At 29.7% G+C, this 72,089-nt stretch overlaps 4 protein-coding genes across 4 annotated transcripts; all 4 read right to left on the bottom strand.

Moving 5' to 3' along the window:
* Positions 1–14,093: 14,093 nt before the first annotated feature.
* On the bottom strand, positions 14,094–68,117 carry LOC6051600 (endoplasmic reticulum resident protein 44). The gene is given in 7 exon segments (XM_038256637.1): positions 14,094–15,082; positions 18,437–18,791; positions 18,794–18,901; positions 19,072–19,465; positions 61,902–61,993; positions 62,136–62,211; positions 67,699–68,117. Coding segments are annotated over 7 exon segments (1,245 nt in total). The 5' UTR covers positions 67,747–68,117; the 3' UTR covers positions 14,094–14,910.
* Positions 19,474–20,355, bottom strand: LOC119767641. The gene has a single exon (XM_038256650.1). The coding sequence runs from the start codon at positions 20,139–20,141 to the stop codon at positions 19,575–19,577; it is 567 nt and encodes a 188-aa protein (XP_038112578.1). The 5' UTR covers positions 20,142–20,355; the 3' UTR covers positions 19,474–19,574.
* On the bottom strand, positions 31,409–32,176 carry LOC119767644. The gene is made up of 2 exons (XM_038256655.1): positions 31,806–32,176; positions 31,409–31,740 (listed from the first exon to the last, which is right to left on the bottom strand). The coding sequence occupies exons 1-2, from the start codon at positions 31,891–31,893 to the stop codon at positions 31,424–31,426; spliced, it is 405 nt and encodes a 134-aa protein (XP_038112583.1). The 5' UTR covers positions 31,894–32,176; the 3' UTR covers positions 31,409–31,423.
* On the bottom strand, positions 39,537–40,275 carry LOC119767638. Its single transcript, XM_038256644.1, has one exon. It carries the CDS (start codon positions 40,233–40,235, stop codon positions 39,654–39,656), a length of 582 nt encoding a protein of 193 aa, XP_038112572.1. The 5' UTR covers positions 40,236–40,275; the 3' UTR covers positions 39,537–39,653.
* Positions 68,118–72,089: the final 3,972 nt, after the last annotated feature.

The raw sequence follows: 72,089 nt of genomic DNA, 5'->3' as shown, positions 1-72,089 counted from the left end.
CCCGTCTGTGGCACGCTTTTGGGCCCGGTTTGACCACGATAACGGGCCTATAAACGGGGGATCGACGTGCCGGAAACCGGGGAGATTCTACTTCCTGTTCGCTTCGGATTTCAAGTTAGGGCGATTAAATAAAATAGGGTGACAAAAACACGACAGATTATTTTTATTTAAAAAATATTGAATTAACAACAAAACTTAAACTAATTACCTAACTAGCTAAAAAAATAAATTGGGTTAGTATGTTAATAAGACTTTCAATTGACTTTTGGTAATTTGGTCAAATTTTTGTTAATTTTAGTAAGATTTAATTAAATTTAGTTAAACTTAGCTATATTTAGTTAAAATAAGTGAAATTTAGTAAGATTAAGTAAGATCTTCGTAAGTTTCGTAAAATTTCACTTCATTTATTTCAATTTAGTTAACTTTGGCTAAATTGAGTTATATCAAGTTAAAATTAGTTAAATTAAGTTAAATTGACTTAAATTGAGCTATATTTAGTTAAATTTAGTTAAACTTAGTTAAACTTAGTTAATTTTAGTTCGATTTAGTAAAAAAAAAATTAATCAAATTTGGTTAAATTTAATTAGATTTCGTTAAATTTAGTTACATTTCGCTTTCAATTTAGTTAACTTTGGCAAAATTTAGTAATATTTAGTTAAAATTAGTTAAATTAAGATAAATTGACTTAAATTGAGTTATATTTAGTTTAATTAAGTTACATTTAGTTAAATTAGGTTACATAAGGTATAATTTAGTTTAAATAAGTTCAATTTAGTTGAATTTAGTTAAATTAGGTAAAATTTAGTTGAATTCAGTTTAATTTAGTTTAATTTAGTTGAATTTAGTTTAATTTAGTTAAATTTAGTTTAATTTACTTTATTTTAGTAAACTTGGTTCAATTCAGTAAAATTTAGTAAAATCCATGTAAATATAGTTAATCTTAGTAAAATGTAGTTGAATTTAGTAAAATTCATTTAAATTTGGTTGAATAAAGTTAAATTTAGTTAAATAAGGTAAATTTAGTCAAGTTAGGTAAAACTTAGTTGAATTAAGTTCAATTTTGTTGAATGTAGATAAACTTATTTAAGTTTAGTTAAATTTAGTAAAATCATGTAAATTTAGATAAATTTTATAAAATTAAGGAAAAAATCATTTTAATTTTCTTTAATTTAATTAAACTTAGTTAAATTTAGTTAAGCTTATTTAAGTTTTGTTTAATTGAGTTTAATTTAATTAAATTAGTTAAAATTTAATTGAATTCAGTTTAATTTAGTTAAATTTAGTTGAATTTAGATAAATTTAGTTCAATTTTGTAAAATTCATGTGAATATAGTTAACCTTAGTAAAATTTAGTTAAATTGGGTCAATTTCCGTTAAATTTGGTTGAATTAAGGTAAATTTAGTTAAATTAGGTGAGTTTAGTCAAATTAGGCAATACTAAGTTGAATTTAATGTTGCAAAATTTAGTTAAATTTACATAAATGTAGTTTTATTTACTTTAATTCAGTAAACTTAGTTAAATTTAATTAAACTTAGTAAAATTCGTTTTGATAGTTCATCTCAGTTAAATTTAGTAAAATTATATTGAATTTGGTTTAATAAAGTTAAATTAGGTAAACTTAGTCAAATTAGGTAATATTTAGTTAAATTAAGTTCAATTTAGTTGAATTTAGATAAACTTAGTTAAGTGTAGTTAAATTCAGATAAATTTAGTTAATATTAGTTGAATTTCGTTAAATTAAGATGGTTTAGTAAAATTCAGTTAAACTTTGTTGAATTAAGTTCAATTTTGTTAAATTTAGTAAAATTCAGTTCAATTTGGTTGATATTACTTAAATTCAGTTAAATTAAGTTAAACTTAGTTTAATTTAGTTCAATTAAGTTAAACTTAGTTTAATTTAGTTCAATTAAGTTAAATGAGGTAAAATTTTGTTGAATTATGTTTAATTTAGTTGAATTTAGCTAAATTAGGTAATATTTAATTGAATTCAGTTTAATTTAGTTCAATTTAGTTGAATTTAGATAAACTTAGTTACATCTATTGAAATTTAGTAAAATTTTGAAAAATTTTGTTCAATTGTGATAAATTTTGTTTAATTTACTTTAATTAAGTAAACATAGTTCAATTTAGATAAATTCATTTGAATTTGGTTGAATTAAGTTAAATTTAGTTGAATTAGGTAAATTTATTGAAAGTTGAATTAAGTTCAATTTAGTTGAATTTAGATAAACTTAGTTACGTTTAGTTAAATTAAGTAAAATTTGGTTTAATTTAATAAATTTATATAAATTTACATAATTTTTGTTAAATTCAGATGAATTTAGTTAAATTTTCTTGAATTCATTTAAACTTAGTTAAATTAGTAGAATTTATTTTTATTAATTTAAGTTTATTTAAATTTAGTTTAATTGAGTTAAATTCAGTTAATTCAGCTAAGTTTTATTGAATTAAGTTCAATTTAGTGTAATTTAGTTATATTAGGCAAAATTTAGTTGAATTCAGTTTAATTTAGTAAAGTTTAGTTGAATTTAGATAAACTTTGTTAAATCTATTTAAATTTTAGTAAAATTTAACAAAATTTAGTTAAATTTCGATAACTTTAGTTTAATTTACTTTCATTTAGTAAACTTAGTACAATTTTGTTAAATTTAGTTAAATTCAGTTGAATTTGGTTGAATTAAGTTAAATTTATTTGATTTAGGTGAATTTAGTGAAATTAGGTAATACTTTGTTTAATAAATTTCAATTTAGTTGAATTTAGATAAAGTAAGTTAAGTTAAATTTAGTTAAATTAGGTAAAATTTAGTTAAATTTAGTTAAATTAGGCAAAATTTATATAAATTAAGATAACTTTAGTTTAATTTACTTAAGTTTAGTAATCTAAGTTAGTTGTTAAATTTAGTAAAATTCAGGTAAATTTAGTTAAGTTCAGCTAAATTTTGTTGAATTTAGTTAAATTTAGTTGAATTTAGATAAACTTAGATAAGTTTTTTTTTAAATCTAGTCATACCCCAAGTAGCAAGAAAAACATCGCCTTTTATTTTTTTGTTGAACAATTGCTGCACAAGCGTTTTTATACGTTAAATATTGAACACGTGTCATAACAATTGGTAAATTGTTCAAATTTTGATCAAAAAACCATTGTTAAACATAGTTGTGTAACATAAATGCCAAATATAGCAACGGATTACGAAAAGTTAATTTTGAAGTTTATTCTGACTTAAATGAAACATGCTTGTAGAACTCGGAGAGCAAAATGACATTTGCAGACATGATGTTTCATTTCAGTTTGCTAAACATGATAACATAGTAGATTTGACCTTTGGCTTCGGCTGGGATTTCTCGTAAACAAGTTGTTTGTGTGTAGTTTGCCTTCGTGTTTTAAAAACCGAGAAAGAACATGTTGACGAAACAAGCACAGATAGTTCTAAAAATAGAAACAGCTTATGTTCAAGGAAAGTTTTAGCAAACTGTTAGTGAACTTGGTAAAAGCTAGATGACCGCAGACTTCTAATTGACGTTTAGGCCTGCTCATCCAACATAACCCCTCGTGGAAAGATGCAGACGCGCGCCCGGACTTGACATTTGGAGTGATCGAGGGTTCGATACTTGCCGTGAGGATTCTTCATCAAAAAGGAAAACTGAAAATGCAGCCACCGGTGAACCAGCAGCAGAGTATATAGCAGCAAGCGATGTTGATTAGAACTCAAAATTGAAAAAAATCTCCAAAAGCATAATATTGAAATTGAATGATTTTTTTTGGTTGTCAAAATTATTCATCGTATCCCTGTTGATAAATCGTTAATCGTTAAGTGACATTACTCACAAATAAAGTTTAAAATAAAGAAAAATATATTCAAAGCGAAAACTTGGGACGTATATTATGAAAAGCCTCTTTAAATTTCTTCTTCCACGATATGTTCTTGGACGGTTCTCAAAACGTTTTCCTAACTCACTTCTGAATCTTAAAGGCAGGATGTTGTTAAATGGTTCTAACAACGTTCACCTAACCCAATTTAGAATCTTGTAGTCAAGAGTTCTTATGACATGTTTAACAAACGTTCTCTATGCAAGGATGATTTGCATTGGCAAAACTAACTTAAACCACGCACATTTCTGACGGATGAAGAGATGTTCAACAACAAAAAAACGTGCGCTTTTTCCAGCGTTCAAGAGTCCTCAGGGACGTTGGGAAAACATAGTAAACGAGTTCAACAAGCAGTTCGGAAATCTCTTGGCGAATAAAATGTGCTACTTGGGACTTAGTTCAATCTAGATAAATTATGTAAATTCAGTTAAATTTATTGGAATTAAGTTAAATTAGGATTAATTTACCTCAATTCAGTTATACTTAGCTAAATTTAGTTGAATTAAGTTAAGTTTATTTAAATTTATTAAAATTTATTAGAATTAAGTTAATTTTAGTTCAATTTTGTTAAATTAAGTTATGTAATGTAAATTTAATTTAATTTAGTTGCATTTATTATATTCAGTTTAATTCACTTTAATTTAGTAAACATAGTAAAATTTAGTTAAATTTTCGAATAATATAGTTAATCATAGTTAAATTTAGTAAAATTTTGCTGAATTGTGTTCAATTTAGTTAAATTTAGTAAAAAAATCACTTAAATTTAGTTAAATTAAGTGAATCTAGTTAATTTAATTAAAATTCAGTAAAATTTATTTAAATTCAGTTAATTTGGTCAACTTTAGCATAATTAACTTTAAAATTGGTTAAATATAATTAAATTTAGTTAAGTTCAGTTTATTTTATAACATATTTTTCTAAATATATGTAAAAAAATAGTTTTATTTTCTTTACTTCAGTAAACTTAGTTCAATTTAATTAAATTTAGTAAAATTAGTTTTAATATTGTTCATATTAGTTAAATTTAGTAAAATTATATTGAATTTGGTTGAATTTAGTTCAATTTAGTTTAATTTAGATAAACTTAGTTAAGTGTAGTTAAATTCAGATAAATTAAGATAAATTTAGTTAATTTTAGTTAAATTTCGTTAAAATAAGATGATTTAGAAAAAATCAGTTAAACTTTGTTGAATTAAGTTCAATTTAGTTCAATTAAGCTAAATGAGGTAAAATTTTGTTGAATTAGGTTCAATTTAGTTTAATTTAGCTAAATTATGTAAAATTTAATTGAAGAGTTTTTTTTTTTTTTTTTTTTTTTTTTTTTTTTTTGTTATTGCTGATTTAAGCGCTTTTATCGAGTTTTAATTCAGGAAGTGATATTTTTATATGATGAATGGGCGTACGACATGCTCTGCCCAAGTAGTGTTTTGGAAAGGCTTGAAAAATTAATCGATGTGAATTAGATTTGTGTTTTATTATGTTAAGAAGTGAAATCCATTTTTCGAAACGGTTGTAGTGGTGGAATGGAAGTACAAAAGAAATTATCGTGATTTTAGATAAAAAGTGCGTAACAGCGATTCAACATACTGGATAACATGAGTGTTTTTTGAAAGTGTAATTTGTTTAAGAAAAGAGAGAAGAGCATATTGATCGTAAGTTGGAGTTTTAGCAAAGTCAAAAATCTGGTCTGAGAAGGAATGGTGAATTTAGGGTTTATTTGCCACAAAGTTGTTGAGGATGACAAAACAAGCGCCGGTCAGAAGTTTTTCGGGTGAGTTCGTTTCATGTCGTGTGAGTGTATTTGTGCGTCTGTGAGAGGAAGAGGGAGATAGGAAAAAAGAGAGTTTGTGTGTATGCGGTGCGGGATTATGATTTCTGTTAAATAAAATTTAATTTCTATCGCCGCGAGATTCCGTTTCCTCTACCGGTTCACGTCGCGGCCGTCGCGCTAGATTTTAGTTGCAGTTCTTGAGTACGCGGCGCGGGTGAATTTGCAAGAAAGCTGTTGCATTTGAAACGACTACTTAATTTCGGACGGGCTCATTTTATGATGGTTTTGTAATTATTTTTGGGTATTTTGCTGATAAAATTCGTTAAGTTAAGAAACAATTTCAATGTCGCAATTTCAATAGATTTTGTTTCGTTTTGTAATGTTTTCGTGTTATCCGCTAGCAATTCTAGTACACGTGACAGGACAATCCTTTAGCATCGCAGCTCGTAAGGCAGGGTGAGAAGTATTATTTTCAAGTGCAAGGCTTTTCTGTAGCATCGTGGATTATCCCGATCGTACGCTAAACGATTAATTAAATAAACAAGTATGTAAATCGCTCCAAATCAACTCACTGATGTTAATATTTTACCCTCTAATTACACATCGTTTTGGTTTTATCTTTCCACAGCCGGCTGTCTAAGATCAAACCATTGAATTAAAATTTCACGAAATAAACGGAAATGTCTCATCCGCAGCATCCGATTGCTTGCCTTGAGAATAATACATTATACCTTTCAACAAGCATGGTGTTGAGCGTATTTTGTTTTGTGTGTGTGTGTGCTTGTTTTTCAGTGCTAGCGTGTATTTTTTCAGAATATTCCAGTAGATTCGGTGCTGTTAAACGTTCGCGTCGTGGTCGGTTCTACCCGCTAAATAATTTCGTCGTTATCATTTCGTACCGTCGGTTTGTCGTTATCTTCCAATATGATTAGATCTTATCGAAAAGTTGTTTATTTTTGTTCGGCTTCGATTCGGGCGCATTTGTTTCTGTTGATTATCCAGTCAGCCTAATTGTAATAATCGGTTTTATCTCTTTTCCGCGCGCGGTTGAGTCAACTTTACATTGTTTTTGAATATTTTCTCATTCTTCTCAGTGGCTTAATACTAATCTTTTGACGCGAAATAAATAAAAATCGGTCGATCGGTTGCCACGTTTACTGTCGAGTTTGCCACGCATTTAGCATATTTTTATTTTTATATATTTTTGCATTTAATACTTAATAATTTTTTCGCAAATCAAAAGTCCTTCCCACAGCGCCAATGCTTGGAAGGCACGCGTTCGATTAAAAACTTTCTAAATAATTAACATTGTATCTTTCCGCACCCGGCTGCCTAAGATTTTAAAAACTCAACCGATAAACAAATTGCTTATGGTCGCATCACCTACCACAGTGAATCCTGACCTCATACCCATCTTACTAACCCCTCAAAACTCATGTGATACTTTGTCGGAGACGCAGTCGATTTGGCGGTCCCATCACTCAAGTATCGGACTAACATTCCCATCCACTTCCCCGTGTCTTACCACTGGTCGTGGCCGGCGTCGGTATTGATCAGCACGACCTTTGAAAATTGCGAAGGGGTGATGATTGGTTCCTACTTTTCATCTGTGGTCCACGGAGCAATGATTGGGGGTCCTGGTCAATAACGAAGTAGCAGCTACGGGTAGACACCAATGCTATGCTATTATGTAAAATTTAATTGAAGATAAACTTAGTTACATCTATTGAAATTTAGTAAAATGATGCAAAATTTAGTTAAATTTTGATAAATTTAGTTTAATTTACTTTAATTAAGTAAACATAGTTCAATTTATTTAAATTTAGTAAGATTCAGTTGAATTTGGTTGAATTAAGTTAAATTTAGTTGAATTAGGTAAATTTATTGAAATTATGTGATACTTAGTTGAATTAAGTTCAATTTAGTTGAATTTAGATAAACTTAGTTACATTTAGTTAAATTAAGTAAAATTTTTGTTTAATTTAATATATTTATATTAATTTAAATAAATTTTGTTAAATTCAGATGAATTAAGTTAAATTTACTTGAATTTATTTAAACTTAGTTAAATTAGTAGAGTTTATTTATATTAATTTAAGTTTATTTAAATTTAGTTTAATTTATTTAAATTTAGTTTAATTAAATTAAATTTAGTTAATTCAGCTAAATTACGTTAAATTTGGTTAAATTCAGTTAAATTTAGTTTAATTAGGTAAAATTTAGTTGAATTAAATTCAATTTAGTTAAATCAGGCAAAATTTATAAAACGAAACTATTGGCACTACGCCCCGGGGCATGGCCTTCCTCTAACGTGGGATTTCTGCTCCAGCGCCTCTGACGAGACAGGAGAAACCGGGACCGACGTTTTACTTCACCATCCGATAGAAGCTCAGTGGCTAAGGCGGGAACCGAACCCGCGTCTCATAGCATCATCGGTATCGGCAGCCGAAGCCGCTACCCCTGCGCCACGAGACCCACCCATTTAGGCAAAATTTATATAAATTTTAATTTTTTTAATTTATTAAATTTAGTTCAATTTTGTTAAATTTAGTTCAATTTTGTTAAATTTAGTAAAATTCCGTATAATTTATTAAAGTTAAGCTAAATTTTGTTGAATTTAGTTCAATTTAGTTAAATTTAGTTCAATTTAGTTAAATTTTGTTGAATTTAGATGAACTTAATTAAGTTTATTTAAATCTAGTCATACTTAGTTCAATCTAGATAAATTATGTAAATTCAGATAAATTTATTTAAATTAGATAAAATTTAGATAAATTTAGCTTAAATTACTTGAATTCAGTTATATATGCTAAATTGAGTTGAATTTAGTTTAGTTTATTTAAATTTATTAAAATTTATAAGAATTTAGTCAATTTTAGTACAATTTAGTTAAAATAAGTTATGAAATGTAAATTTAGTTTTATTTATTATATTTAGTTTATTTCACTTTAATTTAGTAGACATAGTAAAATTTAGTTAAATTAACATAAAATAGTTAATCATAGTTAAATTTAGTAAAATTTTGCTGAATTGTGTTCTATTTAATTAAATTTAGTTAAGTTTATTAAAATTAAGTAAAATTAATTTAAATTCAGTTAATTTAAAAACACTAAGTCAAATTTAGTCTCATTATGTGAATTTAGTATTATTTAGATACATTTAGTTTGATTTACTTTATTTAGAAAACTTAGTTAAATTTTGATAAATTTGGTTAAATTAGCCAAATTTAGTCAAAAGAAGTAAAATGTATTGAAACTTTATTTTAGTTAAATTTAGTGACTTTTTGGATATTTTAGTTAAATTGAATATATTTTTGATAAATTTAGTTAATATTAGTTAAATAAGTTACTTTAAGTTAAATAAAATAAATGTAGTTAAATTTTGATAAATTTAGTTAAATTAATTTTAGTTTCATTTACTTTAAAATTGTTTAAATATAATTAAATTTAATTAAATTAGCCAAATTTAGTCAAAAGAAGTAAAATTTTGTGAATCTTTGTTTATTTTAGTAAAATTCAGTTAAACCTCGGTTATTTTAGATCAATTGAGTTTATTTTTGTTAAATTTAGGTAATTTTAGTTAAATTAGTTACTTTTAGTTGAATTGAGTTAATTTCAATCAAATTTAATTTAATCAAATTTAGATAAGTTTATTTAAATTTAGATAAGATCAGCTAAATTTTGGTGAATTTAGTAAACTTCAGTTTCGTTTTGTGAAGTTTTTGTAAAATATATTACCTCTGTGTTATTCAGGTAAATATGTTCAAATTAGTATAAAATTGTTATGATTCGCAAAAATAAAAAAAAATTATTATGAATTTAAAAATTAGGTGAAATTTTGTTCAAGATAGTAAAACAATGTTTGAATATAACTTGAAATTACTATAATTTAACTACATTTACTTTGACAAGCCTAACTAGTAAAATTTAGCAAAACTTTGTCATATTTATGTATGTTTTATTATGTTTTTTTTTTTTTTTTTTTTTTAAATGTTTGATTGCCATGAGTCCACTGCGACCATTTATTTGATCTATTGTCGACCTGCTGATCTATTTTTAGATCTGCAGAGGCTGCCAATTTGCTGTTCTTGGGCATTTGGGGAACAAAGCACACGCGCTATTGTTGAGCAAGTGTGTTGATCTGTCCACACGCCGTACCATTTTCCTTTCCTCTGTGCTGTTGTACTTTCCATATGTGTCGCTAGAACTGAAGTGCACTTTTATTACGCTACTTAGGATGTGTTCCCAGTGAAATCCCAAAAGCCCGGGACTCTTGCTAAGCAGTTTTTTTTTGTCCCTCCAAGCACATTTTGCGGTTGGGCCCAGCGCACTCCGCAGATGCAAATATACAGAGAACAGCCGGTCCTCGAAACATGTGAAAAGTACGAGGAAAAGGTGGTGCCAAGCCATGTGGGTTTATTATGTTTAGTTGGATTTAGTTTATTTGCAGTTTTGTTATTTTTTTTAGTTTTGTATTTTAGATTTTTTGTAGTTTTTTTTGTATTAGTGTATTTCTGTGTTTCTCTGTTTTTGTATTTCTGTGTTTTTGTATTTTTGTGTCTTTGTATTTTTAATTTTTGTATTTTTGTGTTTTCGTATTTTCGTATTTTGTATTTCTGTGTTTTCGTATCTCTGTTTTTTTGTTTTGTTTTTTGTATCATGTATTTTCGCATTTGTCCAAATTTTTGTTGTTATGTATTTTGTAGTTATGTTTTTTTTATCCAATTATTTTTATGCTTTTGTTTTTTATAAGTCAGAGAGAATCAGTTTCATCAGTGACTCCTAGAGCGCATACTCTAGTATTTTTCGTTGCCGCTCCAGTCGTCAGCAATCGATCCGCGCCACGATTGAGATGCTCGTTCCGATCGAGCAGCCCTGCACTCCAAAAGATCACTGATTCTGGCCGCCCCTGTGTCCATTCCTTGCTTCGCTGCAAACGGGCAATCCGATTTAATTTGATGTTCATCACCGCAGGATATATGGTGATCGTTTGATCCCTTTGATGGGCCAGGGCAATAATCAAAACCATGTGACGGGAGAATAGAGGTTAAGTAAAACTTTTTCGTTTAAATGTTTAAATAAACTTGAATAACTAAAAATACTAAACTAAACTTGAATAACGCTTACGAATCTAAGCGGCAACCTTCACCGGCATTCTGTCAGCTTCAGGTCCGGATCGATCCGCACCGCAATGTTGACGCTCGTTCCGGACGAGGTTACACCAAGAATAGGCAAGGGCCATGGTAACTGGTGTGGTCGCCGGCGAAGCAAGTTACTCGGAACGGGCGCGGGAATGGAAGGAAACGGCCCGGTAGATCAAGTACGAGTAGGACGTCGAATGGTGGGGTCACGCCAAAGTGGCCTTGTCGTTCCACTTGCTGCTCAACCTGCTGCGATGCCTCGAAACGTGCATTGTGGTGTTGGACCATGGCCGTTGTTCTGTTGGACTTGCCGTCGGTCGCGTACCGAATTTTGGAACAGATGGTCAATGACGAGCTAATCCACGAGGACGACAAGCCGGTCATCAGGAGAGCGCTGAGGCTGAGGCGTCAACAAGCACTTCCGCGGTGGGTTCCACTTCGGACCAAAACGGAAGTAAAATAGCTATAGCGGCTCCATCGAGATCAACGGCCATGGTAAGACCAAGATCGACGCTGCAGGGCGAGCAGTGGGACAACAGCACTAGACGAAACGTCCGCTTCGATAGCCAAGACCAGCCCGTCAATCCGTAGGACTGCCAATCGAAGACTCCAACGAGGAACGCCGTCGACGAACCCGCTCGCACCATCCTTAACAATCCTCCTCCACCTTCCGTGACATTCAACAAACATCATGCTGGAAAAATAATCCAAATTAGTGCGTGTTCGTCGTTAAAGAACTTTGAAACTTACTTTGATTAGTCCAATAAATCAAAAAGAAACTTTGCGGGAGGCACCAGACCACGTTTTTTTATGTTTGACTGAAAACCGTAAACAAAAATGTTTGACAGTTTGGACGTTACGGAAAATAAAAGAGTGTGCGTGGCGGAGTGCGCAAATTATGTTGGTGTGCGTGTGCATAAAAAAAACGGAAAAATTTGAGGATTGTGTCCAGACTAAAGCGTCTTAACTGGCCCTGGCGATGCCCGATTATCGCCCGCAGCCCCCCTAAAGTTAGAGTGGGTTGGTATGAGCACACGCAACAACTTTTTTTTTTAAATCTGTTTTCGGGGCATAAAGATTTCTGTAAACCCATACATCCAATTGAAATGTGTTCAAAGACAAACTTATGGGAAATTGGACGAGCTTTCCGGTAAAAATATTTACGAGACTGAAAAATCAAGTCTGTCATATAGAAATTGCCAAAACCATCAAATAACCTATTTTTTCTACATTTTTATTTTTAAAACCGCTGTAACTTCACAAGTATTGGACTTAGGACAATGGTCAATATGGAAACTTTTATGTAAAATTGTCTGGAGAATCGATTCCCGTATTCGGATTTTGAAAATTTTGACGTTTAGAGCACTTTTCAAAAAAACAGTTTCAGTAAATGATTTTTGTATTTTTTTAGGTGAGTTGCTCCATCCTGCATTTTTCGTGAGTCTTTTTGTAACATCTTAGGCTATCTTCACAAAAATTTTGAACGAAAAAAAATCGTGGGCTCCCCCTCAAATTTGACTTTTAAACTTAAAAATCAAAAAATCTCATAAAAGTTGGGTGTTTTTTTCTTTCAGTGTATTTTTATCGAAAAGCCCGTAAAATTTCCTACAAGTTTGTCTTTGACCACTTTTTGATACGATGCAACGGCTTCGAGATACAGAAATATTTAAATTCCGAATTACAAAAATATTTAAAACACTTACGCCCTTCTCAAATGTCATTATCGAGTGGAACTGGCTCCATATACACAAAAATGGCTTATATAAGCGAAGGATAACATGTCTACAAAGTTTCATTGAAATCGGAGAGGGTCGGGTACAACCGATTCCCTATTTGGCATGGAATTGCTCAAATTCATTTTAAAAATATAATTTAAAAATTACAAATTTCTGAAAAAATAATTGATTTAATTACTTTAAAATTTTAAGTTTGTAGAAAAGGGTCCTAAAGCCCTATGTAAATTTTTATACACAATGGTTAAAACACGCTTAAAACCCATTTCTGATCACTTTTTTTCATTTTAATAAAAAAAAATTTACAAGACAACATTTTTTCGATAGATCAACTATGGTCCCCTTGGAACGAGCTGTCAAGAAGGACCTTTTCTGTCAAGAAGAACCAAGAAGTTATTTTTTTTAAATTGATATAAAAATCAATTTTCAAATCCTTTAGGTCGTACAAAGGGTGATTGTACTCAGAAAAATAAGCTTTATCGTTGTGAACAATAATATCACAAATCTATGCTTCATTTTAGGACTCAATTGAAGAATTCAGTAGGTAATTTACTTGACCCGGTGGCGGTAGTTGGAAAATTTCGGACGATGTCAGAATCGGTGCCGAAGTCGCTTCAAAAGTTACCTAACTCCGCAGTCCTGAATGAATTTATGATTGGTTTATTTTGAAATTATTGAATTTAGAGGTTTTTGAATAACATTATCTAAAATAGGACAGGATTTTTTTTATTGTTGGTAATTAAAAAGTATACAAATTATGTTATTGAAACATTTGAAAACGTAAATTGTTTATAAATTGATTTTTTTCAGTTTTTATTAATTTTCAACTATAATAATTACAATATTAATTTTAGAAAAATCTTGAATAGCAAAATTTAAAAAAATAGAACCAAACTGAAAATTATTTTTTAAATTGTTGCATTAATATGCATAATTATAAATAAAAGAAAATACCTGAGATGGAATAATGGCAAAAACAATCTTTTTCGCTTGCTCATTTCCCTCACCCGCAAAAGAGAGAGTAGGCGAAATAGTAAACAAAATCGCTTCAGAGCTTCTCAAGCTCAATCAGTTGAAGATTATTTAGCATCACTTAAATTAATTTATTTTATTTTGATTACACATATTGCCCATCTACAGAAAATGAAGAAAATGACGTGTAAAGTTACACCTGCAAGTGTAGTAGTGAAATCGATGTTCCACCGAATGATCAAGTTGACGATTTTTTGTTTAGATTCCTTTTACCGATCTTTCATGCGGGAGCGAGGAGAGCCGATTGGTTCCCTTTTCCTAGTGGGTTTAGGGACACTTCGCATAGACGCCCTTGCTACCATCACGTTTGAGTTATTTTTAAGTTCGAGTACGATTGAATTGGCGTGCATTCGACAACTTTAAAAAAAAAAATTGGATTCATCAGATTTTCGGAATTTCTATCATCTTTGAACGCTTGATTTTGGAAATTTTTCGTCAAACTGTCCAATAAAAAATAAAAAAAAGCCCATGAAAATTTCAAATTTAAATACCCAAAATGTATTCTAATTAAATTGTGATATTTCGCACAGAAATTCGAAAAAAAAATATTTAGATTATTCAGATTTTCGTTTATTCTCTTAATTTACTTTCATTTATTTATACAGACTTTTGTTTATGTAATACGAATTAACAAAAAAAAGGAGGGGGCGTGTTACACATTCCAACGCAGTTGCACTCTTTAAATTTTCCAACTAATCCAGCTTTTGTTTGTTTGTGTAACCAAGTATCACTTTTTTCTGCACTATTTTCTTCTTCTCTGCCAATTTTTAACTATTTCGTGTGGATTTTGTATTTAAATTGTGTGTAAATGTTTAGATTAAAATGATGGAAAGAATTTAAGTTTTGCTTCGTTTTACATTTGATTCTTCACTAAACTTCCTCGCAAGATACTACACACTCAGCATACGTTTGTATATTTGATTCAAATAACGCGAACGATTAAAACTTCTTGCACTTTTCACTTGCACTCTTCACAGACATTCTCACTTTTTCTCTCTCACTTTTCATTCAGCCACGGTCACACAATCTGAATCATCGTCATCATCGTTTTAGCTGAACTAGTTTGAAGTTTTACACATCTAAGATTGGTTGTTTTCTCTTCTTCTTCCTTTTCTTCGCCGTGATTTGTTTTAGAATAGTAGCACTAATATAGTCAAAGCGCAGGCCTTATGGTTCTGATTTTTTGTTTTAGATTTTTTTTTTCAATTTTCGTCGAATTTAAATTTCTAAGAAACCCTCAAGAAATAAGACCAAACTTTATTCTTTGCTGTCTTTTAAATAGGGAAAGCAACATCAATGAGAAAAAAAGAGGGACGAAAAGAATTTGGAACGGAATCTAGTAAAAAAGGCTGGAAAAGTCTCGCTCTACAGCTCGTCCTTGAGCAGCGTGTACCGCTTGTTGGACGGGGCCAGATTCTTGAACGTCGACTCCGGCGGCGTCGTGCCTTTCCGGGGGCCACCGTCCTGGCCGTTGTTGCTCACGACCATCACCTCGATCGTGTTGTCGTCGGACTTTTCCGGGCCGTAGTGGAATTCGCTGTGGGGGAAAGAGAAAACATGAAATTATGAAATTTATGAAAAAAAAATTATGATTTTGTGAAATTTATTAATCGTAAAAACAAATATTTAATTTATGAAATTTGTTTTTCTAGGTTACAAAATTTCGGATATAAAAAAAACAATTTTATAAAAAATTTAAAACTTATGTTATTTTTGAATTTTTTTAAAATATTCAAAATTTATAAAATCTCAAAAATTCACCTTTATTAAATTACGAGATTTGTTAAATTTATAAAATTTGCTAAATTTATGAAATTTGTTAAATTTATGAAATTTGTTAAATTTATGAAATTTGTTAAATTTATGAAATTTGTTAAATTTTAAAATATGTTAAATTAATGAAATTTGTTAAATTTATGAAATTTGATAAATTTATGAAATTTGTAAAATTTATGATGATAAAAATGGATATGGAATGTATGCATCTTATAAAATATATCGATTTCATAAATTTTGCAAAATCCTTTAAAAAAATCAAATTTATGAAAATCATGGAATTTATCTGAAATTTTCAGAAAACTAAGAAATATTTGAAATGCGTAAAAATAAATGAAAATATGCAATTTATACGTTAAAATATTTAAATTCATAAAATTAACACGGGAATCAATGAAATTGAAATCTTAAAAAAATATGAAATTTTTGGCATTCTTATATTTATGTAATTAATTTTTATAAAAGTTATCAAATTATGAAAATTGTATGTATTAATTAAATTTATAACATTTGTAAAATGAATAAAATTCATGAAACCTATTCATTTTTTAACGTTTTTATCGTGATTCGATTATGCAAAGTGATTTTTTCCTATGCCTTAAGAAAATCAAGTCTGGACTAAATAAAAAATTGATGCAATTTATAAAACTGATGAAATTTTGAAAATAAATGGAATGTTTTTAGCTGTTGCAGAATTTCGGGTTGATTAATTTTAACATTAATTTTGTTATAATTTCACAATTTATTTTCATTTCAGAATTGAAAATCAAAAAAATCATTCAATCTTTAAACATACCAAAAGTAAGCATAATTTTCCTAAAATTATGAAAAATATAGACTTCAAGCTCAAAAGTCTACGCAATCAATTTTTTAAGTATAGGTTTTTCAATTCTAAAAATCCAGTTCTAGTTCTTATACTCTGAGAGCCTAATTTTTTTATTCACATTTAAAATTTATAAAATAATAAAACTAATAATAAATTGGTATTTAAGAGTTATGAAATTTATGATTATTTAGAATTTTTTTTTCTTATTTCAGAATTTTCAAAAAATTAAGAATTTAAAAAAAAATTAAATTTTTTTGTTTAAAAAAACAGAATTTTGAGTTTTTTTTCTAAACATTCAGAATTTGCAGAAAATTGCAATTTTTTCCGAATTTCTAAAATTTCATAAGTTTTACAAATATAAGATTTTTTAGAATGTATGATTTTTTTAATTATCATAATTTTAAAAAAATGCAAAATTTTCAGAATTTTTTTTTCAAATATTCAAAATTTAAATATGTTTAAATTATTTAGAAATCATACATTTTTTGATTTTTTATTTTTTTTAGAATTTTCAAAATATTCCGAATATTTAGAGCAATTTGAAATTTCCTGTATTTCCAGAATTTGTTAGAATTTTCACAATTTCACATTTTTTAGATTTTAACAATTTCAGAATCATGATTTTTTTTCCAGAATTTCTTAAAAAAAAAAACATCAATTATTTAGAATTTATAACTTTTAAAATCTTCAGAATTTTGCACTATTTGTAGATTTTTCACATATTTTATTTTTTTTCAGAATTTATGAATTTTCAAGATGTTAAGAATATTTAGAATTATTTAAAGTTTCTGTATTTGCAGGATTTTCTCGGTTTTTTTCCTATTTTTTTTAATTTTAATTTTTTTAGAAATTTTATTTTTTTTTAGAATTTCCAGACTTTTCTAAATTTTTACAATTTTCAGAATTTTTCAAATTTTTGCAATTTTTAGAATTTTGAGTATTTTTTCAGAATTTCAAAAAAAAAATCGAATATTCAAAATTTCAGAACCATTAAAATGTTCAAAAAATATCACAATAATTAGATTTTTGAAATTTTATAAAATTTTGAGAATTTTTGATTTTTTTAAAAATATTCAGAACATTTAGAATTATATAAATTTGTTTGTATTTCCAATTTTTTTTTTGAATTCACAATTTCCAGATTTTTTTAGATTTTTAGTAATTTGGAATTTTGAGTTTTTTTTTAATTTCAAAAAAAATAATATATTTAGAATTACAAAACTTTTAGAATCTTCAAAAATTTTAACAATTTGTAGATTTTTAGATTATTTTTTCTAAAGAATTTTTGAATATTAAAAAAATCGAATTTTCAGAATTATTTCAAGTTTTCTGTTTTTGCAGGATTTACTGAATTCTTAAAAAAATTAGAATTTTAAGAACGTTTTGAATTTTTACATTTTTTAGAATTTGTCAGAATTTTTAAACAAAAAAGTTCAAAAAAGAATTTTTAGAATTTTCAAAAGTTTTTTTTCAGAATTAAAAAAAAATCAAATATTTAGAATTTCAAAACATTTGAAATTTTCAAAATTATTCACAAATTTTTAGATTTTTCATATTTTTTAGAAATTCTAAAATTTTTGAATTATCAAAATATTCAGAATAATTTCCAATTTTTGGTATTTACAAAATTTTCTGAATTTTCCGAATTCTTTAAATTTTTGAGAACTTTCAGAATTTTTTGAATTTCTAGATTTTTTAAACAATTTTCAGAAATTGACGTTTTTTTTAGAATTTCAAAAAATTCAAATAGTTAATTTTTAAATGTTCAGAATTTTGAGGAATTTCCCAATTTATGATTTTTTGTAGGAATTTGCAGAATTTTCAGAATTTCTAGAATTAGCATATTTTTAAAAAAAATTCAGGATTTTTTGATTTTTCATGTTTTTTTTTGAAGCTGCAGGACTTCCATAATTTCAGATTTTTAAAAATATTCAGCAGAATTTTCAAATTTTGCGAGATTTTCAGAATTTTAAAATTTTCAAAATTTTGAAATTTTTTAAATTTTCTTGAATTTGCAGGATTTTTTAGAATTTTCAGAATTTCTAGAATTTGCAGAAATTTCATATATTTTAAATTTTCAGAATTTTTTTAATTTTTTGTTTTTTTTTTTAATTTTAAGAAATTTCAATTTTTTAAAACCCGCAGAATTTTTGATATTTTCAAAATTTGCAGGATTTTTATTTTTTTAGAACTTTCAGAATATTCTGATTTTAGTGAATTTTGAACAATTTTCAAAATTTAATTATTAAATGAATGCAACAAAAAAGATATCACCCAAAGGTCACTCACCGATGCAACTTTCCGCTGTACAGATCGTTCAGGAACTGCTTCAACTTGCCCGGCACGAACATGTCCTTGAAGCTCGGGAACAGATACATGTGCCGGAACGAGTCGATCGCAATCAGCGGCAAATCCGACTGACTCTTGCCCAGGTGGTGCAGCGGGTGCGCGAACCTCTTGCCGTCCGCCGTCAAAAAGTTAATATTCTGCTTCTCCGTAATCAGTTGCGTCTCGATGATCGTCTTGTAGTCTTTGATCGACTGGTGGTCGTCCGGGCCGTGGAACAGAATCAGGAACGGGAGGCCCTCCTCGGTGAGTTCTTCGGCGTTTTCGAAGGTGATTTCCCGGACGAGCGGGACGCACTTTGCTGCACCCAGATGTTGAGCTCGTCAAAGTTGTTCTGGTTGCCGGTGAAGGTTTCGTCGTTGGCGTCCGACACGGCCACGTCCGGCCGGAACACGATGATGGGGTGTCCTGTTGGGAATGAGGGGGAAGGTTAGTTGTTGGTCGAATTGTTTGAGATTTGTCTACTATTACTTGATACAGTTCCTTGAATTTCCGGTGAAAAAGGCATGCAAAGCGAATTTTAGAACAATGAGCAGTCATGTAAATTGCAATCATTTTTCGTTCCGTCAAAAACTCACCTGGCGGATGCATCGCCGTCACGACGTCCCCGAATCCGGCGTAGAACACGCAGTCCTCCTTCAGGTTGGTGGCCACCCTCCGGAACGTGTTGTACTCGACCATGTCCCGCCGGTCAAAGTACCCCACCACTATCCGCTTCTTGGTGTCCAGAACCTCCAGGTCCTTCAGGTTGAAGAACTCCTTGATCGGATCCTCGAGCTGCTTCTTGATAAAGTCGGCGAACGCCTCGACCGTCCGGGCCCCTCGGTACTCCCGCTTCGTCGGTTGGCCGTTCCGGATCACCTTCAGCGTGGGATACTTGGAGATGTGGAAGCGGGACGCCGCCGACGACTCCTTGTCGCAGTCCACCTTGCCCATCACGACGCGACCCGCCTCGGGAAACGCTTCGCGGACCTGAAAGAGGAAGGGAAATGAATGTAAACAAGGGCGTCTATATTGAGTACTTCTTTTTGCAGTGGGTTCAAAATAAAACGCAACAAAATCAAATAAAATCAACTTTATTTCACCTCAACCCCTTCGTAAGCCTAAAATACGCCCGGTACTCTCCAATCAACTCCTTGTCCGGACCCCAAAACTCCAGCGTCATGCGCCACAACCCAGCTGGAACGACCGGCGGAATCCAGCCCGCATCCGGCTGCAGGTCCTTCACCCAGTACGTACCCTTCGGAAACGGACAAAACCGCGTCGTGCCCTTCGGCAGCTGCGGCAAGTTCGAGTAGTTCGCCCAGATGTGCTGAAAGTCGGCGTACTCCTCGACCATCACCTGGCAGATCTTCTTGCGGGCCATCTTCATCGGGTACTCGTTGAACTGGTTGTTCCCCATCGAACTGTACGCCACCCGGACCGACTTCTCGAAGCCCTCGTCGATGTCGTGGAAGAGCGTGTACGACCCGTCCAGGACGAACGCCGTCCGGTTGAACTTCCGGACGCGCATCTTCGAGATGTCCGCGAACCACTCGCCGCCGACCTGTTCGATGCGTTCGAGCTGGACCTCCAGGTTGACGGCGGTGGAGCGGGGAATCCAGAGGGTCAGGAGGATCGCGAGAATTGTTGATCTGGTCGTGGTCATGGTTGGCGTTCGATTGGTTGACGATTGGTTTAGAACTGGTACAAACAACTGACTTTACGACAGCGTTGCACGTGATGAAGACATGAGGAAATGGTTGGATCGTAGATCGCGAGCTCTTGCTGTTTTGTGATTATTGAGTTTCCGGTTACGTAAGTTGGCAAACGATTTAAAAAAATACAATTAAAAAAATAAATAAAAATTTGAAAATAGTAGTTTATGCAACAAGTTGCAAAAAGCATAGCATAGCATAGCATTGGTGTCTACCCGTAGCTGCTACTTCGTTATTGACCAGGACCCCCAAAAATTGCTCCGTGGACCACAGATGAAAAGTAGGAACCAATCATCACCCCTTCGCAATTTTCAAAGATCCCTATCGTGCTGATCAATACCGACGCCGGCCACGACCAGTGGTAAGACACGGGGAAGTGGATGGGAATGTTAGTCCGATACTTGAGTGATGGGACCGCCAAATCGACTGCGTCTCCGACAAAGTATCACATGAGTTTTGAGGGTTAGTAAGATGGGTATGAGGTCAGGATTCACTGTGGTAGGTGATGCGACCATAAGCAATTTGTTTATCTGTTGAAATTTTTAAAAATCTTAGGCAGCCGGCTGCGGAAAGATACATAATCATTGATTTAGAAATAGTTTTAATTCGAACACGGCGCCAAATTATCATTCATCCCCCCGTCGGCGTGCCTTCCGAGCAACGACGCTGTGAGAAGGGCTCCTCCTTTTACTATTTAAGCAATATATTAAATTGTATTTTCTGTGGTTTCCAAATGAATTATATCAAAACTTTATAGTGAGGTTTGCAATGATTACATCGTGTTGCAGGATTTTATGACGAAATGATCCGAAAATAGTAATCTACGAGACCGACAGAATTGCGAAAAATAGTAACTGAAAGTTTTCGTTTCGAGCAGTTATTAATAAAGTGACACTATCACGAATGGTACATTTTACGAATGGTGCATTTTAAGCCGAAGTCGTTATAGGTAGTTATATCTTTTACGTTATATTTATAATTATCGGAAAAATAAGATCAGAGTAAGAGGAGAACGAATCCGTAAAAACGACGCATGAACTCGAGTTAGACATTCTCGTTTAACGACCGGTATATTATTTTTTACGCGACTTGAAAGAAGGCAAGAAGAAAAAGAAGAGGGAAAGTGGGGAAAAATATGTAAAATATAAGATACATACAAGGATAAATAAAAGTAAATAGATAGATTGAAATAAATAAGTTAAAATAAATTGATACATTAAAATAAATTGGTCAATAAAAAAAAATAATAATAAAATTAAATCCATTCAAGCTTCCATCCATACATGAGCCAAATGATAGAGTTCACCAATTGTGGAAACTCACAAATGACTCTTCACAAAACTATTCATGCACCCACATCACTCGACTCACACATACATGCACACAAGCAAACTCACCCAGGGTTCCCAGTGTCGCATAAAACACGCTGACCTCTCCAGTTATAAGACACTCACCAAGGTATGCTTTTCCGCCTAAAACACCAACGTTTGCATGAGCTTTCCGTTATCGCCCGTTAATAACACCGCACCAAAGCTCCCGAATGCTTTGAGATTGACTTCCTCTGCTGCACAATGCGTCGACATTCATTGTTACGATTCAAAGCTTCCACCCACATATGTAAAGTAGTATTCGTGTCGGTTAGCTCTTAAACTCATACAACTAAAACATGCCGTTGGCTTCAAAAGTTCACGAGGTAAAAATTGTTCTAACTTTATCAAGCAATACAACTACTTTCAATTCCCCCCATTTTGTTGCTTTACCAATAAATCGAACTTAAAAATTACAAAAGCATTGGCTAAGATTTAAAACTAAGAGGGATAGACACTTGTGTTTCAACAAGCATCTCTTAAATCTACAGCTACAGCAACAATTTCCCGATTAACACTATCATTCAAGTTTTTAATAATTCACAACCCGATCAAACCTTATACCACCCCAAGAAAACAAAATAACAACACTTTTATCTATTCAAACTGTTTACCACAACACATGTTCTCACACAATCTGTACTGCTCAACGCGTTCACATTTATATTACCGTAAACACTTTTACCAGACTTTTGAATAAGCTATTCCAAGCTTTTGCTAATTTTCTTTGTAAACTGAATATTTTCCTCTTGCACTTTAGATTTTACACTTACACTTTTGTGTTTTGATAATCAATCAATTCATCAAATCAAAACAATCCCCAGCACTACAACAATCACCTTTTCAGTTGGCAGTCGGCGATATTGCACGGAGAGCCCAAACGTCAGGCTCCTCAAGCAAGCGCTTGGCAGAAAAAAAAACACACACACACACACCTGATTTTTTTGCTGTTAATAATCTACATTAAGTATTTTTTTCTAACTTCGGCTTTGAATTTCACTCGCGACAAATCAATTAATTAATTTGCTATTTGTAAACTATGCCACCTCAAGAAAAACAATCATTTTGGCACCACTGACTCGCATACGAGTTGCATAGAAACTTTCATACAACCACGCTGCGGAACGATGAAAACTGAAACCACCCAAAGCAACCTGTCAAGATGTCGCGCAAATCAAACCAGAACGAAAATAACACAAAACAAATTATCACAAAACTACAGTTTTTTCTCAAATTTCGAAGAAACTCCATGTTTCTCGTGTGAAGTCAGGTCACTCGTCTCGAATTAACTACTTTTGCCGTGGCCTTCGGTAAAATTTCACAATTAAAATGCTAATTTAAAACGCGAGACGGAGTACACAACCGGGCTGGATCAGAGCTGCCAGCAATCCCCCTTTATGCAACAAGTTGCAAAAAGAGGATTTTTTCAGCACGAGTCGTACATTTATCCAACGAGGTTCACCGAGTTGGATAAATACGAAGAGTGCTGAAAAAACCAAGTTTTGCAACGAGTTCCATACAACATTTTTTGCAATTCCAAAAAACACACACTGAGTGAAATTTTAAGCCAAATTTTCATGTATTTTGTCAATAAATCGTTTAAATCAAAAAAATGTTGAAAAGTGTTACTTTTCGAAACAAGTGCTGAAAAGTAGAACTTTTCAGCATTTATTTTGAAAAGTGTTGCTATTCGATTCTGTTATTTTTGGTACAGAAAAGTAGGCTATTTCGACTTTCAAGAATGACAGGAAAAGTTAGTAGTTTCACGACGGAATTGCAAAAAATGTGTTTTTTAATTGTTTTTAAACGTTACCATTTTTAAATTTGTAAATTGCTCATATGAAAGCTGAAAATTTCGATCGATAGAATGAAAATTGAACATCCATCGTTAAGCAAAACATTAAAAGCATAATCTTTCAATTACTGAAAGCCGTTTTTATGTTTATTTTTATTTTTTCTTGGAATGGAGTACCTAGTTTAGACAGAAAATTCAAAAGAATCATTTTTTTTTCGGCGTAGAAATTCAAAAGGTCTGAAATTGAAAAAAAAAATTGAAAAAAAAAAATTTAAAATGAAAACAGAAATTCTAAAAAAATATTCCAATTTTGACAAAAATAAAATTTTCGCGATTTATGTTACATTTTGTTGAGAACTTTGGCTGATTGAAGTGAGAATGTTTTTGAAAATCTAGAATTTAAGATTGTTTGTTTGCCAGATTTGGTGAAATGCTTAATTTCGTTGAATTAAGTTTGATAGACCCAAAATAGGTACTAAGCCCAAAATAGGGACAAATACCCTATTTTTTCAAGATATAAATTAAATCATTATTGTGTTTCAGAATTTTTGAGTTTTAAAACTACAGAAATTTTTAGTTTTATAGGTTAAGCATATGAGATTTTTTTTTTTGAATTGTTGAGTTTAAGAATTAAAGAATTTTACAATTTAAGAATTGAAAAATTCAATAGTGTTGAAGTTTTAAAACTTTAAAAACTTAGGAATTTTAGAACTTTACATTTTCAAAGATTTAGTATGTAAAAATTATTGAATTTTAGAATTTCATTCGAGAATTTTTAAATTTAAAGGTTTTTCAGTTTTAAATTTATAATAATTGAAATTTAGAATTACTTTGGAGCTTTATAGTTAAAAAAAAACATTAAAGTTTTCGTGTATTAGAAAATCAGAATTTTTGAATGTCAAATAAAAGAGTTTCGAAGTTGTAATTTTTTTATTTATGTAATTTTAGAAATTATAAAGAGAAAGGTCTGGCAACACTTGCTGGATGCAGTCGAGTCTAAAATCGCGGTCGTTTGTTTCTAGATTTTGTGCTGCTAAAAAGCGAGTTTTGGTTCGAAAGTGGTGTCAATCGACGCGGAATCTGTTCGTGAATACGGAAATAATGAAGTTTTTGAGCAAATTGTGGATTTCAAGTGTTTTGTGGTCAAAATATTTTTGGCTCCTGGAATGGCGTCGACGAAATGATTTGGCGTTTTCAGAGCATTGCAGTTGTCTTGGTGTCTGCCTTCAGTGCTCGTGTGTGCGTGTTGCACATGAGGGCCTGACAGAGAGAAGCTCGAGGTTTAAGGTGGTCCTTGGACCTAAGTTTTAAAATAGAATCTGCAAGAAATTCTTGTGCTGTGAGTTATAAAAAATAAAATAAGGAAAATAATAGTGCGCGTTGTGTTTGGTGTATCAGAATAAGTAGCGGGCGAAAAAGCAAACCGAAATATGGAAAAGAGCAAAAAGCAGAGAGCAATCACAAGAATGCCGTGTGTGAAGACGGCGAACACATGGTTGTATTGGTTCATGTTACCTTTTCCTGTGTGCTTTGTAGTGCACGGTCGAATTTGTGCGTTCGGTTGCGGACGTGCGAGTGTGCGCTTGACAGGCGATGCCAAGTCCACTCCAGTGGCGTCAAAACAAACAAACACAGGCCAGATGAAGGAAATGGAAAAGAGAGTGCGAGAGAGCGCTGAGAGCGCACGATGAAGGGAAAATCTGCTACGGTTATTTTTTCGGCAGTGTGGAAGAAAACCGATGATACTCAGTGCCGTTCAGTTGTGGTCGTGCGATGGTGGTTACAAGGGGGAGAGAACGAGAAACCGTTGCTACCACGACACATCAGCAGTGCAGTGCATCCAGTTAATTTCATTTTCAAAGAGTTTTAATTGCCCAAACATTTTTGTTTTTGTTGTTGCTATTATTCCAATATGATGAGCGGGTGTACGACATGCTCTGCCCACGTAGTGCGTTGGGGGTGCTTACAAAATCATTCAATTGGCCATCTCGATGCGAAACAGATTTGTGCTAAATTATGTTAAGCAGTGAGATCTATTTTTCGAAACGGTTGTAGAGATGGAATGGAAACAGAAAAGAAATGGTAGTGATTTTACATAAAAAGTGTGTGACATATCGGGATCAAATAGTCTGAGTGAAAACATAAGTGTTTTTTGAGAATGAATGATGTTTAAAAAAGAAGAGCATGTTGATCTTTAGTTGGAGTTTTGACTAAGTCAAAAATGTGGTCTGAGGGTAGGGTTTACTTGCCACAATGTTGTGAATGATGGCGAAATAAGCACTTGTGAAAAGATCTTCGGGTGAGTTCGTTTCATGTCGTGTGCGTGTGTGTGCGCGTGGGAGAGAGAGAGAGAGAGAGAGAGAGAGAGAGAGTGTGTGTGTATCCGCGTTTATAATGTTTTTTAAATATAAATATGTATCGCCGTAGGGTCAGTCGGTTCGCGTTGTGTCCGTCGCGTTTGATTTTCGTCGCTGTCGGTTCGTTTGTTTACCTCGTTGTATTTAATGGAGTCTTCTGATTTGACACCCGGTTCTGTGCTCTCTGCCGATTTGCGTCGCGGCCGTCGCGTTTGATTTTTTTTTGTTATTGTTCTTGATACGATGCGCGGGCGATTTTACAGGAAAGCGGTACATTTGAAATGAATAGTTAATTTCGGGTGAGCTCGTTTCATGACGGTTTTTTGTAAAATTTAGGGTATTTTGCAGTTAAAATTCGCTCATTTTTAGAAATTGCGTCAACGCGTTTTTGATTCAAGACCGGTCATTGATTTTGTTAATTTTGTTTCCACGATGTCGCGATATCAATAGATTTTGTTTCGTTTTGTAGTGTGAATTTTTAGTACACGTGACTAGACTTTTCCTTAGCATCGCAGCTCGTAAGGCAAGGTGATAAGTATTATCTCAACGTGATTATTCACGCTATTTCTATAGCGTCGCAGACTATCCCGATCGTACGTCATACGCTTAATTTAATAATCAAGTATGTAAACCGCTCCAAATTAACATACTGAGGTTAATATTTTACCCTTTAATTACATATCGTTTTGGTTTTATCTTTCCACAGCCGGCTGTCTAAGATAAAACAACTTCATTCAAAATTTAACAACAGATAAACGGGAAATGTCTCATCCGCAGCATCCGATTGCTTGCCTTGAGAATAATACCTTATACCTTTCAAAAACACTTTGATTTTGGGTCGCATCATCATCTTCTATGATGAATCCTGACCAAACACCCTTTCCTACTAACAACTTTTCAGGTTCCTGGCGCTCGTGGGGTGTAAGCACAGAGTAAATCAGCTGCCCTAGTAGCAACCTGCGCTAACTAACATTCCCGTCCCTTAAAATCGAGGTCTACAAACTGACATGGCGGGCGCCGTTGGTGGCCAATGACTGTTACCTATTCGCAATTGATCTAGCTTTAGCAATCATGGTGTTTTATCTTTTCGGCGCATTCATACATGCTGTTGATAAGGGAAACACCATTTGATCGTCGAAGCCTATGATCAGTAGGGCTGAAAGGATATTACGGTTCTGTTCAGCAACGGAGGGGCAACCATGGGTGATCTCTCATGCTCATGCTCATGCTCATGCTCATGTAATTTTAGAAATTATAAAGTGTTGGTATTTTAGAGTTTTAGAATTTTTAAGTTTTAGTAGATAAAAATTATAAATTTTATGATTGTCGAGCTTTACAATTTGAGGATTTTACAATTCAAGAATTTCAAAAATTAAAGGTTTTTGAGTTTTAAATTTATGATATAAAGATTTTAGAATTTTAAAACTTTGGAATTTTATAATTTAAGAGTTTAAAAATGTTATAATTGTTGAGTTTTACAATTTGAGAATTTTATAGTTAAAAAATTTAGGAGTTTTAGAGTTTTAAATCTAGATTTTTGGAATTTCAGAATTTAAAAACTATGAAATCTTAGAGTTTATAAGTTCTACAAGTTTTTAGAAATTGAGAATTTTGCAATTCAAGAATTTCAAAAATTAGGATTTTTGGAATTTTTAATTTTAAATTTTTGTTTTTTTAGAATTAAAAAGCTATTGGAATTATAGATTTATCGTATATCAAAGTTTAAATATATCAAAATTATCGAATCTTAGAATTTCAAAATGTTAAAGAACTTGAGCTTTTGATTTTTGATTTTTTGAATTTTTGAATTAAAAAACTCTGTAATTTAAGGGTTCTTTAATTTTAAAGTTTTAATAAATTAGAATTATTAAATATTAAAACTTCAAAATTTAAAAGTTTTGAGTTAGATTCAGTTTTTTTAAGAGTTCTGGAACTTTCGAATTTAATTCTTGGAATTTATGAGTTTTGGGAGTTTTAAAGTTTGAGTATAATAAAAATTTAGAATTTTAGGTTTTCATTCAAGAATTTCAAAATTTAAGAGTTTTTGAGATTTAAATTTTAGATTTTTGAAATTTTAGAATTTGGAAAGTTTTTAGGTTTAGTTCAAGTTTCAGTATATAAGAAATTTATAATTTCATTTGCAAATTTCAAAAATAAGAAGTTTTGGAATTTTAAATTTTAGATTTTTGGAATTTTGAATTGAAAAAAAATGTATTTTTTAATTAAATAGTTTCAAAATTTTATGATTGTTGAATTTTAGAATTTGAGAATTTTACAATTCAAAAATTTAAAAATTTAATAGTTTAGCGTTTTTAATTTTATTTTTTCGAAATTTTTAAATTTAAAACTTAGGAATTTTAAAATGAATGAGTTTAAAATGCTATAGTTGCAGAATTTTAGAATTAAAGAATTTAACAAATCAAAAACTTCAAAAATTAAGATTTTTGGAAATTTAAATTTTAGATTTTTGGAATTTCAAAACTTAAAAACTTTTTAAATTTAGTTTTAGAGTTTTAGAATTTTAAGGTTTTGGTATTTTAGAATTATGGAATTTAAGAATTTAAAAATTTAAAAGTACCTATAGTAATTTTTGATTTTTTGAATTGAAAAACTCTTGATAATGATTTCAACGTTATTTAATTTTAGAATTTCAAAATTGAAAAGTTTTTGAATTAGATTTTTTGAGATTTTACATTGTTACACTCTAAAAAATAACCCTGCAAAGTTAGAAAAAACACGAAATTTTAAAATGAAAAATTTTGTTCTAAATGAAAAAATGACCCTTCTGGGTCAATGTAGATTCGAAAAGTACATTAAATTTTCCATAAAATGACATGTTCCAAAAAATTTTACAGTCGAGTAACGGAAAATGGGAGAATTTTTAAAACTTTTTTAGAGTTTTTTTCGATGAAAAATACGTTTTTTCGGAATTCTGAGTACACCATCAAATCGGGAGTCTAATTTTACATAAAAGTCCCTTTGACACCAAATTTCTATCTCATCACTGTTTCAGACTGCAAATTATTGAAAAACACCTCTTTTTTCACATGTTCAAAAATGGAAGGGGTAGTACCGCCCCTCCGTCACGAGATGTCAAAAAACGGACCTCGGATTCGTAATCAGGGACAAAAGTTACCCTTTAGGACAAAGTTTCACGCAAACCGAAGAGGGGTCGAGGCAACTGCTGTGTGAGTTGGCGGAGAATTACCCATATTTGGAACTTTAGTATTTGAAAACATTTGAGTTTTAGTTTAAATTTTAGTATATAAGAAATCTGGAATTCATTGAAGAATTTCATAATTAAGAAAATTTGGGGTTTTAAATTTTGGATTTTTGGAATTTAAATTAAAAAAAAAATAATAGTTTTGAGTCCAAAGTTTTTATACTCTAAAATTTTAAAAACCTAAAATTTATGCTTTTGAAATTTTAGAATTCAAAAACTTTGGAATTTTAGAATTTATGAGTCTAAAAGTGCAATAATTGCAGAATTTTAGAAAACATGATTTTTCAAAAAATATGATTTTAGGAGCTTTAAACTTTGGATTTGTGGACTTTTAAAACATAAAACTTTTGAAATTTTAGAGTTGTAGTATTTATTGTTTAAATCTTAGAATTATTGAATTTTATTACCATAAATTTTAAAAAAAATTGAGTTTTCAATTTTAGATTTTTAGAATTTTTGAACTTGGGACCATCCATAAACCACCTGGACAACTTAGAAGGGTGGGTTTACTAGTTAGTTTACTAGAATTATTGAATTTTAGAATTTAAAAATTTAAAAAGTTTTTGAGTTTGATTTCAATTTTTGGAATTTTTTAATTTAAAAACGTTATAATTTTAAAGTTGGACAATTTTAAAGTTTCATTACATAAGAATTTTTAAATTTTACGGTTTCATTTGAGAATTTCAAAGTTTTACAATTTTGGAGCTTTAAATTTAAGATTTTTTGAGTTCTAGAATTTATTTCAATTCAATTCAGTTTTTTCACAAGCAGGAAAAAATCAGGAAAATACCTACAAAATATTTCTAGAATTTAATAACCTTTGAGTTTAGAATTTTTAGGTTTTATAATATTAAAATTTTTGAATTTTAAGATTTAAGAATTTAAGATTTGTTATTTTTTCACAATCACAAGCGCACACACGCGCGCTTTGACAGAATTGTCCAACTTTCTCGAGGAGGGTCACGGAAAGAAGGCTTAACTTTTCTTGAACGCGTTTCTCCCGAGCTGCGTACTCCGCTATCTAAACAAGAAAATCGCGACATAATAAGTGAACCAAAATCACTCAAAGTTCAAATTTTCTACCCGCAAATTTTAGTGTGAGTTGATTTTCTCATCTGTTCGTCTAGTGTAGTCCGATCATAATATTTACCATTTTTGGCAGAATCCTACAAAACACTTGAAATCACTAAATGGAGCGTGTTTGGTACGGCATGTCCACGCATCCCTCCGCCCCAATAGATTCAGTGAAATGTGAAAAATCCTCTCTACGGTAAACACAACGCAGTAGGGCTGGCCGCTTCCAATTTTGTAGTTCATTTTACGGGTGTTCTCGGATGTACCGAAATTATATAATACTGTCAAGAAAAGTGCTTTGGGGCGTAATCCAATCACGAGACGTTCCAGAGCATACCTGCTTGATCAGATTAGATTCTGTGGACATTTCAAGCAATTCGCTGAATTCAAAAATTTCCATAAATTCTGTATGATTCAACATCCTAGTTTGTTTATTTCAGCGAACCCAGATCGCGTTGCGCGATGCAATCTTGCTTTCGAAACAAGGTTTTATTGCTCGATCGGATGTCCCGTTACGTGACCTTCTGAGGTATAAAACCGGACTGAATGTAATAGCCGCACTTTTCAACCAACCATGCAGTCGTTCGCAGCAGCGTTCCTGGCTTTCGTAAGCGTCCTTGGGAGTCTTCCAGCGAGGTCGAGTTCAGAGCCGGTCAAGCTACAGCTGGAACGCTTCGAACAGGTCGGCGGCGAAGGGATCGCCGACTGCTCCAAGTTGCGCGTCCGCAAGTACAACCGGACCGTGTTCGCGCTGGACGGAACGCTGCACATGCTCAAGGATCTGGACAGCTCGTACGAGGTGACGGTCCGGGTGGCGTACAGTACGATGGGGAACAACCAGTTCAACGAGTACCCGATGAAGCTGCCCCAGAAGAGCATCTGCAGGCTGCTGGTTGAGGAGTACGTCGATTATCAGTTCATCTGGGGCGAAAGTACCACCTTGCCGAAGGTTGCGAAGGGCACGAAGGAGTTTTGTCCGTTTCCGAAGGGCGAGTACTTGTTCAGGGACATGGTTCCGGACGCGTCGTTCATACCGCCCGTGGTGCCGGCCGGGCTGTGGCGCATGTCGATCGTTGTGTTGAACCCCGGTGACGTGGTCGTGCTGCAGCTGCGGATTTATTATCGAGTCGTTAAGGGGAAGGGCATGTGAGGTCTGTTTTGAACTCTGTGGATAATAAAAGATACAATATGCGAAGACCAGCCTTAGTTGTTTGAATCCCTCTGTTGTTTTTTGTCCCATTGCAAGAAGAAACATACTCTGGAGAATTTCCCTTATCCACTGAAAAAAGTAGACTTGGATATAACTTCAACATGACGAAATCCAGTCCATTGTTCGGGGGGATGCATTTGTTCTGTATAATCGCTTTGTATCATCAACTGGTTTGTAAAACGATACGATCTCAATGCAATGACCGGATTAATATGACATTAGCACGTCATCTGATCCCACCTCAACCCCTTGGTCCAAACGAACGTTCAGTGCGTCGGAAGCAATGGCGTGGCGTACAACAATTTCCACCGTTCCGTTGACGGTTCTGCTGATCATCTGCATCAGCTTCCCGTTCCGTTCCGATGGTGCCCAAAAGGTCACGCTGCAGCTGGAACGGTTCGAGCAGATCGGCGGCGCCCACTTTGTCGACTCGTCCCAGCTCCGCGTCCGGAAGTTCAACCGGACGGCGTTCGTGCTGAACGGAACGTTCGCACTGCTGACCGACATTGACGGCTCGTACGAGGTGAAATTCCTGAATCCCGAGAGCAAAGGGTAGCCTCATTTTTACTATTTTTTTCTTTCTGTCGAAGGGCGGTCAAGGTCGCGTACAGCACCCTCGGGAACAACCAGTTCAACGAGTACCCGATGAAGCTGGCGCGGAAGCGCTTCTGCGACATGCTCGTGACCGAGTACGTCGAGTATCAGTTCATCTGGAGGAACTGCACCAACATGCCGTACATCGAGCAGGGAACGCGCGAGTTTTGTCCGTTTCGAAGGGCGTCTACTGGGTGAGGGATCTGATTCCGGACGCTTCGTTTGTGCCGCGGGTCGTGCCGACCGGACTGTGGCGCATGACCTGGATGCTTCTGCTTCCCGGGGAGCAGGTGGCGGCGCAGTTTGCGTTCTACTTCCGGATTACGAAGGAGTTCTGACGGGGTTATATGTAGTGTTTTAATAAACAATTAATTCACTGTTTTTGTTGGAAGTCTTGATTATTCCAAATTCTCGCATAAATTTAAAAAGGTTCTACACGGAAAGCAGTTCCATCTTAAATTTAACAATTCAAATTAGCTGGCTTCAAATGGGTGAAACAGTGATTTCTTTGGTTGATTCAGCTAAAATTACAGGTAAATTTACCAACTCTGATTGCTGATTTGCTATCCAAAACTGACAGCCCACATAAAAATGACAAAAACAATATTGGTGTCTCAGCACAATTTTGCGTTACGAGGAGCGGCCGTGGCTTACTGGTTACGGTGTTCGCTTTGTAAGCGAATGGTCCTGGGTTCGATTCCCATCTGCTCCCAACGAGAAAGTAAAGGAAATATAAATCTTGAAACTCTGAACATGAACGAAAAATTAAAGTCGCTCGAGTCGGGGTTCGATCCCCCGTCCTTTGGATTGGTAAGCAAAAATGCTAACCACTAGGCCATCGCGATTTGGTGAGCTATAATTGGAGTTAGGAATACTGTTGCTACCAACTATATACGCGCTGGGTCCTTGTCCATTTGACAAGGGTTCGGAAGTTCTAAATAACGTTTGAACCCGATTGGTACAAACGTTCTTCAGAGCGGGGCTTGTCGATAAAGCTGAAGTACCTCGCGCTCGGCTAGCCAGCGTAGAAATGGGTCACCGAAGCTCGGCAGAGCTAACACCTTCCAAATGCCTATGCGAGTTATTTGCATGTATAGAATGTAGATCTAAAAAAAAATACATGGAAACAACTCAATTTGTAAGAAGCGGCCGCGTGGTCCCGTTTGGTTGGTTGCACACACACACACACACACAGCACAATTTTGCGTTACGTAGTTAAAGAACGCTTCCTAACGCCTTTTGTAGCACAGATTGTCAAGGGAAATATTCACCTTTTCAGAAAATCTTCATATAAAATCCGGGTTTCGTGCGAACTATTTTGACACCTAAGAAATCCCGCCATACCTTACCTAATCTACATACCGTGGGCACTGGCAACGTATGTTTTGCGAGGTTTTGCGCTAGCAACACGGCCAGTTTTGCTGGGCGTAAAGGGCGGTTGGTGCCTAGCGCGTTTGGATTAGGCGAAACTAAGTTCAATCAAGTTAAATTAACATTATGTTAAATTTGGTGAAATCAAGTTTAATTGAACTTAAAAAATAAGGTTAAATTGAAATTAAATAAGAAAATTTAAATTAAATTCAGTTGCATATGGTTAAACTAAGAAAAAAATTAATAGAATATAGAATATAATTCATTTAAATAGATTAAATTTAGTTAAAATTACATAAATTTAGTTAAAATTACATAAATTTAGTTAAAATTTATAAAATGTAGATAAATTCAATAAAATTTAGTTAAGTTTAGTTGAATTTAGTTTCTTTTTGTTTTATTTAGTTTAATTTGTACAAAATGTGTTAAATTAAGTTGTGTTTAGTAAAATTGAGTAAAATTAGGTTGAAATTAAGTAAAATCCAGTTAAAATATGATAAATTAAGTTTAATCAACTTCAATTAAGTTGAGTTCAGTTTAATTAAATTAAATAAGTTAAATGTGGCTATATTTTGAAAACAAATAGTTACATTTAGTGAAATTTATGTACATTTATTTAAATTTTGTAACATTTGGCAGAATTTAGTTAAATTTAATGCTATTTGATAAAAGTTTGTATAATTAAGTAAAATCAAGTTAATTTATGTTACATTAAAGTAAATCAAGTTAAATTGAGTTAAATCAGAATATATAAAGCTTAATTAAGTTGAACTAATTTAAATTTGGTAAAATTTAGTTAAATTTGGTTAAGGCCGTTGCACATATTCAAAGTTTATGAATGTTTATGGAAAATTTCAATGGAAAATCGAAGTCTAACCAAGTGAAAACAATGTAAAATGCATTTTTCTGCCTTGATAATCTTATTTAGGATGTTTGGGTATGGAATTCCGATAATCAGCACAGTAAAAATCAATCAAATCAAATCAAATTATTCGCTCTACAGCATTGCCTTGGCGTTCTCGATTGCGAGATTCCTACTCGAAACTAGGTGTTCGAAGGCTTGATTGTTGAGGCAATTGCAAACATCTTTTTACACCTTAGCTAGATTGTGAGTCCAACTGCCTACAAGCGACTCCACCGAGACAGGACCCAGGGAGACGACTCCTACACCTGGACTGAGCTAACGACCTAACCTTTTTTTAGGTTAGTCCGGGGCCAACATTTACTTCCCGTCCGACGGAAGGCGTTATCAGACAAATCTCGTCCCGAAAAATGCCACCGGGACCGTCTGGGATCGAACCCAGGCCGACTGGGTGAGAGGCAATCACGCTTACCCCTACACAGCACAGTAAAAACATTTTTAAAATAATAAAATTTTTGCCCATACTTAGAAATAGAAATATGGTAAATTAAGTTTAATCAAGTTTAATTAAGTTAAGTTGAATTAAGCTAAATTAAATACAACATGTTAAATTAAGCAAACAGCTAAATAAAATTAAATGTGGTCAAAAAAATAATTGATTTTGGTCAAATTTACGTACATTTATTTAAATTAGGTTACATAAAATTAAGTAAAATTAAGTTAATTAAAGTTAAATTCAGTTAAATCAAGTTAATTAAAAAAATAAAGCTAGAGTAAGTTGAATTAAGTTAAATTTAATTGAATTTAGTAAAATTTGGTAAATTTTAGTAAATATGTGATTATTAAATGTGGTTTTATTTAGAAAAAAAAATGATGAATTTAGTTTAAATTTAGGTACATTGATTTAAATTTGGTTACATAAAACTAAGTTGAAAATAAGTTAATTAAAATTAAATTAAGCTAAATCAAGTTAAACAAAGTTAAACACAAAAAAATAAAGCAAAATAAAGTTGAGTTTAGTTTTAAAAAAAATATGGTTCAATTTGGATTTAGGTACATTTATTTTAATTTGGCAACATAAAACTAAGGAAAACTAGGTTAATTAAAGTTAAATTAATTTCAATCAAGTTAAATTAAGTTAAATCAAGGAAAATAAAGCTAAATACAGTTGAATTAAGTGAAATTTGTTAAAGTTAAAGTTGAAATTTGGTTGAGTCAATTTAGTGAATGTAGATATAATTATTTTAAATTAAGTTTAAACTAGCCAAATCAGCAAACATAAGGAAAATATAAGATAAAAGTTGATGAATTAGTTAATTTAGTTCAATTCAATAAATAATTAGTGATATTTAGGTGAAATTAAAAACATTTGGGTTTAAGGTTAAATAAAGTAAATTTTTCAAATATGTTAAAATTGGAAGGATTTGCAAAAATCGGGGAAAAAGTGTGAAAAAGTGAAATTTCGTTCATGTGAGTGAAAAATAGTATGAATTAATTTATCTAAAATTGCTCCAAATTATTCAGCAAAACATTAATAATTTAGGTTATTTTAGCACCTAAACTCCCAAGCTCGAGAAAAATGGGGAATTTCTATACAAATACCCCCTTTTTCTCGAGCTTGGGAGTTTAGGTGTTAATTAGGTCTATTTTCTTTATTTTGTTTTTTTGTATTTTTGTTCAGTTTAAAATGTAAGTTTAAGCGAATTTTACATCAAATTCTGACTTTTTAACAATTAAAAAAAAGGATTTTGTTAAAAAAGCTTAAAAACTCGAATAAAAAAATATAAACATGTAATTTTTTTCTTAAAAAACTATGGCAAATTTGACGTAAAAATAAAGTTTGAACACCTTTTATCTGATTTCAACAAGAAAAACTATGACTATCAAAGTCACCCCGGAATTCAAACTAAGGATTTTTAACATGACTATTTTAGTATTGTAGTATTTTAGTATTTTAGTATTTTAGTATTTAAGTATTTAAGTATTTAAGTATTTAAGTATTTAAGTATTTTAGTATTTTAGTATTTTAGTATTTTAGTATTTTAGTATTTTAGTATTTTAGTATGTGTTTGTTTTGAACCGTTGACAAGCTGTTTATATAGTCCGGTAGAGGGCACATGGTAATGTCACGTTCGGACCACGATTGTACAATTGTACCTTGTTTTGAAGGCGAGATAGCATCGCGCGCAGTACGATCTGAGTTGAACAAATTGGAACTAGAATTCGAATTGTACTAATCATGTGAAGAATCTCACTTTTAATTCATTGCTACACCCAAAGAACAGAAATGCTGTTGAAGCTGTCATCCTGTGTTTACTGCAATGGATGACAACACGCTCGCCAATCTCTCTCTTTCTTTGGCTCTCTTATTCTCTTTTTCACTCTCACTCTCTCTCTCTCTAACTCAAAATGAAAATTCTAACTACTAGTACTCAACTCTCAAACTTTTAATAGAGATGTTGTTAGGGGCCATCCAAAACATTTTAAATTAACAAATTTGTTTAAATCTAGTTATTTTAACATTTTTGAGTAAGTTTTTTTCCTATTTTGTTATTTTGAATTTAAAAATTATTTTTGTAGTATTTTTCAATACATGAATTATAATATTTTTTATTTTCTTAGATTAGATTAGAAAACAATTTTGGTTTAAAGAACTTAATTCTTTTTTTTAATAAAGGCCGTTGCAAATATGTTTCAATGTCGTCGCAAAAAAATCTGGATGCGACACTTTTTTTCAATAAACTTCAAAATTTCAATGGAAATGGACGTGCAATCAATCAAAAAGTTCGTTTTCGAGAAAGAAAATAATTCCGTCAATACTTACAAATTCAGTAATTTTCAGTTTTTTCATCAGTTGAAAATTCGGTAAACTCTATTTTATTTTTGATTTTTTTTGGGATATTCCAATTCTTAGAATTCAAGTTTTAAAGAATTTTCTGGAACTGTTTTGAAAAGTTCCACAATAACTTAAACAAAAATAAAGAAATAAAAATTACAGAATGAAAGCAAACCAAATAAAACTCAGATTGAATAATGATTCCGAATTGCAAAAAATCTCTTCTTTCAAAATCGAAAGATTTTAAATTCCCAAAATAAAGTTAAATTCAGAAAAAGAATTGAATTTTGTCATTTTGAACGCCATCTTAGAAAACAGAAAATTAAATAACTTTTTTAATTACCTGAGCAATTCTCTGAGATTTCGGTCAATCGATTTTTTTGTATTTTTTAATCCGGCTGAAACTTTTTTGGTGCCTTCGGTATGTCCAAAGGAAGCTATTTTGCATCATTAGTTTGTCCAAATAATTTTCCATACAAATTTGGCAGCTGTCCATACAATAAATGATTTCTAAAAATTCAAAAATCAGTAGCTTTTGAAGGTTTTTTTTGATCTATTTGGTGTCTTCGGCAAAGTTGTTGGTATGGATAAGGACTACACTGAAAAAAATGATACGTGGCAAAAATCTTTTCAAAAACAATATTTTCTAAATTTTAAAATCAGTTCAAAAGGGCGTATTGCATTTTTGGCCTTTTTGAAACTTTAGTCTTGATTTAACAATTTTGAAAATATTGTTTTCGAAAAGATCGTCAATTTTCACGAATGTCTCAGCAATCTCAGCAACTAAAGGTCGTTAAAAAAGAATAATATACAGAATTTTCTCAGCTTTTCAAAAATATGTTTTAAAGTGAGCAAACATGAGCACTACACAGCAAAAAAATCGATGGTAAAATCGCATGCAAAAGCATGCACATCACCTTCGTCAAAAAAGACACTTAATATAACACGCTGCATGTACAAGTTTTGTAGAAACAAAAAAAAAGTTGCGTCCGACGGGATTCAAACCCAGCACCAACACGGTCTGGCGCCTTAGCCCGCTCGGCCATCAGACCGATGAGGAATGGAAAGGATAAATGCATACATGAGCTTGACATTTCGGACAAGTAGGTTTCCCATACTGATGGGCTACATATTTCAGGGTGCAATATTACATATAATTTCATAAAATAATGCAACATTAATTTTACAACCAGGCCTTCTACACGCAGCTAGATTACTTCTTTTTTTGCTGTGTAATTTAACAGAAATGGATAATTGCGACTATTTTCTTAAAACTTACCTATAAATGGCTATAACTTTGAAACGGTGCACTTTATCAAAATTTCACTTAAGTACTTTTCGAAAAATGAGGTTGAAAAATTTTTGCGACCGACATTTAATTTTTTTTTTTTGAAAAAAATCTGTATTGATTTCAAAATTCATAACTCGGTCAAAGATTTTCCTACACATTCTGGATTTTTCTGAAAAGTTCTGTTGTCCTCTAATACATTTTAGAAAATAAAAAAATAAAATAGTGTTTTTTGCAAACCAAATTTTAGTGACAAAAAGATAAATTGAAAATCACCAAAAAATGTGTATAATTTTTTTCAGTATTGTCCTTATCCATACCTAAAACTTTGCCGAAGACACCAAATTGATCAAAAAATTCCTTCAAAAGATACAGATTTTTGAATTTACATATATCATTTTTGTATTGACAGCTGCCAAATTTGTATGGAAAATTATATGGACAAACTAATGATGCAAAATGGCTTCTTCGGGCACACCGAAGACACCAAAAAAATTTCAGCCGGATGTAAAATTTCAAAAAATAAAATAAAAAAAGACTGATTTTGTAAAGAATTGCTTAGCTGGTAACAAAGAAGCTTCAAATACGATACCCAAAAAGTATAGGGTGACGCTACAAATTTTTAAGTTTTATCGAAAAAGTTGATTTTTCCAGTTTTCGTGTTTTTTTTTTTTGTTTTTGCGAGCGGTGCGTTGAAAAACTGAGTTTTTATAAAAAAAATCATTTATCGGAATCTTTTAATAACAAATCCACATTTTTTTTAAATGTTATTAATTTGTTTCCGAAGAATCCGATAAAAATATTTTAAGACATAGGCTCGTTGGTCATTTCAAGTTTTCATACGACCTTTTTTAAGATTTTTGAAACTCCTATCTTTTTTCCTCAAAAGCCTATCTAATGACCTTTAATTTGCGTCCAAAACGCTAAAATCGGTTGTAATCGCGCGGAGTTATGATTTTTTTTAATGTGTTTTTTTTTTGCGAAAATCGTGGAAAATGGCAATTTTTGGACCACTCTAACACGGCGTAGGTCACCCTTATGGTCGAACAAAAAAAATCGAATCATGCTGTTTTCGTGGGGATTTGCTGTATATCCAGATTTTAAAACGAAGATAGCGTTACAAAAAAGTGTGCCATTGCATTACAGCCAGATAATTTTTTTTTCTAATGTTGGTATCACCACGCGAATTTGACATTTCCACCCTTCGTAACGCCATCTTCGCTTAAAAATCTGGATCTGGATCTGGATAGGTATAGTTTTTAATTTTTAACGTTATAATTTCTAAATTTCTAGAAAGTTAAAAAAACGCTTTTTTCTAATTTGGCAGCTATTAAGACCGTTGCAAACCGTTTTAAAAATAGTTTTTGAGTATGAAACGCATACTTTGTTTTTATTATATTTTATTATTATATTTTGTTTGCCAAATCTGACATGAATATCCAACACCACCATTTTTGCTTCCCGGACACCCTAAACCTAACCTCACCTACTTGGCCTTCCCCTTCGTGACCCGGTAGAAGAACCGCAGCTGCATCACGACCTCGTCGTTCGGGCGCAGAAACTCCCACGTCATGCGCCACAGCCCGGCCGGGATGACCGGCGGCAGAAACGACGAATCCGGCACCAGCTCCTTGAACCAGTACTCGCCCTTCGGAAACGGACAAAACTCCTCGGTTCCCTTTTCGACGTGCGGCAGGTTGGTGCTGTCGGCCCAGATGTACTGATACTCGACGTACTCGTCGACCATGAAGGCGCAGATGCTCTTCCGGGGCAGCTTCATCGGGTACTCGTTGAACTGGTTGTTGCCGAGGGTGCTGTACGCGACCTTGACCGTGACCTCGTACGCGTTGTCCAGATCGATGAACAGCTCGACCGTGCCGTCCAGGATGAACGCGGTTCGGTTGTACTTGCGGACGCGCAGCTTGGACGAGTCGATCATGTCCGCGCCGTCGATCTGCTCGAAGCGCTCCAGCTGTAGGTTCATCTGCTGCTCCGCACCGGACTCCGCTGGTAGGTGGCCGAGGACCGCGAGTGCAACCAGGAAGAAGGTCGTCGTGGCCGGTTTCATGGTTGCGTTGACACTAGGAGTTTGCGCTCAATCATGATCAACAGGGTGCTTTTATAGCCCCAGCGGTCGGGTATCGTGACTTCCGGTACTTGAGCTGGTCTCTTGTTTGGTATGCAAGATTGGATCGTACATTGACTGGAGCTAAACAGTGCACGGATCATCAGCGCAATGGAACCCTTTAGTTCGAACATGAACTTAGTTTTACGGCAGCTCCACCAGGTCGTACGTAGTGTAACATAACCCCACTTTTTCGACTACCGCAGCAATCGTTGAACCATAAACAAAACTAACTGACTAAATCCGACAAACTTCGTCTTGTCTTTTTTCGTTTCTTGACGTTTTTAGCTTGGTTGCTTATCCCACCGGAGGTCGCGTACGTGTACTTTGTACACAGTTTGTAAGGGCACTTGTAAGAAAGGCGAAAACACGCGACTTCCCGAAGGTTATGCAGCCTCCTGTGATCAAAATTTGATTTTACGCAGCTTTTCCCATACAATCTGCAAATTTTCCGGAATCGACCAAAGTTGTCAGTTTTTGGCGTAAGAACCTGCTTTAGACTTTTACGAACCCAACGCAACAAAAAGCACCTCGATCCGACGCTCCGTGTTGAACTGATTTGTGTTTGAACAAAACCGTCGAATTTTATATGTACATTTTTTTCTGGGGATTCCTTGGTCAAAATAATTAGACTCGTATTTTTTTTTTTGGCCATTAGGGTGACCTACATCGTGCTAGGGTGGTTAAAAATGGCAATTTTCATCATTTTTCGCAAAAACCACTTTTTTCAACAAAAAATCATGTCATCGAGTCATTTAATCCGCATTTAACTGTCTTAAACGCAATAGAAAGGTGATTTATTGGAATAGATGGGAAGAATAGTAAGATGTTTCAAAAATCTAGCTTAACATTTCAAAAAGTCGTATGAAAACTTAAAATGGCGTGTTGACCGTGTCTGGATCAAAGAGCCTATGTCTGAAAATATCTTTATCGGATTCCTCGAAAAATTTCACAAAACATATTAAAAAATTAGGGATGTCGAACCGTACGTTTCGGAGATATGATTTTTTGAAAATAAAAACTGAGTTTTTCTACGCGCCACGCGCAAAAACGGGAAAATGACGAAATAAGCATAGGTAAGCATAGGTGCCCACCCGCAGTTGCTACTCCGTTATTGACCAGGACCTCCAGAAGTTACATCCACGAGCCGTGGAAGATAAGTGGGTGCTATCTTTCCTCGCTTCGCAACTTCTCAAAGGCCCCTATCATGCTGATCAATACCGGCGCCGGCCACGACCAGTGGTAGGGTCACGGGGAAGTGGATGGGAATGTTAGTCCGATACTTGAGTGATAGAGACCGCCCAATCGACTGCATCTCCGACAAAGTATCACATGAGTTTTGAGGGGGTTAGTAGATGGGTATGAGGTCAGGATTCACGAGTGGCAGTGATGTGACCATGAGCATTTTATTTATCGGTAGATTTTTTAAATCTTAGGCAGCCGGCTGCGGAAAGATAGATAATTGATTATTTAAAATGATTTATTTTTATCGTACGCGTGCCAACCGAGCGGCAGTGCTATGGGCTGGACTTATCAGTATATTTTTACTGTTGGTACAATTAAGATAACGCGAGCAAATGTCAAAAATAGTAGATGAGTTAATACTAAAGCTGCCAGTTGGAATAAATTATTACGATCAACGAATATAAACGAAAAGAAAACAGGACACCACGTAACCGATTGTAATGAAATTAAAACAATAACTTAAACGAACTTAACCGGCGGCGTGCCTTCCTATCAACAATGATAAAAGAAGGACTTATAAATTTAAAATATAAAAAGACTCCAAAAAATACGTTGCATAGTAACCGCGAAGTCCCGCTACTCACAATCGAATCCGAAAGATAGCAGAGGCGACTCGTGCCCGAATGAAGTACCTGTTCAATGTTAAAACATTTTTTACAAGCTTTTTTTTCTTTCCAATGGCTTTTATTTTTATGTTTTATTATTTTTATACTATTATAATTTTCTGTTTATGCAAAAAAATAATAAAAATTATGATTAAGACTTTTTTATCTCGTTAAAATGTATTTTTAAGACTTAATCATTAGCGTGGGAATGAGGAAAAATAGAGCAATCGCTCTGCCATCCTTATCGAAATTCAAGGAAGTTATTGAATATTATACTGAATTTTAAAAGTATTCATCAGGATGTTCAGAAAAAAACATATCCTTAACAAAAGAAAACTGTTTGTTGGGCTTTTTAAGCTAACTTGTTACTATTTAAAAATTAAATTGACATTTTACTTTATACTTTTTAGAACCAGGTCGTATCGCTTTTGATCCTTTGTCAAATTTTTAGAGAATCGAATTTACTCACTTTTATGTCCTCATGGTTTTGGAATTCAATTTCCGAATAAAAAGAAGGGCTTTTGATGTTAAAAACAAAACTATATTGACATGAATCCGAGATAATTAAAATATTTGTTTTTAGCATCAGTGAAAAAATGTTTTCAGAACAAATTCATGCTACAATATATGATTATAATATATACAACTAGAGTGAACCGGGACTACAGTCTCAATAAACACAGTCGTGTTTGGAGCATTTAATGGCATCAAATCTTAAACTTTTTAGGACTGCATCCGCTTTAAATAGAACCATCCGAAAAATAAAATAACGATCATGGTTGAATCTACTCAGTAGCACAGCACCTTTGATATTATGCAAAACTAGGTGCTTAAATCCCTTCCCTGATCTACTGTCATAATTCTTCTAATGTGTCCCGATTCTGGAAAAAGCACAGTACTTTTTTCTTTCAATTGTTTCAATTCAATTTATCAATCACACGATCTTAACTTAACATTAAATCACTTTCCAGTAGAGCAAGAATCCACTTGTAACCAAGAAGATCGAAGAGGTTCAACGCGCGCAGTTGAACATTCCAGTTCTAAAACAAGCCATCACCAGTCTGCGCAAAACAGCTTGATGCCTAAAAGTGCGCCAAATATAGAGCAATATCTGTCGTGCTCTCGCGCTCTCTCATTTATTCATGCTCTCAACGTGCTGTCAACGCGCTGGCTTGTTTACCTTTGCATGCAGCCCCTGGAGAGCTGAGCGAGCTAAGTCGGCTGGGGGCTGGGGTGGCATTTCGCTCTCTCCCAAAAATGCTGTCAGTTCACGCTCTCAGATTGAACCTGATTTACCAACACATCGATACTGCCGCTGCGTATGAATAGGAAGCTCTTTACATGTGTTGATTTTTTCTGTATGGAGATTTTTCCCCAACGTTTAAAGGGTCGGTGTTGAACGCGACGAGCATTTGCGCGTGGCCCGCTAGGCTGGCTCGCTTTGGTATTGGTGGGTTGTAAAGAGAGGTAACGAGTAAAGGGTGGCGGGCCAAAGCTTTTTCGGTGCATGCAGCGCTGCTGAACATAGGGCGTTGATTTTATTAACGTATATTCAAACAAAAATTGTAATTGTATGTTGCTGGTTTAAAAAGCACCACGGCACATAAATAAAAAAAATATCCACTTGAAATCGGCTACCTGTTCAATGAACAGGTTGAACAGGTGGACGAGTCGCCTCTGAAAGATAGCTATCTAGAATTTTGAATATAGTATTAATTCGACCGCGATCCTCCAGAAAATCTTCGTCGGCGTGCCTTCCGATCAACGGTGATGTAAGAAGGGCTTTATTCATTAAAATGATTTTATATCATAAGCCTTAAAACATATTCGTCGGCGTGCCTTCCGATCATCGATGATATAGAAAGGACTTAATCCAGCAATACGACTTGCTTGTCTCGAAAAAAAAAGAATTCAGATCGTTTCTATCGAAAACTATGTAAAGAGAACAAAAATAAACTCATTGGCCAACGAACGCGCGAACTAAAAATAAAGAAAAAAGAAGAAGAAGAAGAAGAAGACCAATCACCCCATGCACACAAATAACGACACAAAAGAGATGAAAACAACACGAATCAGAAGAAATCCAATCACCCCATGTACACAAATAGCGACATAAAAGAGACGGAAAATAACACGAAAAAACAGGACTGAGCGTCCACACAGGCACCGCACTACTGATGCCATTATTTAATTATAATGACCAATCACCCCATGCACTCGAACAGCGACACAAAAGAGACGAAAAATAACACGAAAAAACAGGACTGAGCGTCCACACAGGCACCGCACTACTGATGCCATTATTTAATTATAATGACCAATCACCCCATGCACTCGAACAGCGACCAAAAACGGGAAAATGACGAAATCGGCAAAAAATCAACTTTTTCCACTAAAACTGCGATAACTTTAAAATTTCAGCGATGACCTATAGATATCATGGAACCAAAAGTTGCGTCTTTCAATTACGAAAAATTTTGATACCCAAGAGATGTCAAGAAGGACCATTCTGTCAAGAAGGGTTGCTAAGTTTTTTTTAAATTGATTTAAAAATCCAGTTTGAATCCTTTGCGGTCGTACAAAAGATCGTTGTACTCAGATAAATAAGCTTTATCGTTGTGAACAATAATATCACAAATTTAAGCTTAATGTTAGGACCTGGAGATTTTTAATTGGTCCAATAAACCCAATTACCATGGTTTGTTTTCTGAGTGTTTTTGATACTGTATTGAGTCAGGGCCATAATTTTGCCCTTGACAGCTTTTTGATTTATGTCGTTATTATATTTACGCAATCAAATTTACTATCCTGGTTTCTACCACACTGAAAAAAATATTCTATTTTCAGTTATAAGCAATGTAATTAAGCTTAAATCTGTAAGCCCTTACATCCAATTGAAATGCTGTCAAAGGCAAACTTATGGGAAATTGGACGAGCTTTTCGATAAAAATATTTACGAGACTGAAAAACCAAGTCTGTCATATAGAAATTGCCAAAAACCACCAAAAAACCCGTTTTTTCAACATTTTCATTTTTTAAACCGCTGTATCTTCCCAAGGATTGGACATAGGACAATGGTCAATATTGATACTTTTATGTAAAATTGTCTAGAGAATCGATTCCCACTACCGGTTTTCCAAAATTTTGACGTTTAAACCACTTTTCAAAAAACAGTTTAAGCAAATGATTTTTGTATTTTTTTAGGAAAGACATACCATCCTGCATTTTTCGTCAGTCTTTTGGTAACATCTTAGGCTATTTCCTCAAAAATTTTGACGGAAAAAAATTAAGTTTTAGACTTAAAAATCAAAAAATCTCATAGAAGTGGCGTATATTTTTGTTTCAGTGTATTTTTTCAGAAAGCCCGTCCAATTTCCTCAAAGTTTGTCTTTGACCACTTTTTGGTACGACGCAACGGCTTCGAGATACAGTAATTTTAAAATTACAAAATACAAAAATATTTAAATACCTTACGCCCTTCTCAAATATTATTTTCGAGTACTATTGGCTCCATATACACAAAAATTGCTTATCTAGGCCTAGGATAACATGTCTACAAAGTTTCATTGAAATCGGAGAGGGTCGGGTACAAAAGTACTAGAAAAAATCCTGATTTGAGCTGGAATTGCTCAATATTTGGTTGCATCATTGCCGAGATATAGCAATTTCAAGATAGCAGTTTCAAAAAACGGGTGCCACGATATCTCAACACTGTCTTTACCAAATCGGCTCAAAATTTTGGTGAAGACTTGTTAAACCGATTCCGTTCCGATTTAAAATCATCTTTTGAGTGGATTATGCTGTAATATAAAATTTTGTGATTTTCTACATGTGGGTCATTCCATCTCAACTGTGCACGAAAAAGTGCAAATTTGAAAATTACCCTCTCCGATCCTGCTCAAATTTGGCAGAGCTGTTGATACTATCAAAACATAGAAGAATCCCGAATTTCATCCAAATCGGACCACCTCCTCCATTTTTGTACCTCCCCAAAAATTGACTTTTTGGCGATTTTTGACCAAACCTCCTAGTTTCAAACGGCGATAGCTCAGGAACCACAAATCTCAGAAGGTCGGTCTTAGTCTCAATTTTGAAGGAAATTGGACGTAGAATCCATTTCCGTGATCAAAATTTTGATTAATTTATTTTCTACCTGTATTGCGCAATTGAAAACTTTAAACGGCCGTATCTCAAAACACCCCAACTTATTTTTTGATTTGACCTCACCATCGTGTTCCCCGGCCAATTTTACATAAGAATCACTTATCGACAGAAATGAATATGTTTCGTTCCAGAGATATCGAATTTTAAAGTTTTGTGTTTTCTAGATTACCTACATCAGCTTCATTCGCCGCATCTGCTAGAAGCACACAGGCGAGCTGATCAATAACTGCTACCTGGTGTTCTGGGAGATGATTAATTTAATTTATATTTTTATAATTTAACGCAAATATTTATTCAAATGGCTAATAGGGGAGATTCTAGTATGTTTGCCAGGTTAAGTTCTCGCTCCTAGTTTCATCCAATTTGCTCATTTTCACTATTTGAACAACAAAATTTGCAAAACTTTTGATAGAAACTTGCTTGTTCACTTCTCATTGAGCTATTTATCACTCGATTTCAGTTGAAAACGCTTTTAATAAGCTATGGCAACATTAGAGGAACGCTGAAATTAGATGCTGTTCCCCTACCTTGATCAATCTATTTTTGTGAAAGGAATATTTATTGGGTTATTTTGAATGCACCGTTTTTTACGTGTGGCTAATCGTTTTAGAGTACCTTCGAGGCCATGACTAGGGCCTTTGTCATGGGCAGTAGCAAAATAGTGCCATTCAGCAAAACCCCAAAACCTGCTTTATTTTTTATTATTATTATTATTATTATTATTATTATTATTATTATTATTATTATTATTATTATTATTATTATTATTATTATTATTATTATTATTATTATTATTATTATTATTATTATTATTATTATTATTATTATTATTATTATTATTATTATTATTATTATTATTATTATTATTATTATTATTATTATTATTATTATTATTATTATTATTATTATTATTATTATTATTATTATTATTATTATTATTATTATTATTATTATTATTATTATTATTATTATTATTATTATTATTATTATTATTATTATTATTATTATTATTATTATTATTATTATTATTATTATTATTATTATTATTATTATTATTATTATTATTATTATTATTATTATTATTATTATTATTATTATTATTATTATTATTATTATTATTATTATTATTATTATTATTATTATTATTATTATTATTATTATTATTATTATTATTATTATTATTATTATTATTATTATTATTATTATTATTATTATTATTATTATTATTATTATTATTATTATTATTATTATTATTATTATTATTATTATTATTATTATTATTATTATTATTATTATTATTATTATTATTATTATTATTATTATTATTATTATTATTATTATTATTATTATTATTATTATTATTATTATTATTATTATTATTATTATTATTATTATTATTATTATTATTATTATTATTATTATTATTATTATTATTATTATTATTATTATTATTATTATTATTATTATTATTATTATTATTATTATTATTATTATTATTATTATTATTATTATTATTATTATTATTATTATTATTATTATTATTATTATTATTATTATTATTATTATTATTATTATTATTATTATTATTATTATTATTATTATTATTATTATTATTATTATTATTATTATTATTATTATTATTATTATTATTATTATTATTATTATTATTATTATTATTATTATTATTATTATTATTATTATTATTATTATTATTATTATTATTATTATTATTATTATTATTATTATTATTATTATTATTATTATTATTATTATTATTATTATTATTATTATTATTATTATTATTATTATTATTATTATTATTATTATTATTATTATTATTATTATTATTATTATTATTATTATTATTATTATTATTATTATTATTATTATTATTATTATTATTATTATTATTATTATTATTATTATTATTATTATTATTATTATTATTATTATTATTATTATTATTATTATTATTATTATTATTATTATTATTATTATTATTATTATTATTATTATTATTATTATTATTATTATTATTATTATTATTATTATTATTATTATTATTATTATTATTATTATTATTATTATTATTATTATTATTATTATTATTATTATTATTATTATTATTATTATTATTATTATTATTATTATTATTATTATTATTATTATTATTATTATTATTATTATTATTATTATTATTATTATTATTATTATTATTATTATTATTATTATTATTATTATTATTATTATTATTATTATTATTATTATTATTATTATTATTATTATTATTATTATTATTATTATTATTTATTATTTATTATTATTATTATTATTATTATTATTATTATTATTATTATTATTATTATTATTATTATTATTATTATTATTATTATTATTATTATTATTATTATTATTATTATTATTATTATTATTATTATTATTATTATTATTATTATTATTATTATTATTATTATTATTATTATTATTATTATTATTATTATTATTATTATTATTATTATTATTATTATTATTATTATTATTATTATTATTATTATTATTATTATTATTATTATTATTATTATTATTATTATTATTATTATTATTATTATTATTATTATTATTATTATTATTATTATTATTATTATTATTATTATTATTATTATTATTATTATTATTATTATTATTATTATTATTTATTATTATTATTATTATTATTATTATTATTATTATTATTATTATTATTATTATTATTATTATTATTATTATTATTATTATTATTATTATTATTATTATTATTATTATTATTATTATTATTATTATTTGTTATTATTATTATTATTATTATTATTATTATATTATTATTATTATTATTATTATTATTATTATTATTATTATTATTATTATTATTATTATTATTATTATTATTATTATTATTATTATTATTATTATTATTATTATTATTATTATTATTATTATTATTATTATTATTATTATTATTATTATTATTATTATTATTATTATTATTATTATTATTATTATTATTATTATTATTATTATTATTATTATTATTATTATTATTATTATTATTATTATTATTATTATTATTATTATTATTATTATTATTATTATTATTATTATTATTATTATTATTATTATTATTATTATTATTATTATTATTATTATTATTATTATTATTATTATTATTATTATTATTATTATTATTATTATTATTATTATTATTATTATTATTATTATTATTATTATTATTATTATTATTATTATTATTATTATTATTATTATTATTATTATTATTATTATTATTATTATTATTATTATTATTATTATTATTATTATTATTATTATTATTATTATTATTATTATTATTATTATTATTATTATTATTATTATTATTATTATTATTATTATTATTATTATTATTATTATTATTATTATTATTATTATTATTATTATTATTATTATTATTATTATTATTATTATTATTATTATTATTATTATTATTATTATTATTATTATTATTATTATTATTATTATTATTATTATTATTATTATTATTATTATTATTATTATTATTATTATTATTATTATTATTATTATTATTATTATTATTATTATTATTATTATTATTATTATTATTATTATTATTATTATTATTATTATTATTATTATTATTATTATTATTATTATTATTATTATTATTATTATTATTATTATTATTATTATTATTATTATTATTATTATTATTATTATTATTATTATTATTATTATTATTATTATTATTATTATTATTATTATTATTATTATTATTATTATTATTATTATTATTATTATTATTATTATTATTATTATTATTATTATTATTATTATTATTATTATTATTATTATTATTATTATTATTATTATTATTATTATTATTATTATTATTATTATTATTATTATTATTATTATTATTATTATTATTATTATTATTATTATTATTATTATTATTATTATTATTATTATTATTATTATTATTATTATTATTATTATTATTATTATTATTATTATTATTATTATTATTATTATTATTATTATTATTATTATTATTATTATTATTATTATTATTATTATTATTATTATTATTATTATTATTATTATTATTATTATTATTATTATTATTATTATTATTATTATTATTATTATTATTATTATTATTATTATTATTATTATTATTATTATTATTATTATTATTATTATTATTATTATTATTATTATTATTATTATTATTATTATTATTATTATTATTATTATTATTATTATTATTATTATTATTATTATTATTATTATTATTATTATTATTATTATTATTATTATTATTATTATTATTATTATTATTATTATTATTATTATTATTATTATTATTATTATTATTATTATTATTATTATTATTATTATTATTATTATTATTATTATTATTATTATTATTATTATTATTATTATTATTATTATTATTATTATTATTATTATTATTATTATTATTATTATTATTATTATTATTATTATTATTATTATTATTATTATTATTATTATTATTATTATTATTATTATTATTATTATTATTATTATTATTATTATTATTATTATTATTATTATTATTATTATTATTATTATTATTATTATTATTATTATTATTATTATTATTATTATTATTATTATTATTATTATTATTATTATTATTATTATTATTATTATTATTATTATTATTATTATTATTATTATTATTATTATTATTATTATTATTATTATTATTATTATTATTATTATTATTATTATTATTATTATTATTATTATTATTATTATTATTATTATTATTATTATTATTATTATTATTATTATTATTATTATTATTATTATTATTATTATTATTATTATTATTATTATTATTATTATTATTATTATTATTATTATTATTATTATTATTATTATTATTATTATTATTATTATTATTATTATTATTATTATTATTATTATTATTATTATTATTATTATTATTATTATTATTATTATTATTATTATTATTATTATTATTATTATTATTATTATTATTATTATTATTATTATTATTATTATTATTATTATTATTATTATTATTATTATTATTATTATTATTATTATTATTATTATTATTATTATTATTATTATTATTATTATTATTATTATTATTATTATTATTATTATTATTATTATTATTATTATTATTATTATTATTATTATTATTATTATTATTATTATTATTATTATTATTATTATTATTATTATTATTATTATTATTATTATTATTATTATTATTATTATTATTATTATTATTATTATTATTATTATTATTATTATTATTATTATTATTATTATTATTATTATTATTATTATTATTATTATTATTATTATTATTATTATTATTATTATTATTATTATTATTATTATTATTATTATTATTATTATTATTATTATTATTATTATTATTATTATTATTATTATTATTATTATTATTATTATTATTATTATTATTATTATTATTATTATTATTATTATTATTATTATTATTATTATTATTATTATTATTATTATTATTATTATTATTATTATTATTATTATTATTATTATTATTATTATTATTATTATTATTATTATTATTATTATTATTATTATTATTATTATTATTATTATTATTATTATTATTATTATTATTATTATTATTATTATTATTATTATTATTATTATTATTATTATTATTATTATTATTATTATTATTATTATTATTATTATTATTATTATTATTATTATTATTATTATTATTATTATTATTATTATTATTATTATTATTATTATTATTATTATTATTATTATTATTATTATTATTATTATTATTATTATTATTATTATTATTATTATTATTATTATTATTATTATTATTATTATTATTATTATTATTATTATTATTATTATTATTATTATTATTATTATTATTATTATTATTATTATTATTATTATTATTATTATTATTATTATTATTATTATTATTATTATTATTATTATTATTATTATTATTATTATTATTATTATTATTATTATTATTATTATTATTATTATTATTATTATTATTATTATTATTATTATTATTATTATTATTATTATTATTATTATTATTATTATTATTATTATTATTATTATTATTATTATTATTATTATTATTATTATTATTATTATTATTATTATTATTATTATTATTATTATTATTATTATTATTATTATTATTATTATTATTATTATTATTATTATTATTATTATTATTATTATTATTATTATTATTATTATTATTATTATTATTATTATTATTATTATTATTATTATTATTATTATTATTATTATTATTATTATTATTATTATTATTATTATTATTATTATTATTATTATTATTATTATTATTATTATTATTATTATTATTATTATTATTATTATTATTATTATTATTATTATTATTATTATTATTATTATTATTATTATTATTATTATTATTATTATTATTATTATTATTATTATTATTATTATTATTATTATTATTATTATTATTATTATTATTATTATTATTATTATTATTATTATTATTATTATTATTATTATTATTATTATTATTATTATTATTATTATTATTATTATTATTATTATTATTATTATTATTATTATTATTATTATTATTATTATTATTATTATTATTATTATTATTATTATTATTATTATTATTATTATTATTATTATTATTATTATTATTATTATTATTATTATTATTATTATTATTATTATTATTATTATTATTATTATTATTATTATTATTATTATTATTATTATTATTATTATTATTATTATTATTATTATTATTATTATTATTATTATTATTATTATTATTATTATTATTATTATTATTATTATTATTATTATTATTATTATTATTATTATTATTATTATTATTATTATTATTATTATTATTATTATTATTATTATTATTATTATTATTATTATTATTATTATTATTATTATTATTATTATTATTATTATTATTATTATTATTATTATTATTATTATTATTATTATTATTATTATTATTATTATTATTATTATTATTATTATTATTATTATTATTATTATTATTATTATTATTATTATTATTATTATTATTATTATTATTATTATTATTATTATTATTATTATTATTATTATTATTATTATTATTATTATTATTATTATTATTATTATTATTATTATTATTATTATTATTATTATTATTATTATTATTATTATTATTATTATTATTATTATTATTATTATTATTATTATTATTATTATTATTATTATTATTATTATTATTATTATTATTATTATTATTATTATTATTATTATTATTATTATTATTATTATTATTATTATTATTATTATTATTATTATTATTATTATTATTATTATTATTATTATTATTATTATTATTATTATTATTATTATTATTATTATTATTATTATTATTATTATTATTATTATTATTATTATTATTATTATTATTATTATTATTATTATTATTATTATTATTATTATTATTATTATTATTATTATTATTATTATTATTATTATTATTATTATTATTATTATTATTATTATTATTATTATTATTATTATTATTATTATTATTATTATTATTATTATTATTATTATTATTATTATTATTATTATTATTATTATTATTATTATTATTATTATTATTATTATTATTATTATTATTATTATTATTATTATTATTATTATTATTATTATTATTATTATTATTATTATTATTATTATTATTATTATTATTATTATTATTATTATTATTATTATTATTATTATTATTATTATTATTATTATTATTATTATTATTATTATTATTATTATTATTATTATTATTATTATTATTATTATTATTATTATTATTATTATTATTATTATTATTATTATTATTATTATTATTATTATTATTATTATTATTATTATTATTATTATTATTATTATTATTATTATTATTATTATTATTATTATTATTATTATTATTATTATTATTATTATTATTATTATTATTATTATTATTATTATTATTATTATTATTATTATTATTATTATTATTATTATTATTATTATTATTATTATTATTATTATTATTATTATTATTATTATTATTATTATTATTATTATTATTATTATTATTATTATTATTATTATTATTATTATTATTATTATTATTATTATTATTATTATTATTATTATTATTATTATTATTATTATTATTATTATTATTATTATTATTATTATTATTATTATTATTATTATTATTATTATTATTATTATTATTATTATTATTATTATTATTATTATTATTATTATTATTATTATTATTATTATTATTATTATTATTATTATTATTATTATTATTATTATTATTATTATTATTATTATTATTATTATTATTATTATTATTATTATTATTATTATTATTATTATTATTATTATTATTATTATTATTATTATTATTATTATTATTATTATTATTATTATTATTATTATTATTATTATTATTATTATTATTATTATTATTATTATTATTATTATTATTATTATTATTATTATTATTATTATTATTATTATTATTATTATTATTATTATTATTATTATTATTATTATTATTATTATTATTATTATTATTATTATTATTATTATTATTATTATTATTATTATTATTATTATTATTATTATTATTATTATTATTATTATTATTATTATTATTATTATTATTATTATTATTATTATTATTATTATTATTATTATTATTATTATTATTATTATTATTATTATTATTATTATTATTATTATTATTATTATTATTATTATTATTATTATTATTATTATTATTATTATTATTATTATTATTATTATTATTATTATTATTATTAATTATTATTATTATTATTATTATTATTATTATTATCTATTATTATTATTATTATTATTATTATTATTATTATTATTATTTTATTATTATTATTATTATTATTATTATTATTATTATTATTATTATTATTATTATTATTATTATTATTATTATTATTATTATTATTATTATTATTATTATTATTATTATTATTATTATTATTATTATTATTATTATTATAGTTTATTATTGACACTTTGCCATAATTTGGCAAATCTGATTTATGGTTTAAAAGATTGATCATATTAAATCAATTTTTATATTGTGAGCCAGCTCCATTTGATTAAATGATGATTTTGGTCAAGGTACATTTAATAAAAAAAAATCCTTATACGTGAGGACAGCTGCCGTATTGTGTTCCAAGAATCTAAGAATTAAAGAAGAAAAAAAAACTGTAGTTCGGACGGTGTCAAAATCATCGCAACTAAATTTGGGGAATTAGCCACTTTGCAGCAGATCAAACTTTGTTATTTTCTTTTAAGAAAAAAATTAAAAATTTTTGGTGGAGTATGAAAAGGATTTCTGGAAGGTATCCAGAAATCCTTTTCATACTCCACTAGAGTACAACGTATAAACAATTTTTTTCATATGTTTTACTCAATAATGTATCGTGCACTTATTGTTCAGTGTTACTAACAAGATTTCATTTTCCTGCTCGCTTTGTCGGATTCCAATTTGCCCTTAACTGTGTGTCGTTATTACTCTATCCTATGGGTTAGCACAGAAATTCACTTCATTATTTTTTTGAGCAGATACACATTCGCGATTAAACTCAGATTCCTACAGTGTTATACAGTTATTTTTGCCCAATTTGATAAAGATTATTTATGATGAAATATTATTTCAATAAATGACCAGGTAGCAGTTATTGATCAGCTCGCCTGTGTGCTTCTAGCAGATGCGGCGAATGAAGCTGATGTAGGTAATCTCGAAAACACTAAACTTTAAAATTCGATATCTCTGGAATGAAACATATTCATTTCTGTCGATAAGTGATTCTTATGTAAAATTGACCGGGGAACACGATGGTGAGGTCAAATAAAAAAAATAAGTTGGGGTGTTTTGAGATACGGCCGTTTAAAGTTTTCAATTGCGCAATACAGGTAGAAAAATAAATTAATCAAAATTTTGATCACGGAAATGGATTCTACGTCCAATTTCTTCAAAATTGAGTCTAAGACCGACCTTCTGAGATTTGTGGTTCCGAGCTATCGCCGTTTGAAACTAGGAGGTTTGGTCAAAAATCGCCAAAAAGTCAATTTTTTGGGGAGGTACAAAAATGGAGGGGGTGGTCCGATTTGGATGAAATTCGGGATTCTTGCATGCTTTGATAGTATCAACAGCTCTGCCAAATTTGAGCAGGATCGGAGAGGGTAATTTTCAAATGCTGTTCCGCTTCAGATGGAATGACCCATGTATGTAACCCCCAACAATGCAACAATTTTGAAATTATAGAGCTTATAAATTTTCTTTTTTATCTGATTTTTTTTTGTTATTCGGAATAACTATTGAAAAACGGAATCGACACCTTATAATATGGACCCCTTAAACCTTGCGGTTTCGTCAACGGATCCACAGGCGTGATCGTTCTTTTTGCGTCAAGACTCCGCCTCCCGGGTCTCCTAAGTGTGAAGGTATGGCACGGGGAGATGGCACCGAATACCTCCTATGTTACGTCCACCGCGGGATTCGAACCGGCGAGCTCTGGATAGTGAGTACAGTGCGCGGTCCGATTGATCCACACAGACAGACAACAACTATTGAATTTGAGTTTATTTTTTTTTTTTTTGCTGAGAATTGGAATATTTTGGTAGAAATTTAAAAATTAAATAATTAGGATTTTTAACCAAATTTGGTATTGACATTTCTAAGTATTATCGAAATTAAATTATTTCTAACTAAACAAAAGGGCACATAAACATCATTCGAAACAGCAATCAGGTGACTCAAAATACCGTTATTATGCGCCAATCAACCTACAACCAGCAACGAGTCCCTGGACAAGATCCTGCCGCACGAGTTACACATGCCCTTGGTGTGTCTCACGGAGGAAGACGTGCGCAAGGTCTTGGCCTCTACCGACGCCTCCAAAGGACCTGGCCCGGACTGTATCCTCCGTCCATTGTAAAGCAGTGCGCAGCTACACTAGCAAACCCGCTCGCCATTATCTTCAACCGCTCCCTCGAATCGGGTGTGTTCCCTGCTAAATGGAAGGTAGCTTCGATCACGCCAATTCACAAGTCCGGGAACGTGCACAACGTGGAAAATTATCGTTCGATCTCCATTTTGAGCTGCCTACCCAAAGTGTTCGAGAAAATTGTGCATGAGTTTTTATCCTGTGCCGTGCAACCAATAATATCTGCCTGTCAGCATGGTTTCATGGCCAAGAGATCTACGACAACGAACCTGATGACCTTTGTCACCGACGTCTTAAGGAGTATGGAGAGTCGCTGCCAGGTGGATGCTGTCTATGTGGATTTTGCGAAGGCGTTCGATAGAGTGCCGCACCAGCTTGCCGTTGAAAAACTGCGAAGGCTTGACTCCTGAATGGATCACGACTTGGCTGCACTTCGTACCTAACTTCTCGTTCAGCCTACGTTAAACTCGGTGGCTCGAAGTCTGGGTTGTTCATGATCCCGTCTGGTGTCCCGCAGGGTAGTCATCTGGGCCCACTAATTTTCTTCTGTTTATCGACGATCTCTGCCACTGGATCAAGAACGACAAGGTCTTGTACGCTGATGACTTGAAGTTCTATCGCACAATTACTTCACCGCTCGATTGCCTGGCTCTCCAAAGTGACATTGATTCGCCCATGAGGTGGTGCGATCAAAACGGGATGGAGGCCAACGCAAAAAGTGTCAAGTAATTACATTCGACCGTAAGCTGCGCCCAATCACGCACGCATACATGATGGGAATATCCTTGCTAGACCGGTGTGTTCTGTTAAGGATCTTGGCGTTACTCTTGACAGAAAGATGACTTTCAACGAGCATATCACTTCCGTCACGGCTAAGGCGTTTGCTACAATTGGTTTCATCCGAAGAAATACGACTGCCTTCAAAGACATCCACGCTCTAAAGGCTCTGTACAGTGCCCTAGTCAGAAGCCAGTTGGAGTATGCTGCCCATGTGTGGGCACCATATCACAATGTTCACATCGCCAGGTTGGAGAGGGTGCAACGCGCGTTTGTGCGACTAGCATTACGCACGCTGCCGTGGAGGAATCCGCCGGAGCAGACATCAATCGAGGATCGCCGTCGTCTGTTGGGGCTGGACACGCTGTTGAAGAGGAGACAGAGGATGCAGCAGCTGTTCATCTTCGATCTTTGACGAAAAGGCTGGACTGTCAAAAATTGTCTCAACTTCTGATCGTTTATGTTCCACCACGTAATCTTCGTCGAAATCCGTCTATGTTTCGTCTATCTGTGCACCATACTGTGTATGGACACAACCAACCATTTGATGTATGCTGTCGTTTGTTTAATGTAGTTTCTGACCGTTTTGTTTTAAATATGACGAAAGATAGTTTTAAGAAATTAATTAGCTGTTAGGAAACAGTCTGTTCAAGACGAAGATAAATAAATAAATAAAAATATGCAATCCGAGATTTTGGGGTCTATCGATTCCTTACACCATAGCGCACCTCTGTGCAAAAAATGAAAACATTTGCTGATGTAGTTTTCGAGATACTAAACTAAACTAAAACAATCAATACAATTTTAGCATTTCAAAGAATATGCATTTCGAGATAATGATGCTCATTATCTCGGATTGCATATTCTTTAAAATGCTGAAATTGTATTGATTTTATAGATTTTCTTAGAAAAAGTCGGAAATAACATTTTAAAATGGCTGTATCTCGAGAACTACATCAGCAAACTTTCTGAAACTTGGCCCAAAGATACTTGTCAGTCTTATGAAACGAAATTCATCATTATCTCGAATTGCATATTCTTTATAATGCTGAAATTCAGAGGCGACTCGTCCACCTGTTCAACCTGTTCATTGAACAGGTAGCCGATTTCAAGTGGATATTTTTTTTTATTTATGTGCCGTGGTGCTTTTTAAACCAGCAACATACAATTACAATTTTTGTTTGAATATACGTTAATAAAATCAACGCCCTATGTTCAGCAGCGCTGCATGCACCGAAAAAGCTTTGGCCCGCCACCCTTTACTCGTTACCTCTCTTTACAACCCACCAATACCAAAGCGAGCCAGCCTAGCGGGCCACGCGCAATGCTCGTCGCGTTCAACACCGACCCTTTGAACGTTGGGGAAAAAATCTCCATACAGAAAAAAATCAACACATGTAAAGAGCTTCCTATTCATACGCAGCGGCAGTATCGATGTGTTGGTAAATCAGGTTCAATCTGAGAGCGTGAACTGACAGCATTTTTGGGAGAGAGCGAAATGCCACCCCAGCCCCCAGCCGACTTAGCTCGCTCAGCTCTCCAGGAGCTGCATGCAAAAGGTAAACAAGCCAGCGCGTTGACAGCACGTTGAGAGCATGAATAAATGAGAGAGCGCGAGAGCACGACAGATATTGCTCTATATTTGGCGCACTTTTAGGCATCAAGCTGTTTTGCGCAGACTGGTGATGGCTTGTTTTAGAACTGGAATGTTCAACTGCGCGCGTTGAACCTCTTCGATCTTCTTGGTTACAAGTGGATTCTTGCTCTACTGGAAAGTGATGGAATGTTAAGTTAAGATCGTGTGATTGATAAATTGAATTGAAACAATTGAAAGAAAAAAGTACTGTGCTTTTTCCAGAATCGGAACACATTAGAAGAATTATGACAGTAGATCAGGGAAGGGATTTAAGCACCTTGTTTTGCATAATATCAAAGGTGCTGTGCTACTGAGTAGATTCAACCATGATCGTTATTTTATTTTTCGGATGGTTCTATTTAACCCTTTCAGGCCTGAATTTTCAAAAAAATATTTTTTTTAGTCAATGATGGGAAAATGATTCTTATGACCATACGAAAATTATAGGCTAGTTTTGGAAATTTTGATATTTGGGTCATATATGACCCATCAGGCTCGAAAGGGTTAAAGCGGATGCAGTCCTAAAAAGTTTAAGATTTGATGCCATTAAATGCTCCAAACACGACTGTGTTTATTGAGACTGTAGTCCCGGTTCACTCTAGTTGTATATATTATTATCATATATTGTAGCATGAATTTGTTCTGAAAACATTTTTTCACTGATGCTAAAAACAAATATTTTAATTATCTCGGATTCATGTCAATATAGTTTTGTTTTTAACATCAAAACCCTTCTTTTATTCGGAAATTGAATTCCAAAACCATGAGGACATAAAAGTGAGTAAATCGATTCTCTAAAAATTTGACAAAGGATCAAAAGCGATACGACCTGGTTCTAAAAAGTATAAAGTAAAATGTCAATTTAATTTTTAAATAGTAACCAAGTTAGCTTAAAAGCCCAACAAACAGTTTTTTTGTTAAGGATATGTTTTTTTCTGAACATCCTGATGAATACTTTTAAAATTCAGTATAATATTCAATAACTTCCTTGAATTTCGATAAGGATGGCAGAGCGATTGCTCTATTTTTCCTCATTCCCACGCTAATGATTAAGTCTTAAAATACATTTTAACGAGATAAAAAAGTCTTAATCATAATTTTTATAATTTTTTGCATACACAGAAAATTATAATAGTATAAAAATAAAAAAACGTAAAAATAAAAGCCATTGGAAAGAAAAAAAGCTTGTAAAAAATGTTTTAACATTGAACAGGTACTTCATTCGGGCACGAGTCGCCTCTGCTGAAATTGTACCGATTTTTCCAGATTTTCTTAGAAAAAGTCGGAAATAACATTTTAAAATGGCTGTATCTTGAGAACTACATCAGCAAACCTTCTGAAACTTGGCCCATAGATACTTGTCAGTCATTTGAAGCAAAAAACATCATTATCTCGAATTATATATTCTTTAAAATGCTAAAATTTAATAGATTGTTTTGGTTTTCTTATTGAATATCGGATGTAACATCTTAAAAGGGCTGTATCTCGAAAACTACATCAGCGAATGTTTTCATTTTTTGCACAGAGGTGCGCTATGGTGTAAGGAATCGATAGACCCCAAAATCTCGGATTGCATTTTTTTTTTTCATAATAACGGTATTTTGAGCACCGTGGCGCCCTTTTAGCTCTCTTCGAATTTGCATTTAGGAAGGGCCCATTATGAACAGTCGGAAAATAAAAAAGGCTTAATAACGAGACTTATTGCCAAAATCAACATAAATTAAGAAGAATTGACACCTTCTTCTAAAAAAAACCTGTCGCACAAACAGACGTAAAAAAAAATATGCCGTTACAGGCATAACCAGTATAAGAGGCATTTTTGACATTTTAGTCCAGTTGTGGCCGGCTCCGACAGTACGTGAACTTCAAGAACCCACAATGCAACATTCTCGTAACGCTCAACACTTTTCGTTTTTTCTGGATTGTCGTGCCTTCAGAAATAGAGCCCTTAGGACAAACTTCTTTGTCCATCCAAATCACTCACCTTGTCGGCCGCCTCGTCAAAGATGGGCTGCAAAATGTTGCTGAACCGGCACCATTCTGCGTAGAAATTGATAAATACTAGTTCATTAGAAGCTGCAAAATAAGAGGTGGGACGATAACGTTTTAGTGAGAAACCAGTCAAGTGTCTTATCAGGAAGAAAGAGTTGAGTTGTCGTCAGACAAGACATTCCACTTTTGGGACTTCTAGTGATAAGAGAGAGCCGGACGAACTCACCTAACGTCATATCCAGGTTCTCACTGTTGAGCTGCACCGCTCCGCTGTCCGTGGGATTGTAGAACAGGTAGACCACCTAAGCAAAACAAGGAAAAGGGGATAAATTAGCAATTGCATAACTTTAAAAATCAAGTCAAATTGATTCATGTATTCACATTTGAATCGCTTCGCGAAATCGAAAGTCGACGAGTTGGGGAAGTCTATGAGTCTTAAAATTGGCGCTTGAAACAACGCGCGGCACAGAGGAAATGCAAATAACCCAACGTGTCTTGATGATGGTTATGAAACATAAAGATGCCAATGACTCTTCTTCGTTCATCTACGTTGACTTTCTTTAGGTTGGAGTCTGGAGTCGACCCAGATTAACCGGTTGATCATCTTGGCCGAGCTAATTGGGATGAGTCTAGTGTCACACACCGCCTACGTCACAACCTGGCTTAGTCGAAGTCGTGGCACTCGTCTGCCGATATTATCAGCAATTGTTGTAACAGCTCACGCACAAGTGCTTATTTTGCCATTAACAACCTCAGACAATGGCTTATCATTCACAGTTTTTGCTTCAGAACCGGAATTTTCCCATAAAGTCCCCACCGCCAAAACAGCTGAAAACGAGCCAAATTCGTATCATCAAGGTAGGCCAAGCCTGAATCGAAGCGCCGTTTTTCTACGCTCGATTATGTGTGGCGGTGGTGGTGTGACTAAACAACAACAAAACATCGTGCCGACGACGACTACTGTGATGATGTCGGTGTATGCGGCAAATGCAAAATGTCAAACGCTGATTCGTCCAGCGCGGCCCGGCTAAACCGCTCCACCACTCAACGAAGTTTACTAACACTAGTGTAAAGCTAGTAGTTAGTGCCAGGGTACTAGTTTGCGGTTAGGGTGGTTCTGAAAGTGATTGTTCACATTTTTCTTGATAACTTTGACGATGCCCAGTGAGAAAATCCTTGAAATTTTCGCTTGTAGGACCACTACTTGAAAGTGGCTCGATGTTGGTCAGACTTTTGACACTGTATTTTTTTTCTCTAGTTGATTCCTTTCGATGTTGGTCCAAGTGAACTTAAAAACACTAAGAGAAATGGAATGCTATAAAGCATCATATTTTGACAAGTGTGATAAAAACATATTCTCTCTTCGAGTTGCAATAAAATGAAAAAGGGCAAACGTTGTCTCAGCTGGTTTCAAGAAAGAATAAGACTGTATTTACTCAATGCGATGCAATATAAAATCATCAAGACGGCACAACTAAAGATGCTAACAGCTTTGAACATTCCAATGCATTGAACTTAAAAAAAATATCAAAAATCAGATTTTAAAACCATAACCAAATCTTGAATCTGCAAAAGGCATTGAAAAGTAGAATTCTTAGTATTTTTGAAATCTTCAGTTTAATAATTTTATTTGTCCAAGTCATTAAGGTCAATGTATTAGAAAAAAAAGAAATTTGTCTGGGAAAACCATTAGCCCGTATTTTATTTACCAAACTTTCTATGTCAAAATAAATTTGTAGTATTTTTTGTAGCAAGTCCGAAACTGTTTATTAACAGACTTTGTTGCGACCTTGAAGCAAACTTTTGTTTATAATGTGAAGCCACTCAAAAAATCAATCAAAAAAGTTACTGAATAACTATTATGATTGGAGTTTGTAGAAAAAAAAAACCGTAAACCGGGGTGACTTTGACAGGATTTCAATTTATTTTTGGAATATTTTCCAACTGGTAAGGTTTGTATGAAGCTTATTATTTTTTAAACATGTACTGGGGTAGGCCACACAAGGTCCATGCACTATTTTTTAGAAAAAATGTTATTTCAATAGTGTTTAAAAAAGTAGTGGCGTTGAAAATTATTTTTTTGAACTCCGTTTAAAGTGTTCAAATGTTACTTTTACATCAAATATACCACCACTAAGGTTATCAGTTTAAATCAGGTTAAAGAAGAAATAAAATCAATGTTTATATTTAGTTAACCAAGTGTATAAGCTTTTTAATAAAATTCTTAAAATTTTAAGTAAAAATGTTAAAGAGTCAAACTAGTTTTGTTTATACAATTTAAGATTCATATTGCATTTTAAACTGAATTCGAAGCACGAATCAGCTAGTTAACCAAACTGAGAGTTTTTTTTTTTTAAATCAATTGATTAATGTTAAAAAGGGATCCTAAATAAAGTTTAAAATTTTGATATTATTATTCACATCAATTTAGTTTAATTTCAAGGTGAGCAAAACCGCTCTTCTTAGGAGCCGCTCATTTCCGCTCGCTCATTTAAATGAGCGGTTCTTTTGAACAGCTCTTTCGCCTTTTTTCAAAATTTGGATGAAAAGGGTATTTTGAAAATGGTGTAATTTTTTAAGATTTATTATTTATTGAACTTTTATAAATTATTAGAAAAAAAACATAAAACGAGAAGATTCGCTTGAAAACTTTGTCGAGATTTTTGATCTAAACGTTCAAATAATTGAATGGGGAGAGCACTCAAGCTTAAATCTATGATTTTGGATAAAATTATAATTAATTTTACAAAATTGCGTTGATTTCTGCCCCTAAATTAAACAACAAATTTTATTTCGAAAAAATATTTTGCAAACTCTATTGGCATACATAAGCTAAACGACATGCGACACCTAGTGTTGAGTAGCAGAGCGAAGAATGTCGATTGAAATTTTTGCCCTTTGAGGTTATGTATGCGAATTCTGTTTTGTTAAATTCCAGCGTTCAAAACAACTTTTGAGCAAAAATTCAAGCTGATACTTTGTTAACTTTTGATGCTCTATCATTTTAAACAATATTTGTTTTCAAAATTACTTTTTTATTGCGTTAATTTATAGAGGGCAAAAAGTTTACACTCGTACTACTTGAATTTTTTCTCAAAAGTTGTTCTAAGAGCTGTAAATTAAATTTAAAGTTTGCATTCCTATATATCCGAACAGCGAAAATTTGAATCGTCATTCTTCGATGCTTTGCGCCATCTGTCGGAATTATGGAGCTTTTAATCGCGAATTCTACATTTCATTTTGATCGATAAAGTCTTTACCCGGGCAGACGGAAATAATTTGTTTTGGTATTTAAAAATACTAGGCCAATAACATTTTATGTTATTTATAACAAGATTTGTTATTCGTCGTTAGGATTTTTTTGTTACGGGATTGTCATAGTAATAACAGACTTATAACATTTTTGGTTATTCTTCGAACAAATCTTTGTTATTTTAACAACTAATCCGATCATCTCAGGTATTCTTTCATAACAAAAAAAAATTATTCCTAAGTTGTAGGCTTTCAACCAATATCAGACCAATAACAAATTTTGTTATGATAACATAAACTGTTATTAAACCTTTATGCAAAAATCGATTTTACGAAAAGATTCCATAACACTTTCAGTTATTTTGACAGTATTTGTTATTGAAATGGCATGAATTTTGTTATTACCGTCTGCCCGGGTAAATCCAAACGTTTTATCGGGTAAAATGATTTTTTTGATCTATCTCTAGCTTAATTCTAAGCGATAGAGCGAAATTATTATTAAAAAAAAGAAACATTTTTATTTTGCTGCCCTTTTTTGATAGGTAGTATCTTCCTGAACAGCTCGAGTCATTTTTACAGGAAATAATAAAGTGAGCCATAGTACATAAATTGTTTTGAAGGTTTTCTGTTGGTTAAAATTTTGAATTGTTTGAAAAAAAGCCTTGTCCCAGGAAATTGAAATTGTAATAAAATTTAAAAATTTAGATGTAAAATATTTAAAATGTAAGATTTTTTAACGAACTTTTAAGACCATCAAAAATAGATTCTTTTAAGGAATAGTGAACTTGCAAAAATATTAAAAAAAGAAACACTTTTTCTCTTTTTTTTTTAAACTGCTTATGTTTGAAAGAATGGAAGAAAAGACACTAAAATATTACAACCATCAAGAATTGTTCATTTTTAAAGAATGAATAAACTCACACAATATTTTAGAAGTCAGACTCTTCTATTTATAACAACTGCTCATGTTCGGAAGAATGGGATAACTCACAATATTATGACAAAAAAAGGAAATGGAAGTACTCTTAAAAAATAGTTTCGAAGTCATGCTATTTAGTTGAAAGAACTGCTCATGAAGACTGGAAAACAAACAGAAAAATAAACGAATTTGTTGGTAAGAAAATAAATTCTACTAAAATATTTTACTAGTTTGACCTTTTGTCGTGTATCATAAGGCTTGAGGACTAAATTTCTAAATTATGAATTTAAAGTGTGATTGACAAATAATTCAAAAACATCTTCAAGTTTGAAAGTTATTTTAGTAGCAAAACTTTCTGTTTAATTGTGTTTTTTTTTTAGATTCTAGCTTTCAACTAGTTCTGATGGCAAAAAAAATCATATTTTAATGAAAGTCTTTTCCTAATACGTTTCTAGGAATGTTGTAACTATTATTTATTTAAAAAAAATGGGATTTTGTTAAATGTTAAAAAAAATTAGTTTACGCATCTTTGTTGCACATTTTTTTTTGTCGAGCCATAATACCACTGCGACCAATTATAGGAATATGTTGCACATAAAACAAAGCTTTTCTTGCTTTGTGTTGTTTTTCATAAATTTTGAGTATTTTTATATGTATTTATCACATTTGGGTCATTCTCCGCCGCCAACTCACACAGCAGATCCTCGACTCCTCTTCGATTGGTGTGAAAATTATTCCTTAGGTGCAATTTTGGTACCTGATCACGAATCCGAGGTCCGTTTTATGATATCTAGTGACGGAGGAGCGTTATGGCCTCTTTTATTTTAAACATTTAAAAAAAAAAATACGTTTTTTCCATAATTTGCAGTCTGAAATGAAAACTACTGCAAAATTTTGTGTCAAATATGACGCCCGAAATTTAACATTGGCAAAATCGTTTTACTATCAAAACAATTCAATGCTTTAAAATGTTTTCAAAATGCAGAGCGCTTCTCTTATACCGGAGGGAAGGTCAAGTACCTAGAACGCCTGAAATTGGCCACCGAAAAGGCACTTCCCTAACACGGATGGAACTTCAAGTGTCCAGAAATTATTTTTTAGTACATCTCCATTAACTAAACTAATATGAAATACGTTATTCAACGCCATTCCGTTTATGACACGGCATAACTAATTTGATGTTTTATATCCCTTCATAGAATCCTCTTTGCGATTAATGCAACACAGTAGGGCTGGCCACTTAAAAATTGTTTTAAATTTGGGCGTTATCAAATGGTTAATGGTTTTGACGTTATTTTTATTGGAATACATGGATATTTTAATTTGGTGCATTTTTTTTTAATTAAAGCCAATCTTATTTGAGCAAATTCAATAAATTTAAATATTCAAGTGACCACCCTAGGACACAGCCAAATCTTCAAGTTTTGTTGCACCCACTAAAAATACTCAAAAAAAATAGCATCTTTTCAAGAAGAAAATCCAACCCCAAAATCTCCAGCAGCCAATAAGAAGCAGACAGGTGTGGCATGCCGGACAAGGGTGGTCCGGAATAGCGGAAGAACAGAACGGAAAATCAACCCTATTTGATCTAAAATTTTCTCCAGCCAATTAGACTCACCATCAAATAGCTGAATATCGCCGACTTTGCACTGCTCAGCACATTCATTGTAGAATCTTTTTCGGAGGTTTTTCTTTCCCGTGACCAACTAAGGGGGTGGAATTCACTGCCGGAACCCGAAGCCAACTAACTAACCGCCGCGACGAGATCTTCTGGAACTGTTCCGACGAAAGGTTTCTTTTTTTCCAGCAATTTCCAACCAAAGTTTGCTGACGACGACCCGCGCGAACCGCTGCTGCTGCTGCTGCGTTTTGTGAGATCGAAATTGTGTGTGATGCGGCGACGACCGACGAACCGAACAGCAGCCAGCAAGTCCACCAAAATCAGACAAAATTTTTGACAACCTGACGGTTTTCTGTTTCTTTTCTTTCGGACCTTTTTTTTCCTTCCTTCCCCTTTGAGCGATAGAAGCGCACGTCAGCGGATTGGAATGACAGCCAGCGCCAGCGCTGTCACTGTCAGATGGAAATGCGCAGGGTGGAGGAGAGAAAAATGCCAGGGCCCTGTCATGGCTGCCATTTCATCAGAGTCTCGGCCCGAAACTTCAAATACGAACAAATGCAGCGAACCGAAGATTAGCAATGACGTTTTGGAATTTTGGCAGTTTGGAACGCATGAATTACCCCATTATCGGTTTCCCGCATGGGTGATGTGGAAATTGTTGCACATGGTTGAAGTTGGGAATTTTGCAACTTATTTTAATTTATGCTAAATCTCGAAATTTAAACACGAATCGATGTGAAAACTAAAGATGCACTAAAGGCACGATGATTTGATGTGCATTCTTTATCAGAATCGCGAAAAAAAAGTAATTTTTTCAGTTCGTCCACAAACAATCTCATGTTTGTAAACAAACGACGCCATATTGCCAATGATGTTCGGTAGCTCATATCAGGCCATCGCCGGGGCCCTGCATTTCATGAAGTGGAAATCATTTTGATAAATTTTGATAATTGGGTACTAAAGCCCTATGCCAATTTTTATGTACAACGGTAAAAAACACGATTAAAAACCATTTCTGATCACTTTTTTTCATTTCAATGCAATTTTTTTTTTGACAGGACAACATTTTTTCTATGGATCAACTATGGTCCTCTTGGAACGAGCTGTCAAGTAGGAGCTTTTCTGTCAAGAAGGACCGCGAGGTTAAACTCTTTGTGGTCGTAAAAAGGATCATTGTACTCAGAAAAATAAGCCTTATCGCTGTAAACAATAATATCACCAATCTAAGCTTCATTTTAGGACCCAATTTTCATTACAAATTTTCCAGCTGTCCACGCTGTCCACACAAATTAATATATGAAAATTCAAAAAATCTGTATCTTTTGAAGGAATTTTTTGATCGATTTGGTGTCTTAGACAAAGTTGAAGGTATCGATTAGGACTACACTGAAAAAATGATACACGGTAAATTTTTTTTGGTGATTTTTTATTTTAATTTTTGTCACTAAAACTTGATTTGCAAAAACACATTTTTTTAAATTTTGGTTATGTTTTAGTCACCGACACCGACGTAACACTCCATGTAAAAAATCTGCTGAAATGTGTCCCAGCACGACTCACCCCAATTACTTCCTTTGAATCACCCCTTGCCGATAAAAATATATTTCGCAACACTGCTCAACCCATTGTTTGCAAACAAAACGTAGTTTATGAATGAATCAGCTGATTTGTGTTTACCAACAAAATAGAATCAGTGTTGCCTTGCTAATACATTTTTCGAAAAACCGTTTGACAGCTCACCGGACTTACCGGAGGGGTGATGCAAAGAAGGGTCATCTTTTTTACTTGAGTGTTACGTCGGTGTCGGTGTTTTAGTGAACATCAAATGCTCACTTTTCAGAAATTTCCAGAATGTTCAAAAAAATCGTTTGGCCGATTTACTGATTTAAAAAAAAAATCGAAATACACTCAACCCCCTGTGGTTGGTCACTTTTTCGTTTGACACTTTTTTAGTTTGTACCCCGTTGGTTGGTCAAAGTCAAACTAAAAAGTGACGAACTGTCACTTTTTACACGTCGCTCACGCACACTATCATAACAAACGTTTGATAGTGTGCGTGAACTCCGTGTAAAAGGGGTGTCAAACTAAAAAGTGACCCCGTTCGTTTGACAACAGTTGGTGTCAAACCATCGGGGTTTGAGTATATTAAAATTAAAGAAAATAAAATAAAGAAAAAAGAAAAAAATCGAAAAAATAAAAATTTGAAATTAAATCGAATCAATTTTCAATAAAGTTAAATTTAATCAAATCAGAGTTTACATAATTTCAATGAACATATCTTATAAAACCTTGTCAAAACTTAAAAATTAAAGCATCATTGAAAGTTTAAGGGGAAAAATCGAAATTTGCTCATTTTCAAATTAGGATATTATTTATCACTAGATGTTTAAAAATCGAGTAAAGCCGTTGCATATATTTTTAAAAGTTTAAAACGCCTAATAGCCTTCAAAATTTGTCCGAAAAATCAGGGGGCAAAAACATATTTTTTTTTCAAAAAAATATCAAAATTTCTATAGAAATAAATGTCTAATCAACTGAGAACAATCTTAAATGCCTTTTTCTGCATTGATAATCATATTTAACATGTTTGGACTCGTTTAAAAATATGTTGAACTCTTATGAAATTACAATGTACAGCACCGCAAAATCTTTTTTTCCTCACAAGAATTAAATTTTTGTCAGTATTTAGAAATTTTGGAAATCAATGATTGCAAAACAACTGATGCATTTTAAAACACTTTTATCATTCAAATGTTGACACCGGGGTCTGTAATTTAAATTTTTAGCTTAATTTTTTATTTTTTTGCCCCCTTCGACTTTGATCAGAGTCGAGGGACATAAACTTCAAAAAATATTTGTAACGGCCTAACCTATTAAACCGATAAAAAAATACAGGTTTTTGATTCCTTTTGATCAGGGGCCTAAATTTGAAAAAAAAAGTTTAAAAAAGGATTCAATTTGACTGGAAGTTGACAACCCATTGATAGTTATTGAATTAAAATAAGTTTTTTTTTTCAAATATTTCAAAGCTTGAAGCGAAATTTTTGAAGTCTCTTAAAATTGAAACAAATTCCAAACTTAAAAGTTAAATAAAATTAACTAATTACAAGTTTTCTCTCTTATTATGCAATTCTTTCTGAATATTTGACCTGAATTATAATAATTTGATCCAGTAAATTGTTGTTTTTATTATTTTTTGTAAGGCCATTTCAAATATTTTTTAAATTTTCAATTTTGTTGAATTCGGCTGCTTCACGATTCAAATTTTCGTGAAAAAAAATGTTCTATTAATTTACAGATATTTTGAAAGTTATTGTTTAAAAACAACTTGGCTGGAGTAAGTAATGCATTATAAAACACTTTTTTCATTTAAATATTGAAACCATGGAAAATAATTTAAATTTTATTCAATATTTTATTTGTTTATCGTTTAGGCCGTTTCAAATATTTTTTTGAAGTTTATGTCGTTCGACTCTGACCAAAGTCTTGGGGGGGAGGGGGAGGGGGGGAAAAATAAAAAAGTTTAAACATTGAATTTACGAGCCACGGTTTCAACATTTGAATCAACAAAGTGTTTAAAAATGCATTTTACACCTGCCCTGTTGTTTTGCAATCATTAGTTTCCAAAATACCAAAGTATTTAATTTTTTAGCATTTATTTTTTTATGCAAAAAAAAAGTTTTTGAGGTTCTGTACATTGGAATTTCATAAACAATTAAAATACTTTTAATCCAGCCCAAACATGCTAAATATGATTAGAAACGCAGACAAATGCGTTTTAGATTGTTTTAAGTTGATTTGAATATTTAAGATTTTTTAAAATATTTTTTCCCTCAATATTCGGAACAATATTGAAGGGGGTGACATATACTTTGAAAAATATTCACCAAAAATACAAAATTTACACTCAAACCCCGTTGGTTTGACACCAACTGTTGTCAAACGAACGGGGTCACTTTTTAGTTTGACACCCCTTTTACACGGAATTCACGCACACTATCAAACGTTTGTTCTGATAGTGTGCGTGAACGCCGTGTAAAAAGTGACAGTTCGTCATTTGTTAGTTTGACTTTGACCAACCAACGGGGTACAAACTAAAAAAGTGTCAAACGAAAAAGTGTCCAACCACGGGGGGTTGAGTGTAATATATAAATTTAGATAACAAATGAAAAATGAATTTCATACTAGTTATATTGTTTTGCAATTATCAATATACAAAAAGTGTAAGATTTGACGAAAACAAAATTTTAAGTAAAACTTTTATTTTTGCTGTGGAATTACATCAAAATACACAAAAAATCCAAAGATTTTTTTTATCATACCCAACCATGCTGAAAATAATACTGAACGGAGGAGAATACATTTAAAATGGATTTTAGCTTATTGCG

Source organism: Culex quinquefasciatus, chromosome 1, assembly GCF_015732765.1.
Source record: "Culex quinquefasciatus strain JHB chromosome 1, VPISU_Cqui_1.0_pri_paternal, whole genome shotgun sequence".
NCBI lineage: Eukaryota > Metazoa > Arthropoda > Insecta > Diptera > Culicidae > Culex > Culex quinquefasciatus.
Note: the sequence above shows the minus strand (reverse complement) of the source record. Positions and strands in the feature narration are given on the sequence as shown.

Coding starts and splice junctions, on each gene's coding strand:
- LOC119767641 (XM_038256650.1), bottom strand. CDS start 20,141: ATGACCACGACCAGATCAACAATTCTCGCGATCCTCCTGACCCTCTGG.
- LOC119767644 (XM_038256655.1), bottom strand. CDS start 31,893: ATGTCGCAGAAGCGCTTCCGCGCCAGCTTCATCGGGTACTCGTTGAAC. Junction 31,741..31,805: donor GTACGCGACCTTGACCGCCC/TTCGACAGAAAG, acceptor TCAGGAATTTCA/CCTCGTACGAGCCGTCAATG.
- LOC119767638 (XM_038256644.1), bottom strand. CDS start 40,235: ATGAAACCGGCCACGACGACCTTCTTCCTGGTTGCACTCGCGGTCCTC.